General features: G+C 43.0%; 1 protein-coding gene across 1 annotated transcript; it reads left to right on the top strand.

Annotated features, from left to right (window-relative positions):
* Window positions 1-20,304: 20,304 nt before the first annotated feature.
* LOC311101635 (T-box transcription factor TBX4-like) lies at window positions 20,305-46,656 on the top strand (the record flags this gene model as incomplete). Its single annotated transcript, XM_084142771.1, has 8 exons — window positions 20,305-20,448; window positions 20,811-20,905; window positions 28,162-28,281; window positions 35,936-36,083; window positions 39,544-39,696; window positions 39,884-39,972; window positions 45,519-45,727; window positions 45,977-46,656. The coding sequence occupies 8 exons, from the start codon at window positions 20,305-20,307 to the stop codon at window positions 46,654-46,656; spliced, it is 1,638 nt and encodes a 545-aa protein (XP_083998897.1).
* Between the last annotated feature and the right edge of the window lie 25,433 nt (window positions 46,657-72,089).

Below are 72,089 nucleotides of genomic sequence, written 5' to 3'. Positions count from 1 at the left end.
GAACCGTCCTCGCCGTGCACTTCACCCCTGCTGCCATTTGCCATTATTTTTGTAGGTCACTTGATGTCATCCTATGGTTGTTGAGTGACATTCGAATGAGTTGGCGGTCATCCCGGTCAGTAGAGAGTCGTTTTCGCCCTCTGCCGGTCTGTAGCTTTGTTGTCCCCAATGTCTGCTGCTTGACCTTGTTCTTATGAACCGGCGTCTTTGAAATGTTAAGGATGGAAGCAACCTGACGCTCACTGTATCCCTCTGCCAGTAAAGCCAGAATTGAACCCTTCTTTTCCTCACTCAAAACTTTCCTTTTCAACTCTTTTGGCATGGTCAATAGTTATTTTTTGATTAATATTACGTTTGAGGTACTATTAGCACTGTTTTTGCCATCCAGCTGGTCCTATTGCAAGAGGATAGTGATGACCACAGCAGTGGTTTTTATACTTTTCCTCGTTAAATAAGATTTGGTTCATGTGATCACCTAATCAGTACCTAATTCAGTAGAATGAGGTGTGCCTGTGTTGGAATTCAAAAGACACTGGAATGGAATGGCTGTCATACATGTAGAGATGCTGATTTAAGAAACATTTGCAGTGGTCTCTTAATTTTTTTCAGAACTGTATATATATATATATATATATATATATATATATATATATATATATATATATTCCCATAATTATGGAATAATTCAACATAGATATAAACTTGTTTCAGAATACATGTATTTTTTCTCTAATTGTTTTTTAAGCATGGCACAAATGCTTGGATTTCAACATTCTTGGTAGTAGTTCATGCCTGCCTCAAGGTCAGTAAAGTTTGTAGAAAGTGAAGGCAGAATAATTGTTTGTTGACTCTACTGGTCAATGTTTGACAGGCACCGTTTCACAATAGAAAGGTGCCTGCCTGTCTCACTAAGTACAACTGTTTTATTTCTGCTTCTAGGGCTTCACAGCTGAAAATAAATATAATAAAGCCCCATGGAGATAGCATTTAGTTTGCACAAGGTTCATGAAATTAACTGAACCCCACGTCAAAATGGAATTGGCTATATTTCTGTCCTTTGTAGGTACCCTGTAATTCTTACACCATTACCACTCTGTTTATTGACATGAAATATAATCACATCTTAATATAACCATACATATCCTATACACTTAATTATTATCACCTGCATACACATAATGTGGGCTGGAGCTGCCTCTGGCTCTGACTTTCTGCTTGTTCTTGCCCGTCTTAGTGGACCTGCTCAAAACAGTTTTGAAGTACCACCATTGACCACTAGATGTCACAACTACTTACTTTTGAAAAACAACCAGCTTTTGGGGGAAATATCAGTATGAGATCAATTATTTTATCTCCTAGTGAAGCGTTCTTCCGTGATATGTCACAAAAGCTGAAAGAAAGCAACAAAAGAAAGCAAAAATAAACATCTTAGGTACATGTTCTAAATATGAAGCAACATTTATGTATTCTAACACATTAGTGATGGTTCAAATTTATTAAACTTCTCCAGTACTGAGAGTTAAAGCCTTGAAATAAAAGAGTACATCGACCTAATAATGTGTGTGTGTGTGCGCGTATAGCCATACATATTGAGAAGGATGCCTTAAGGAGGCCCTGAGCAAAGACTACCATGTTTTGTTATGTAACGTTGGCTACATTGTGAATGTACAGACAACTATCCTCGAAAAGGACAGTGGTGGAAAAAGTACTAATTGTCATACTTTAGTAAAAGTAAAGATGTACCTTAATAAAAAGTTACTCAAGTAAAATTAAAAGTCACTTGAGTAAAAGTCTAAAAGTATCTGGTTTTAAATGGACTTGGAAAAAGTACTACATGTTCAAACTTGAGTAAAAATACAAAGTAAAACTAAATGCTATACATAAAATTCCGTATATTAAGCAAACCAGACCTCACGATTTTTATTTATTTATGGACAGACAGGGGCACATTCCAACACTCAGACGCAGTATTTGAAGCAGTAAGGATGACAATGCATTATATTGATAGGGAGGTGAATTGGACCATAATTTTGTCCTGCCTCAGCATTCAAAATGTAATGAGTACTTTTTGGTGTCAGGGAAAATGTATGGGAGTAAAAAGTACATATTTTCTTAAGGAATGTAGTGGAGTAAAAGTAAAAGTTTGAAAAATATATAAATTGTAAATTAAAGTACAGATACCCCAAAAAACTACTTATGTACTACTTTAAAGTACTACTGGAAAAGGATGTGTAAAAACTAAAATATTACAATTGGAAAACCAGTAAATCAATGATAAACCAAACAATACTATATTTAAGATACGTGAGCTCTTGAACCCAAGATTGTGTCCCAAATGGCACCCCTATTCCCTACATTGTGACTATGGGCAATGGTCAAAAGAAGTGCACTATATAGGGAATAGGGTGCCACTTGGGACGCATCCCAACTCTCAGACACATGCTCCATGCATCCTGTAGGACCTGTAGAGTAGACAGCGTAGACGTCCAAAGTGTCTTTTGATCTCCAGGGTCCTTGAGGGCATGTTTAAGAAGACATAAAACACTGCAGAGGAGCAGTGAGGGATTTTCAGATCTGACCCGGGAGAAATCATTTGCTCCTAGCACGCAGCGCCCCTGGTCCTGACACAGAGATGAACATAGGAGATTAATTTACACTAACAGAGTTTGTCATGATGAACGGAGTGCAGGGCCTAGCCGGGGCCTGAGACTAAACCAGCCAGCTCTTCTAAAAACATACAATCCTCTCACACAACCCCGGGTTAAGCACAAAGAGAAACAGTCACAACGGCTGACAGGGAGATAGTGCACATACAGACATTGGCTTGATTCAATCAGATTCACGCTAGCCGACACCTTCATAGCTGGTGTTTTGATGTGTTAGAGGTGGAACCGCGTTAGAGCTGTCAAATCCACAAGTGGCTCCCGGCATTTACATTTTAGTCATTTAGCAGACGCTCTTATCCAGAGCGATTTACAGTTAGTGAATACATATTTTTTTTATACTGGCCCCCCGTGGTAATCGAACCCACAACCCTGGCGTTATCAACTGAGCTACATCCCTGCCGGCCATTCCCTCCCCTACCCTGGACGACGCTGGGCCAATTGTGCGCCGCCCATGAGTCTCCCGGTCGCGGCCGGCGGCGACAGAGCCTGGATTCGAACCAGGATCTCTAGTGGCACAGTTAGCACTGCGATGCAGTGCCTTAGACCACTGCGCCACTCAGGCATTGCTATCACGGACTTCGGCTGCACGGTCGCATTAGTACACTCTTAGAAAAAAAGGTGCTATCGATTCTTCGGCTGTCCCCATTTGAGAACCCTTCGAAGAACCCTTTTTGGTTCCAGGTAAAACCATTTTGGGTTCCATGTAGAACCCTTTCCCCAGAGTGTTCTACATGGAACCCAAACGAGTTCTACCTGGAACCGAAAAGGGTTCTCCTATGGGGACAGCCAAATAACTATTTTGGAACACTTTTTTAAGTGGTGGAAAAAGTATCCAATTGTCATACTTGAGTAAAAGTAAATATACCTTTAATGAAAATAACTTAAGTAAAAGTGAAAGTCACCCAGTAAAATACTACTTGAGTATAATACTAAAAGTATTTGGTTTTAAATATACCTAAGTATAAAAATACATGTAATTGCTAAAATATACTTAAGAATAATAATTTCTAATTCCTTATATTAAGCAAATATACGGATAGCCAGGGGCACACTCCAACACTCAGACATAATTTACAAACTAAGCATTTGTGTTTAGTGAGTCCTCCAGATCAGAGGCAGTAGGGATGACCAGGGATGTTCTCTTATAAGTGTGTGAATTTGACCATTTTCCTGTTCTGCTAAGCATTCATAATGTACAAAGTACTTTTGGGTATCAGGGAAAATGTATAGCGTAAAAAGTACATTATTTTCATTAGGAATGTACTGAAGTAAAGTAAAAGTTGTCAAAAATATAAATAGTAAAGTACAGATACCCAAAAAAATGACTTAAGTAGTACTTTAAAGTATTTTTACTAAAGTACTTTACACCACTGCCTTTTTTCCAAAAGTGTTGAAATTCCATGCATCATTGTTTACAAGTTCAAACACTGGAATGTGTGATATAATCTAGGTCTACACCTTGATTAGGCTGATAGAAATCCTCATTATTTTGTTTAATGATTTTCAATTTGAGTGTCATTATTTCTGTAGGCTATAGCCTACACTTTCTCGCTCTGAACTTCTAATGGGAGTGGGATGGGTGTGGTATTGTGACAATGATCAAGAGCAGCTGCTCACCGATGTGACAGCTCCAACGCAGTTACACCTCCGACACCGCCAAAACATCAGCTATGCGGGTGTCAGCTATCGCCGCTAACGCTTGATCTGATTGAATCTAGGCCATAGACAGACAGACTGATGTTTAAAACGTATTGGTTCACTGTGTAGGACATACACATATGCACACATTTCTATTCAAAAGCTTGCATGCAGTCATGCACTTACACACATTCACGCACATGTTCACACACACATCTCACAACACGTCATCCCTGCACACTGATGGGGTATCGATGTCACCAGTAGGCTTACAGTGTGGGCGTCCCATGTTGCTTCCTCATTGTCTAGTTTCTGTCTCCTCTAGTCCAGGTGTTTCTGTGTATCTACTACTCTCAATGCTTCTCTTCCCACGAGAACAAAGGCTAAGTATTAGGGAAGTCTTTTGAAATACATTTTAGATGACCATTGACAGGTAAATCGCACCCAATAAAAATGGAGGGAAAAAGCTAAGTGTTGCATGACAAATGGCCTCCCTTACGCCACATATAGAGAGCAACACAAAGACGAGAGGGGTTAGGAAAGTAGTCCCATCATCCAAAGCCTCACCAGAACCAACCCATATTTAATTACTATACTAAAAGAAATGCAGGGTGAGTCCCAAATCACACCCTATTCCCTATATAGCCCCCATAGGATGACAATGCCCCTATCCGCAGGGCACGAGTGGTCACTGAATGGTTTGATGAGCATGAAAACGATGTAAACCATATGTCATGGACGTCTCAGTCACCAGATCTCAACCCAATTGAACACTGGAGCGACGCCTGACACAGCGTTTTCCACAACCATCAACAAAACACCAAATTATGGAATTTATCTTGGAAGAATGGTGTCGCATCCCTCCAATAGAGTTCCAGACACTAGTAGAATCTATGCCAAGGTGCATTGAATCTGTTCTGGCTCGTGGTGGCCCAACGATGGCAAGGAAGATGACAAGATGACAAGGAAGATGTGTGTTTTAAAAGGAGACACAGGAAGGGGCCGTCAAGTTGAAGGGGGATTCTGGGATGCTGGAGGCTCCCTGGGAGGTCCAAGCGGCACCACACACACACACACACACACACACACACACACACACACACACACACACACACACACACACACACACACACACACACACACACACACACACACACAGCGTATGGAGCAGGACTAGCTCCACCGCTTCTGTAATGTTGGATGGCCAAACTAGGTCCCTTGTCTCCCCTTTCACATGGTTGGGGATCAGAGAGCGGTGGACAGGAGGAGGTGAGTGTGTGTGTGTGTGTGTGTGTGACTGTGTTTGTGTGTGTGTCACAGTATGTGTGTGTCACAGTGTGTGTGTTGTGTAAGTAAGTGTGTGTGTGCTGTGTTAGTGAGACTATGGGGCTTGCTTGACCGGATCCTGAACCACACAGCACATGATGACTACATACCGACCACGAGCGAGAGCCGAGAGAGCTACTAAACTGGACTAAACACACCAATTAACCCTGACACTAATGTCTCGTAGCACTGCCATGAACTGAACGCTAACAGTCCGAACCCCATCTCACTTCAAAGCTTGGAGGGCTTATCTCAGAAGAACAGAGTGCATGACTTTTCTAATAATTTACGCTTGCTAAGGATCTTACGATGGTTATGGTGATGTAATGGAGTGCTGATGGTAATACAACCAAATAAACATGTGAATGGTTTTACAGAGAACAGAGACATGTACAGTAGTGCCTGTTTGTATTGTGGATAAAGAAAATACAATTATGAGTGGTTCTGTGGTTAAATGGAGACCCCTGACCTCTTACTTGTTATCTCGCAGCTTAGATGTAGGCCTCTTTACACTTCACAGTGATTAGGGAACTAAAATCAGCTTCATGAGTTACATTATCAGTCTGCTCATTGGTTTCACGATCAACATTGAGCCACTACAACTAGAACAAACAAAGGATTGCAAGTAACAGGCTACCAATAGATTCAATATTCTGTCTCCCTACACAGATTGGCCATGATTAGAGCCATATATTTATTATTATAAACCGGGTCGTTCGAGCCCTGAATGATGATTGGCGGAAAGCTGTGATATATCAGACCGTTTACCATGGTTATGACCAAAAATTACTTTTTACTGTTCTAATTACATTGGTAACCAGTTTATAATAGCAATAAGGCACCTCTGGGGTTTGTGGTATATGGCCAATATACCATGGCTGTTGGCTGTATCCAGGCACTCCGCGTTGCGTCTTGCATAAGAACAGCCCTTAGCCGTTGTGTATTGGCCATTTACCACACCCCCTCGTGCCTTATTGCTTAAATATATATTGAATTAAATACATGGCTCTAGTAGAGACGTAACATGGTCATTTTTACCAGTCCAGTACCTCCACACTCAGATAGGAATGTGAACCTTGCCTCTCCACTGCCTCTGCCTGAGTCTGAAGCTAAACAACCTAGTGGGTCTCAACTGAGATTTGTAGCATGACACCCTCGGCTAGCTGACAGCCAGGGCTCAGTGTTTCATTCGCTTCGGACAGCTCTGAACCATGTGTATAAACTGTCCATTTGCCTTGACAGAAAGCCAGAAGATGTCAACTGCACTTGAGTTACTTTTCCCAATGTGGGGTGAGCCTCAGTATGGGTGAGCCCCAGTTTCTGCTCTTATCCAAATGTTTTCCCATAACTTAGGGGTTAACTGGTCATTAATGGCTCTGTTTTGGTTTGTGATTTGTATGTAAGCAGGGTTATTCAGCGCCTGTGCAAACTTCAAGGCAGTAGCTTCATCATTAAATATTGTCAATGGGAATGACAACCTTTGAAAAGTATATGAAAACACAGGAATGATATGATGCTATATTCTACAGCAGGGATCATCAACTAGAATACTGGAGGATGCAATCTAAAGTGTATAGAATTGTCAGAGATTGGGCGAAAAGAGAAAGCCATCTTCTTATATTGTCAACCTCATTATCTGTGATAACCTTTGACTGCATTCAAAATATTTTTCAACAAACCACAACTTCTACATTAATTGGCCTTTGGGGATTTATGCTCAATATAATCCAACCACAGCTATTTGGACTCAACTTTACCTCCCAAATTAAGGATACTTAATTTTTGACATCATTCAAAACAACCTTTTAGTGTGTGCCACTTAAAATGGAAATAAACAAAACGTTTTTAAAGTCTTGTTTGAAAAAAAATAGTTTCTTTTGAGGCTGTTGTTTCAGAGTAGACCAGGCCACTTGTGGTTGGACTGAAACCAGAGGAGGCTGGTGGGAGGAACTATAGGAGGACGGGCTCATTGTAAAGACTGGAATGGAATGAATGGAATTGTATCAAACATATGGAAACCACATGTTTGACTCTGTTCCATTTTTTCCATTTGCGCCATTACAATGAGCCTGTCCTCCTATAGCTCCTCCCATCAGCCTCCTCTGATTGAAACACCCCAAGAGCTCCAAGAAGGATCTGAAATCCCATCCTGCCAAGAAGGCATTTAACACAAGTTCTACTGTAGGATTGCCCTATGAATATTCAGAACTAAAATCATGAGCTAAGTTTTATAATTTTATCAGGGTCATTGCTCTATAGATAATTTCAGATCGTGCCTGCTTTATAAATAAAAAAAAATAAAAAAAATCTTAAATCAGAAGATTCTCATAATATTGATTATATGACTAATACCACTTCATACTAGTTAGTACATTCCCTAATGGAACTGCACACACAATCCATTATTGAAGGTCTACCAAACTGAACAGTCAAGGGACACTTGAGCTGTGACGATTGGGACATGGTGTGTGTGTGTGTCTCTGTAATATCATTAACATTTAACAATGAACATTTAAAGTTAACGTGATGTAACAGGGTCGTAACATTAGCCCCATGTACAGTTAATCTGCCCCCATGTTTGGGCAGTATGCTGGGCCACTTCCTGTTTCCCATGATGCACCATGGCCATAGAGTGGAGCCTGGGGGAAAGATAGCCGGTCGAACCACCATTTGGATCTATAGAGAGAGAATAGTCAGTTATACTTCCTGTGTGAGCAGCCAATCAGAACCATGGGTGGCTAATTTAGGCAAACCCATGGTTCTGATTGGCTGCTCACACAGGAAGTGTAAGTGACTATTCTCTCTCTATAGATCCAGCTGGTGGTCCGACTGGCTCTCTATCCCCCAGACTGGCTAGTGGAGGGGATAGGAACAGTCCAATTGGACTCTGAGCAATGGTGGGTGGTGGGCACACATACAGTGCATTCAGAAAGTATTCAGACCCCTTCACTTTTTCCACATTTTGTTACATTAGAGCCTTATTCTAAAATGGATTTAAAAAAAAATTCCCCTCATCAATCTACACACAATACCCCATAATGACAAAGCGAAAACAGAAATACATTATTTACATAAGTATTCAGACCCTTTGCTATGAGACTCAAAATTGAGCTCAGGTGCATCCTGTTTCCATTGATCATCCTTGAGATGTTTCGACAACTTGATTGGAGTCCACCTGTGGTAAATTCAATTGATTGGACATGATTTGGAAAGGCACAAACCTGTCTATATAAGGTTCCACAGTTGACAGTGCATGTCAGAGTAAAAACCAAGCCATGTCAAAGGAATAGTCCGTAGAGCTCCAAGACAGGATTGTATCGATGCACAGATCTGGGGAAGGGTACCAAAAAATGTCTGCAGCATTGAAGGTCCCCAAGAACACAGTGGCCTCCATCATTCTTAAATGGAAGAAGTTTGGAACCATCAAAACTCTTCCTAGAGCTGGCCGCCCGGCCAAACTGAGCAATCGGGGGAGAAGGGCCTTGGTCAGGGAGGTGACCAAGAACTCAATGGTCACTCCGACAGAGCTCCTCTATGGAGATGGGAGAACCTTCCAGAAGGACAACCATCTCTGCAGCACTCCACCATTCAGGCCTTTATGGTAGAGTGGCCAGACGGAAGCCACTCCTCAGTAAAAGGCACATGACAGCCCGCTTGGAGTTTGCCAAAAGATAACTAAAGGACTCTCAGACCATGAGGAACAAGATTCTCTGGTCTGATGAAACCAAGATTGAACTCTTTGGTCTGAATGCCAAGCGTCACGTCTGGAGGAAACCTGGCACCATCCTTACAGTGAAGCATGGTGGTGGCAGCATCATGTTGTGGGGATGTTTTTCAGTGGCAGGGACTGGGAGTCTAGTCAGGATCGAGGGAAAGATGAACGGAGCAAATTACAGAGAGATCCTTGATGAAAACCTGCTCCAGAGCGCTCAGGACCTCAGACTGGGGCGAAGGTTCACCTTCCAACAGGACAATACCCTAAGCACACTGCCAAGACAACGCAGGAGTGGCTTCGGGACAAGTCTCTGAATGTCCTTGAGTGGCCCAGCCAGAGCCAGACTTGAACCCAATCCAACATCTCTGGAGAGACCTGAAAATAGTTGTGCAGTGACGCTCCCCATCCAACCTGACAGAGCTTGAGAGGATCTGCAGAGAAGAATGGGAGAAACTCCCCAAATACAGGTGTGCCAAGCTTGTAGTGTCATACCCAAGACGACTCAAGGCTGTAATAGCTGCCAAAGGTGCTTCAACAAAATTCTGAGTAAAGGGTCTGAATACTTATGTAAATTTGATATTTTCCATTATTTATTTATGCGAAAAAAATCTAAAAACATGTTTTTGTTTTGCCATTAACGGGTATTGTGTGTAGATTGAGCAGGGGAAAAAACAATTGAATCCATTTTAGAAAAAGGTTGTAACATAACAAAATGTGGAAAAAGTCAAGGGGTCTGAATACCCTGATGTATACAGTACATCAGGGTAAGAGGGAGAAATAGCCTCTGTGCGCTGGCTAGCACTGTGCTAACTGCTAAGCTAATAGGCATCTGAGCACTGTAGGTGTAATAAGCCCAAAGCCACCACTCTCTCTATCTCCGCCATTTTGACTGCACACAAATCAGCAAGGAGAGGCACAGGCTTCTTCAAGCCACAGTCTGCAAGTTTGAACAGTCTGTAAGATGATTTCAACGAATAAATGATGTATTCCTTGATGTTGATAAATATGACATATGAACACCTGACGGAGTGTGGCTTTAAAGAGAAGGAAGACAGCGACGGGAGAGAGAGCGAGAGGGGGAACCACGTCGTCCTGCTCTTTTGTTTTTTATTAACCGAGACCCCTCTCTCTCTCACCCACTGCCAATTACACAGGCAAATGTTTTCCCAAGGAAATAAAAACCCTCACTCCCTCCAACATAAATCAGCCAATGGACTACTCTGTATGCTGTGACAGCAACGCTCACCCTAGTTATACAATATCACGTAGACACAACTCCAGCTAAATAAGCATTGTCCTTTATCAAACAGAATAGAAAATCCTTATTTTAACCCCACACCAGAATTTAAGTCCTTGTCACAAAGCATAAAAACAATTCTGAAACCATAAAAGGCTGAGTGGTGTCAAACTTCTATATAATACAATGGTATGTATGGCAATATACCAGAGAGGGGAAAGGTCAACTATATTATTGTAAACAACTCATTACAGAGCTCAGTCTACTTCCATAAAGTCAGATGGAATAGATGGAGGGAACATGTACACTCATACAACATTGTATAAATGTTAAGAAAATTGGCACATAAATGAAAATATCTCATTGTTATGTACTGTATTTGAAATGTCAAATTCGTTAGAGATGCATAATTGGTTCTGAATAGGCATATACCAACAATAACACATACAGTTAGTATATCCTTCCAATCACGATAATGACTAAAACATCTGCTATTCTAATTGCTAGAATTTAAGAAGAAAAAAAATACATATCATACATACATATACATACATATCAAAAACTTAAGCGTAAGGTTTAAAAGTCAAAAGGTCTGGTAACCTTTTTAAAATTAGCCTAGGTTTTTCTGCTAGAATGTTTTTCATAAATATAAATTTGTAGGTAAAATAGTGGTATACCTCCATGAAGCAAACTATTATATTCTAAGGACCGTTCAGAGAAATGTTATATTTACATCCTGATTTTTTTGGGACTGTACTGCACCTTGTACTTATCTACTCAGGGCCAAAGGTCAATTACATGTTCATTCATCATACATGTCTTTTTAAGTCTGGAAAAAACAGTTTCTGGTTTAATTTGATACCGAAATAACGAATTAAAATGGTTCAAAATAGACTATACAAATAAGACAATTGGCACACATTTTTTTTGCTCACTTGTGAAAACAAGCTGATGTTTGTATTGGAATTAATGTTTTGGCAACAGATATTTTCATTAAAAAACCCAAAATGATCATAACATTAGCAAGGTTTACTAATGGCTCCATCAAAGCCATAGGTAACCTATTGACACATTAATAAAAGGAAAGGACATGTCAATTGTTTTGCCTAGTATTTCTCAAAAACATCAATATAGCCTAACTACTAAACCAACTAACACTATTTGTTTCGGACCAGAGACCAAAACGCCAATGAATCGGTATATATAATATGGGAGTTTTTAACGATGCTTGAACGTTGTCCCCTCAGCAACACCCAGCTTTGCTCCAAGCCCACTGGACTCCTGTTCCTAATTTCTGCACCACGTGACGGTGGGAGTGAGTCAAGTTTAAATTCCCTTTCAGAAACCCAACTCAATTCAGCTCCTATAAAAAATTCAACCATTTTATAGCAGAAGCATCTTCTATACCACGGCGGCTAAGGTTTGTCCTTGTGGGACTAAAATTCCCTGAAGAAAAGCACAGCTAAAGGGGAGTACAGTGCAGAGGTCAAGTTCGTGTGAAGGGCTGAGCAATAACGTGGAGGTAAGAACGGCTACTTTTACATCACGTGTTATGTTTGTGAGGGCCAGTTACACAGAATTGAGTATTAGCCTTTGGGCATTTTAAATTCGGCATATTTGTTGTTGGTCAATGGTCATACCATAGCTTTTTCTCTTTCATGAGGTAGGCTAATATATATGATGTAAGAGATAGAATGGCACATCTGCATTTCCTCAAGCCTTCACTATAGCCTTTATTAGTGGCGCACATGAGCAAAATGACAGAAACATCCTCTAAATACTTATTTCTGTCCAACATTTACGAGGCATTTGTGTAAGCTTAGCATAGCATATGCGTTAACACAGCCTGAATTTAGGGTCAATATTTACATGTTTCCCTAAATATGTTCCTCCCGCGCAAATTACTGATGTTTGGAGGACTGCATTCGATCTTGGATGGACTGTATGTTCTATATGGAACAAAAGGCCTTCACGCGAACTCCAGAGGCTTTGGCCTTTTGGCGCCACATGGCTAAAGACAGATTACAGTCCCATTTAGCAAAGGGGTTGATAAAGCAATATGGAAAACCATAGAAAACGGACTATTCTGCATGATTGTTCCCTGACAAAAAACGTCAATATTAATTATATTGATTAATTATATAATAAAGATGACAGGCCTATCGAAAGAAAATGCAAGTGTTCATTCAATTAGATTAGCCTATGATTATTACGCTATTATTAGGCTATTAGTAGTTGTAGTAGGCTATGTTTACAATAAATAAATATTAAATCTATTATTCGTACAGTTTTTTAAATTAATAAGTTAAGTGGACGAACATAAAACGAAAATCACCCCATCGACAAAGTAAAGAAATGAAAGGCAACTAGTGTGTTACATTTCAGCCTATGATTTGCACTTTAAAAAACAGATGATTTCAACAAACTGACAAATACAATCAGCCTAGCTGCCATTTATTGTCCTCAAAAGGAGACCAAACTCAAGCTATGTGTTAATTATAATGCATATGAAAATCTATATTCTGAGCCAACAACAAATCATCAATAGGTCTCTAAAACCTGACATTAACCGATACAATACATCACCCATGTCCAAACATTCAACAGACTAAAAAAAGGACCACTGTCTGATCATTCGATGCCTCCTCACCAGTCATATTTTGGCAGAGAAATATTGAAAGGGCTGAAAATGACAAACTGTCGCGGGAAGGACATTTAGGCTGTTGTCGTTCATTTGGCCATGTCATCAGTAGATATAAGTCAAACTCTCACCGACCAACCTGACCCGCCAACTTCTATTGTTGATTTATTGGTCTTTCAGCCTCGTGCTTCGACCCATTTACTCCAAAACCACAACCATATTTCACCTGAAAATGTATGAGCGTTTAGCGTCATTCTTCGACGGCTATTGCTGTTTTGAAAGGAAAACATGGCGTGCGAAATAACTGTCCAGAAATACCATCTATAACTAAACCAGACGATGGGTAGGCTATAGGCTAGTCTACTCGTCATCACTGTTGCCCTCAGAGGTCATTTGCTGTTTTGAAAGGAAAACATGTCGTGCGAAATAACGGTAAAGAAGTAAAATCTAGAGCCTAACTGAACCAGAGGATGGGTCGGTTATAGGCTAGTCCACTCTCTTCACTGTGGCCCTCAGAGGTTATTTTTACCTGACACTGGAACAGAGGAGCCTCTGTTACCCCAACAATCCTGATTTGGACATGGTTCACCTCACAGGTAACCCAGTTCCACAGATGTCTGTTTGCACAGTGACACCTGATTGACAAAGACCCAGAGCCGATAGCATTACTGGGTGATCTGAAAAGTCATAGTCAATCAATCAATAATATAATAATACTTTTAGCAAAAATGTTTATTTTTAATTCACAATCTGTAGAAGCAATGAGAATAGAAAGGTTCAGAACGTGTGTAAAACATCACAGTACGGTTGAAATATATATGGCAAATAGAAATCCTATATGGATGGTGTTAAGAGATAGATGGGAGGTATTGAATAGAGTTGAAGGATGGGACTAATAACAAATAACAACAAATAATAACAAAGATAGCTAATAATGTAAGCATACTGTGTCCATAATAAGTATATAGGTTGTATGTTGGGAGCTTTTGGGAGGGAGCGCGGTTGGGGGGATGTGGCGTGTGGGGGCGGGCCGGATGGACATCGTGGAAGTGATCTGAGAGGTTGAGAGTAGAAGAAGTTCAGGAGCAATACAAAATTAAATAAATAAATAAATATATAATAGAATTATTGTAAAATTGACTCTGTCCATGGGGTGTAGGTGGTGGGTATGGACCGGAAGTGGAGGCCTGGGCGTTGTTGTTCACTAATTTACTCCAAGTAGGGAAAGGATGGTGGGGTTGAAAAGTAATAAAGGGGAGTATATATATAAAATAAATAAATAAAATAAAAAACATGGGGGATTGGAAGTGATGCAGACAATTACATTGATAGAAGATACAATCTATCTGCAATATTAAGCTGATCCATTCCCCCCCCCAAAAAAACAAAAAAACTAAAACAAAAAAAAGACCCAGAGCCGATGCTTCAATGATCAATTTGTACTCTTCTGGGTTGGTTGAAAAAATAATATCTAGTAGCAAAGGCCTATCGTGAAAAATAATTTTTTTTATCAGAATTGTTTATTAATGAAGCCTATACTATATTATGTATATTAATAGCCCATAGGCCCTATCAAACTCCGCAGCTATATCCAGTTATAGGCTATATAGCCTATAGCATGGGGTTAGTATTTTTTATGATGTAACCAATAGCCAGTGGGATGGGGGAGGAGATGATGTTGTATTCATGTCATACACAACACTTATTAGTCCAATAGTCGTTGGTGGAGAGATTCTGGCTCCAGAGGAGCAGTGCATCGCGCTGTAAGGCATTCTCGTCGGTAGGGGAGCGACGTCAGGTCTGCGTGGAAGAGAGGGGAGGGAGAGCGGGGTAACGATCCAAATAATTCACTCATCCCGGTGTTTTAACAATTCAAGGGGTTGAGCAAATTCTTTTTTGCGTTTCCAAGAAAACACCACGCACCAAGTTCGTTCTCTCTAAAGCTGAAAGCGCACTGCACACGCGCAGAGTAGGCAACAGTTCGGTTCACGAGCGTTGAATCACACCAAGGCAGGGTTAACACGGGCGCTCACGCGTGACAGGGAGTTTACTCCGAGAACCGTTATACCGGAGAAAGATAAACCTATTAAGATGAGATGCTGGACGACTTTCCCTAACTACGTCCCAATGGAACGTAACTTCCTGCTCTTTCCTTGGTGAAGACAGAAAATTACCATTTGGAAAATAAATGGATTCAAGCTTATAATATTTCATGAGGTAATATAATAATATTATTGCATATCTTCAGTGTAATCTGCCTATCTACGTGTTTTGTAAACAAGCTCAGGCATGGAGTCAATCTGAAAACGCCGTAGTTGGATAGGCTCAGCTTCTTTAATGCGATTAGTGTTAGGATATACTTTCTACTTTCTATTTTTCCCAGCGTTATCTGACTTTCTTGATAGTGATGGTGAACGTGATAATGCTGTGTCTGTAGCCTATTTCAAGAATAAAAGCTAAAGCAGTGTCCTTAAACGTTGATGTATGACGCGGTAATATTATGGAGATGTATAACAGTCTATGGTCACACGGTCTATAAAAAATGAAATAATAACTGATATGAACATGTAGCCTATAGTACAATTTGAAAGTCACAATTTCTATACATTTCACCTATGCTCAAAGAAGTTATAGGCTAAATGCTTATTATTTTCACAATATAATTTTGAGGTTACTGTAAATATGATGAAATCAGTTGTTACATAATTTACTCAATTTCTCAATAATTTCAAGAGTGTAGAAATTACATTAAATGTCATATTAATCACCAAAACACCAGTTTGATACATGTTTCAGGGCCCTGTGAAGGTATTCAAAGCTGATTGACATTAAAGCTATGAGAGCTATGGATGCAAGGACTGACCATCCATGATATTAAAATGATAGTTTTAACTATGTTTTGAGGCTATACAGTGTTTGTTTAATTTACATTGTTTACAAACATTGGAGTAAATAAAACAAGCTTTTATTTTGGGTTCTGATGGGGTAAGACAGTTGAACTAAGCTCATGAGGCATTTATAAGTCATATTCTTCAAGAATCAATGGGTGTATTCATTTATAAGTCCAAAATTGGTGTAGCAACTATCAATTCAAGCTTTAAGGTAATATAAAAAGTGAAACAAACAACAATTCTATCTGTTCTGTTTAAGATGAAAAATATTATTATCCTTAAATAATGTTTAAAATATTATTATTAGTATCATTATTATAATAGTTAACGATTAATAATGATAATAATAATGATAATACTATCATTATTATTCACAATAATATACTTAATTAGTTTATGCAGACTGACTGACAGATAATGATTTTAGAACATGCTTTTAGAATTATATGATCACAAATTACAATCAAATAATTTCATCTACATATGGGAGTCTAAATAATGTCATTCTTTTCATTCAAGAAATACCAAAATACATAGCACTCGAACAATGATGTGGGATGTCTCTAAAATATGGACTATAAACACTTTCACATATTTACAATAAATAAAATCATTTTTTATTTTTTATTTGACTCTAAACATTACATCCTGAGATGTTCTGTTAGGTAGGATACTGACATTTGTAGCCAATCAATCAACTAAACAACTGATTAAAACGTAGGCCTAATTCACTTTTGTGGAGGGAATCCAACATTAGAGACCTGTTTTCCAGGTGAGAGATTTTACAGCACCATACTCACTTACTACTTTGGTGCCATTACATTTTTGTTGTGATAGGTCAGTTTCACATCCAAAATTATTTTGCGCTAATGGCGCAAGCCCAAGGCTACGTGATGGTGCAAGCCCAAGGCTACGTGATGGCGCAAGCCCAAGGCTACGTGATGGCGCAAGCCCAAGGCTACGTGATGGCGCAAGCCCAAGGCTACGTGATGTGATTCTACTGACATAGCTGAGTAGTAGCTGCCAGAGACATACATACAACAACAACAAAGGCGCAATGTACTCACATTATGGAAGTGATGCATAGTCAGACAGGGCCCTCTCTCTCTCTCTCTCTCTCTCTCTCTCTCTCTCTCTCTCTCTCTCTCTCTCTCTCTCTCTCTCTCTCTCTCTCTCTCTCTCTCTCTCTCTCTCTCTCTCTCTCTCTCTCTCTCTCTCTCTCTCTCTCTCTCTCTCTCTCTCTCTCTCTCTCTCTCTCTCTCTCTCTCTCTCTCTCTCTCTCTCTCTCTCTCTCTCTCTGTCTCTGCCACACATCACCATATGCATAAGACTGGCTGCTGTACAAAATGGCAGGTCAGGTTTGAATTTATGGCAGCTGTCTCAATAACATGCATCATGCATCATGGCTATACATTTCAGACTGGGAGGCGAAAACACAGACACAGATACACACGCACGCACGCACGCACGCACGCACGCACGCACACACACACACACAAATATGACACAAAATGTACTGAGATACAGATACAGTACATTGCATGCTCTCCCCTCCATTTAATGTCATGGTATTGCTCCTCATTAAAAACCCAAGAGTTGCCTAAAAGTAACAGTTGCTAATTCAGTTTGGCCAGATCCCAGCATATCGGATTTACCACTGAGAATAGCCTCCCTACTGCACCCAGGGTGCACACACACAGACACACACGCGCGCACACACGCACACACGCACACACACACACACAGGACAATCTGCCATGAATAGTTTAGTGGATTATATGTCTGGGAGTGACATAGATATAAACAGAGGGCTAGCTCACCGTGTTTAGTTAAACAGGGTAAGTGAAAGGGCCCTGTTCAGGAGGGTAAAAAAGTACCACGGCTGATTTGCAGCGCGCCTTATCTTTATTCGCTTTAGCAAATGTCTGCGTTGGTTTACAGTTGGAGCTCCTTCTCTTTCATCCTGAGAGAGAGCACTCACATTGTTTACATGCCTGAGATTAAGGGAGGGCCGGGGTGAGTGTAAAGACTCTCCGAAATGTACACTGTATACCTTTATATGTGCGTCTCAAATGGCACCCTATTCCTCATATAGTGCAGTACTTTTGACCAGGGCCCATAGGACTCTGTTCAAAAGTAGTGCACTATATAGGGAATTAGGTGCCATTTGGGACGTAGACCTACAGTTTAAGTCTGTATGGTAAAATGGATGGGGGAATGGTTGCTATGGGAGAGGAGAGGGTCTTGTGAAACAGAACTGTATGGAGCAGACGAGGCTATACCAGGCTGTCTGTGTGTCTGTGTCTCTCATGAAAATATGTTTGTCTTTGAGCTGGGTTTAGAGCCGTGAGAGAGCGAAGCTTAGCTGGTGATCTGGACTAATGGAATGAACAGTGTTTAGGAGCCGTTACATAAAACTATCCCGCCGTAATGCTAGAAGAGTAAATATTTAATCCAACTCTTCTGAAGAACAAATTAATCTTGACCCCATGTGCTTAATATCGTGGTCTCCAAGCATGCAGGTTGAGGAATTAGCTTATGTCTAGAGTTTCATATGATTTACAAGTTAATATGCAAATATATATTATTGTCATTTCATTTATCAAACTAAACGTCAGAGAATGGAAATGGAGATGCTATAACAGAAATATAAGTATTCAATATGGCCGCTGGTCCACCCATCACAGAGCGCAGACTTGAATGGGATTGTCCATTCTAGTAATTGTAATTCTATGGCCAGAATGTTGCTTGAATATTTATTATTACCTAGTAGTTGTGTATTAATATTAAGCACAACAGTGTAGTCGTATGTGGGAATAACTTCACTTGAATGGGTCCAGTAATTGAAATTCTATGTGTGGAACAATCAAGTTTGCTATCTACTATTCCATCTTTTCATATGAGTGGAGAGCAGAGCTGAGGGTACAGTTTACAGTAGACGATTCAGATACAATTCCTCCTTTAAACTTACATGGGACCTCACTGCAAACGTAGATCGGCTCTATTTTGCATGAATGAGGGCCCATCATCATACAGTATTTGGGTCATTGTGACCAAATTCCCCCAATGGCACATGGTCCTTGCTGCAGTGATCCACCTTGAAATGACTTTGCCTACAGAATTCAACTGATATTTCTATTAACAATAGTTAGTAGCTTGGGGACAAAACAGTGACCTGGTTTCCAAGAACTGAAAAATAAATTCCAAGAAATGTCCCAGAATGAGAGAGCATGCCTGAATGAATTAATATGCAGTTAAGAGTTATTTTAATTTCTCTCATTGCTAACATTTGTTGATGAATACACACCTTCAAGTGTGTATTATTGCAGTGCAACAATGAGGCATTGACTTCCGTATCCTTGAAATTTCCTTATAAGGTTTGATATTTAAAAAATGTATCTACCAGAAATGTTAACTCATTTAAACAATTTACTTTTGCGTTATCGTTCAATAAAAATAGTAATTCATAAAATGTATAATTTTCTTGCGTAAATAACAGAGACAAATTAAAATAGACTTGTCTTTTACGCAGAGCAGGTTTTCTTCCTAAAACAGACAGGAATTCCATAGAAGAACGTCACGGTGTGGGATGACGAGTCCCCTTCAGTTCATAAGTTCCGTTTTTTCCTCCCATTGGACATTCTACAAATGTTCATTAGAAAATATGTGTTTAATTTCCTTACAGTATTAATTAATATACATTATTATTGTAGAAATACAAAATGAACAGCAATTACTGTACAAGTACATTATATAAATGTACTTAATGTCAATTAGTAGTTGAAAAAATAAATAAAAGCTAAATATTTAGTCATGATGAAATATTAGGCCATATTTCTTTAGGGATAGGGTTCATCTTTGTATCTTGAAGGTGTGTTACATTTTGTTTGTGCACAGTGTATTTCCTTGGAACATATTTTGTCCAGTCCATTTTATGGGAATGTGTTATTTAAGTATTTTAAGAGACAGTGTAGTATTGGTTTGGAGTCTGTCTGTGTATCGTAAGTCTGTTATTATCTGTAGAGATGCTCTGTTTTATTTTAGTATTATAGTAAGTCTGTGTCACAGATATCCTATTACATTACTATATAAGTTCTATATAAGTATATGTAATTCTATGGTCCATGTATTGTAAGTCTGTGTATTGTAAGTCTGTGTATTGAACTGAAGCCGTTGTTCGTCTCATAGAGATGCTCCAGGAGAAGGCCTCAGCTGTGACGGATGACAGTGTGACTGGGGTCCAGCCTGGAGGGCCCCCAGACCTCAGCCCTGACTCCTCACACCTGGGCCTGCCTACAACTCCCAGCATCCCCCAGGGCAATGAGCCAGACCAGGTAATCATGAGTATTGTAGGCTCTCAACACAGAGCCAGAACCAGAACTGCAAAGGTATTATATGTTCAGAAGTTTCCTATTCTTGGAAATGGCCAAATAGGTATGTTTCCTTGCTCTCAATTTCAATGATCTTAGCTATTATTAAGGAAATCGTTGACTTGTTAACAAAATTATTGGCCATATTAAATCGTGGGTGTTTTTATTTCTTGTCGGGGCACAGTGGGTGGACACCCTATCAATTGGGAAATATTTATTGAGAATGAACTGGTTTAACTTAAAAATCCAGATGACATAATCTGATTGTCTATAAGCCCACAACAGGTTGCCAACCCTCATGGCTGTTTCTACCTTTCTCTATTTAGAATATTGAGAACATTAAGGTTCTTCTTCATGAGAGGGAGCTGTGGAAGAAATTCCATGAGGCGGGAACAGAGATGATCATAACGAAAGCAGGCAGGTGAGTACCTACAGTTCATATATCGCAGCAAATACATGGGCTATACCATATTAGTAGACTAGCACTACACATTCTATACTATACTACACCATACTAAACTGTACTAGACTCATCTCAGATTCCCCCAAAATATGGGTTACTTCTGCTAATTGAGTAGCTGCTTTCATTAGTGATAAACTGTAGTCATTATGGCACCTCCATTTTGAGCAGCTATGACCATCTATCTGTTGGCGCTAAGGCAACCAATTACACCATGCTACAGTTATGGCGCCCTGGGTCTCAGGTAGAGTAAATTAACAGACATAATTTCTGCCCCAGTGAATATCTAATTGAAAACACAAACCCACAGCTCTGCTCTGTGTTAGATTTAATGCAGCCCTGTGGATTAGACAGTCTGGCCCTTAACCTGGACTTTAACCAGAAGATGAGTAGATGCTTTCTAACCAACCTCCGCCTACCCCTCATTCCTCACAGGGGCTTTTTTCCCAGTCCAAAATGTAAAAGGTCACCACAATTTTTCTTTAATGCCGCATCACTGTGAGAGATGGGCTTTCCCTTGTCCAGCTGATAAAGTGCGCTGAGAATCCCTTAAAACCTTTGAAGGGCCCGGCCTCATAGTGATGCTTAGCTACGCAGCTCCACCAGCTGCACTCAGCTGGAAAACCTGACTGACTGACTAGGCTTATACAGTCAGTCAGCCTGAGAAGCCAGAGAAGAGCAGGGCGGCATCCCAAATGGCACCCTTTTCCCTTTATAGTGCACTACTTTTGACCCGAGCCCATGGTGAGCATGAATAGGGTGCCATTTGAGACGCACACCAGGTTTATGTTACTCGGTAATGGAGTAGGAGCTTCTACAGTACGTCTTTCAACAATTCTAAGAATGAACTCTGTCTGAACTGATGTGAAGAAATGTTATTGAACATAAAAATGTATTGTAAATGAAACCAGTTGTAGGCCACAACACTGTGGGCGAGAGTTGGTTTTGTCGAGAATGTTGTAGGTAGGATAAAGAAAAACTGTAGGGGCCAAAATCATAATCATAATTTTTTGCAGGTATATCGCTATGTACAAATGATGAGTAAACATACAGTAGCAAGGCTGCTTCACTGCTACACCAGCTCTAGCTAGACATTTTGCTCTGCAGGCTCTAACAGAAATATTGTTGTTCAAGGTGCAACTGAGACTGCCAAAACAATTAAATGCCAATTTATTCCAACACTGACTTTTTCAGAGAAGAATCTGGAAGGAACATCAAGCAGTAGTGCTAGGTGCTGCTAGATGCTAAAGGATCTGACGAGCTAGCAGGTTTTAATCCCTCTCAGTACTTGAAGAATGAATGAATGAACAAATTAATAAATTAATGAATGAAGGTTCTCAGGAACATTTTCTCTTGGAAGGGATAACAGTGAGAGGTCAACACCGTATAGAGGGCGGGCAGTGTCCAGTCAGCACTCCTTGGAAGGGGCAGAGTGAGGGGCCGGGGCTAGGAAGAAGTTATGGCTGTTTCTTTAGACTAGACCGTGGCTTGGGAAACATACTGCCAGTTCAGCCCTTCACCCTCTTACAGTGCAGCTTGGCCTTCAGCCTCTTACAGTGCAGCTTGGCCCTTCAGCCTCTTACAGTGCGGCTTGGCCCTTCAGCCTCTTGCAGTGCAGCTTGGCCCTTCAGCCTCTTACAGTGCGGCTTGGCCCTTCAGCCTCTTGCAGTGCAGCTTGGCCCTTCAGCCTCTTACAGTGCAGCTTGGCCCTTCAGCCTCTTACAGTGCAGCTTGGCCCTTCAGCCTCTTACAGTGCAGCTTGGCCCTTCAGCCTCTTACAGTGCAGTCAGTGAACTCCTGACTGAGGAACGTAGATGTAGTTTGTTATTGTGAGTGCCGCAGTCCCAGTCTTAATCCTTGCTCTTCAACGTACCCAGGCAGTGCTCCAACTCTCCCCTCTTTCTTTCTGTACACACAGCGCTCCTTCTCTCCTCTCTTTCTGTCTGTACACAGCCAGTCAGTGGGAGCGGTGGCGGAGGGGTGATAAGAGTACCCCGGGGCCCGCTTTCAGCGGCGTCTAGCGGGGCCTGGAGCGCTCCATCATCCCCCCGCCGCTCCTTTTGATCTCCCTCAGTGCTGGAGGTTCCCAGAGACTGGATCGGAGTCCCAAATGGCACCCTATTCCATGTATAGTGAACTACTATTGACCAGAGCCCTATGGGCCTTGGTAAAAAGTAAATGGAATAGGGTGCCATTTGGGATGCTGCCTGGATAGATCCCTGGACTGGAGGGCCTAGGAGGCAAGGAGGCTCATAGTGCTGGGCTGCTAGGAATGAAACAGCTGGCACACACCACACAAACACACTGACACTGATATCATACATATTCTCCATCTCCACTTGTCATTCTCTCCAGTCCTCTGCACACACAAACACTCTCTCAGGCACGCACGTTCACAGAAAACACATGCCTTGGGAAAATGTGGAATCAGCTGGTCCTGACTGCTCCTGAGTTTTGACAGGCACTTGCTCTAACAAACTTATCCCTTTCCATTGTTCATTCACTGTCATATTCCGTTTTTGATGACACAAAGGCATGCTTTAGAGTAAAGTCCTGCACTTCAAGGGGATGGACAGTAAAGCTTGGATATTGTATCATCGCTGTTTGGCAGCTTTGCCATGGAAACCACAGCATCCGTCATCAGGCAGGGCTGAGGTGGCTGAGCCATCGAGGTCCCCGATTAGCCATTAGCCATGCTATGTGATTCAGTGTGGCCCCCCTCGCAGAGCTGTGCTGTGGACCCCTTCGCGGAGCTGAGTCTTTTGGAAATGGACTCAGATAGGGAGATGGTAATTCTGGGGCCCGATCGAACACGGTTTCCACCCTAACTGTACACCACTATTTCGACTCATGAGTCATTTCTTTGTGAGAAAATGAAATCATTCTTATGGATGTGCTGAAAAGCCATCAGCAATAATGGCAGGCTGGGTTATATAGAAATAGCCTTATATCCTTCTAGAGACCTCCTGATCTGTTGACACAGGCCTCCATATGGGCCTGGTTGGATGGTGTGAGTGGGGCTGGGATGAGCTGCAGGTCTGTTTTGGATGTTCCCCTCAGATTAAAATGTCTTTCTGTGAGCATGACACCAGGACTGATCTCCTCACTGATTGGATTTGGAGCCTGAGAGAGAGACGGAGGGAGATTACCTGCCTTCAATCCCCTCAACCGTACGGGATGGGTTGAGTATTTACAGTGATGTGATTCATGAACTAGGGCTCCTGTCAGGCCAGAAAGATCTGGGATGGGTCCTTTGAAGCCTTATGCGTTAGCAGCAGATAGAGGCTGGGTCCCAAATGGCACCCTATTCGCTATATAGTGCACTACTTTTGATGCATCCCAGAGCCTTATGCTTGGCCTGCTTAGGGGGCCCCCTGCTATCTGCCTGCTCTTACATTCATCTGTTCAGAGAGCATGTCACCGTCAGCCTTTCACAAGTGTGTCTCACACTCCCACTATTTTAACCTGTTGCCAGGAGAAGGGGAAGCAGCAGATCAACTGTACTGGAGTACAGACCCTTTGACCGACCCTACTCTCAGGGGGTGATGCGGTACGATGACAAGTCAGATGTAAAAACTGCTGTCCGATCCGAACCGCCATTAAAAAGCACTTAGGGGTTTATAAAGGGTGCTGCAGATCCCTTTGCAACTTTTTGCTTTGACGCAGATTGGATGAAAAAGAGAGCCATTTCTCAGGGAAGAGGTCATGGAAGGTAGCGCCATTCATGTGCTTTATGGCCTTGTCTGCTATATTAGCATATTCTGTCTATCATTCCTGAGTCACTCCCTCTCGCTCTCTGAGACGGATGAGAACAGAGAGCTACACTCACAGCTTTCCTACACTTGTCTTTTTATGGCGCTGCTGCCGCTGCGCTCTCAAAAACCATCATGTGAGTTCTAGGAACATCCCACTGGGCACACCACGTCATTTCAACGCGGAAATTTGATTGAGATGTTGATCAATGAGATGTCAACCTTTATTCACCCACTCAAAAAGACAGCCAGAAGTTTGTTGAATTCCCAATGTGTTATCACTATGCTTTCAACCATCTAAAAGCACAACCAAATTCCAATGGATTTTTTTTCTTCAGATTTTTGGTGAAGTTGTCAGCGAAATGTGTTATCACTGCGCTTTCAACCATTTAAAAGCACAGCAAAGTTCAAATGGGAATACAATATCAGATATTTTGTATTCATACAACAACTTAATGTGTTATCACCGTGCTTCATCTAAAAACACAACCAAATGACCTGGATTGTAGTTGAGATTACATAAAAAGTACATAGTGCGAGTGATCAATGCTGTTCGAGATTCTGCGCAGATTATTATAGCAATTGTGAAGATCTCCACAGATCTGCGACCTTTGCATGCTGTCTTGAACATGCACGTGTTCTATGATTATATAAGAAGACATTTATAGTTCCATTAGGCTAACCTCAAAATGTGGCCATGGATGTGTTACTCATTTTAAGGTTGAATAAATACTGTTACATTAGTTTGTAAGAAAGCCTTAATTTTAGGCTATTGACTGTATTACAAAAGTAATATTGAATTGTGTTTGGTTGACAACGCAACCAAATATCAACATTTAAAGGAGATCTAATGCTTGGATAGTATATAGTTTCATCTGAGCCACTGGCTTAATCCTATTCTTTAACTTTTATTTTTGGTTTAGTTGGAGACGTGAATCCAACATGTAATTTGTTAATTTACCGACAAGTTAATAGGCTATTTACTGTATTACATAAGTGATAGGGCCCGATTCCAATTTAGGAAATTAGCCTTTCTTATGCACGCCTTTCCTACGCACTTCTCAGTAGTTGGTATTCAGACGTACCTTTTGTAGGTGCGTAACGGGCTTTGCAGGCGTGGTTCTCTTGCCCGCACTGAATAAATGTAATTCAACCTTGAAAACCCTCCCACTTGCTGGTCAATATATCTTCTCATGGAGTTTTCATTCAATAGGGTTTTCATTACATTTATCTTAAGCCATCCCTTTAAATACGGTGTACCTTTTAGTTAGAATTTTGTCCACAGACTCACTAGAATATATCGAGAGAACGGGTTCAGAATATTAGGGATCATGAAAGAAAGCCATCTAAATATATGCATATTATTCTATGTTTCAGCACCAATTGGTAGATAAAAACAATACTCTGATCTTGTAGATTATTTAGGGTTAGGAAAGTATTTAGGAATCATAAAAACAGGTTAGGAGAGCCTTTATGCACGAAAGTAAGAAAACAGTGGTTTGATTAATTCAGAAAATTGCCACATTCAGTTCTTTAACCCATGGTAATGTTGGAAGATTAGTGTACATATAATTACAATAGGGAGAATAGTGTACAGTAGTAGGCTATACCCTTGTCTATTGCCTGCACTAACCATGGAACCGTGTGATGACACAGCCAAGTATTGCTCCATGCATCAGGTTCAAACTGTTACAGCTTGGTCTGCGCTTCGCTCCATAACGATTTAATTAGCCTACATGTCTTTTTAAAAATATTAACAACTGTTACTAATGATCCTCAGCAACAACCACATGGCCGTGATGGCGTTTACAGAAGAAGCAAATGAACGTAAACGAAACAATGTAATGAAATGGAATGATAATGTAGGCTATACCTCTGCCACACCTTAATGTATTCGAGCTCCACCCCAAAATAATAGCGGGTGAATGCCATGCTTTTCTCATGCTTAAGTTCAAGGTCAGTATACGCGTAGAGAGAAAAGTGCATAAAAATGTTCCATTTACGCACGCTTAACTCGTGTTGGAACCGGCTCCATATTGAATTGTGTTTGGTTGTCTGTATACCCCCCCTACCTTGTCACAACACAACTGATTGGCTCAAACGCATTAAGAAGGAAAGAAATTCCACAAATTAACTTTTAACAAGGCACACCTGTTAATTGAAATGCATTCCAGGTGACTACCTCATGAAGCTGGTTGAGAGAATGCCAAGAGTGTGCAAAGCTGTCATCAAGGCAAAGGGTGGCTATTTGAAGAATCTCAAATATAAAATATATTTTGATTTGTTTAACACTTTTTTGGTTACTACATGATCAAAAGCTGTTGATGACTTTGCAAATGCTATATAGGCCTAAATAGTATAATTGATTATATATGACTTATAAAGTATGTTTACATTTCATTTGCTCTGTTAAACCTATCCCTTTGGAATGACTTTGATAGCAAGAGTGAATAGATTTAGTTATTAAGAGATCTCACAGTAATCATTCTCATGATAGTACATTGTTAGTAGTGAGTGACAAATATCAAAGCTAAGCAGGTCTGGGCTTGGTTATAACCCTGTATGGGAGACCAAATGAATAGCTCTAACTAGATCAACTCTCCAGTAGGAGGTGCTGCCCAGCCTACAGTTTTTTTTTCTGATAGTGGATATAATGTCGAAAGCTGAGCTACACAGGGCTACACGATTTTTTCAAATCCAATGTATTTTCCACGTAGATTCCATGTCACAATACGTTGACAAATTACATTGAAACAACGTTGATTCAACCAGTTTGTGCCCAGTGGGATTGTACTTTACATACCTCCCTCAACTGTGATCTCCTGTGACCTCTCTAGCTCCTTACTCATCCCAATCAGTCTCTAAGCCTGGCGTGAGCCGCTTTCTGAGCGCTAATTGTCCGCTCATCTGCCGCGGGGAGAACACTTTCCGTGCTGATGCTACACTCAGGGCTGGCTAAAACCCTCCTGCAAAGCCGGAGAAGAGCCTCTTATGCATGCTTACACTGTGCGCTCAGCCCCACGGAGAGACACCTTGGGGCTCAAGCCGATTTTCATTAGCTCATCTCAAGAGGCAAATCTTTTCCAGGTTAAGCTAGCTAGGTGAGGGAAGGTACTTAGGTGCTCAAAAAGCTTGGGTGAAATCATTGCCCAAAGCGCCTTATCACCTTGATTCCCGTTCAAAGCTCCAAGGTGTGAGTGCAGCACGAAGACAAAAGGCATTAAATAAACCTCTGTATTTACGGGTCTTACGATACTAAAGGTGCTTAGAAGCTAATGGCAAGTCTTTCCAAATTGGATCAGGATGAGGTGACGTTGTCACCAATAACGAAACACCTGCTGACCCAATTCGTGTTTGAGTGAGTTGGGGAGCGAGCATTAGGTCTAGTGGGTATTATGGTGGGTGAAATCATCGTCATTAGGGAATGTCTAATTTAATTTAAGACCCTTCTCGTGTCCTTCACAGGAGGATGTTCCCCAGCTACAAGGTGAAAGTGACAGGCATGAACCCCAAAACCAAGTACATCCTCCTCACAGACATCGTCCCCGCTGATGACCATCGCTACAAGTTCTGCGACAACAAGTGGTGAGTTTAGTCAGAGACACCTTTTTTAAAATGTTATTCTTTATTTAACATGGAAGACCCTTGAGATAAGGAATCTCCTTTACGAGGGAAACCTGGTCACCAAGACAGCAGCTATACACTCAATACAAAAATGTACATATTAAAAACAGACAATACAGCAATACATACAACACATCAGTATACAAAATATACAAAGACAATTATAAAATCCTGCCAAAAACCTTGTCAGGGCAGTTCTTCCAGTTTGCATTATTGCTCAAGTTCTCTAAGCTCAGGGCTTAGATGAGTAACATCCTTAATGGTTGTTATGAGAAATCTACCCATTCGTCTCTGTCTCAGATGCTGCTTGGCTTTAGACCTCAGGAGGCAGGGATGTTTTGAAATGGAAAGGGGGGTCAAAAAATGGGGTGGTGAGGGAGGTTGGGGAGGGAGCGGTGAGCTTAAGCAAGGTGAAAATAGCTCTTCTCAACCCCACAGCTTCATCCCCACCTCTCTGCAGAGGACTTCCTCTCACCTTGGGAAAATAATCACCAACGCTGTAGAGTAGACAATAACGGTGGGTGCAAATGAGAGAGACATTTAACACTCTCAGACAGTTTTATATGCTTGAGGTGATGCTGCCTCCCACATTCAGTATACACACAGACAAGCAGTACACACACACACACACACATCCCTGGCGGAGGGCCCTGTTCCCAGCAGGCTCTGGAACAAACACTTTACATGCTGTGACATCATTATGCAAACCAAATAAATGGAAGGGTACAAATGAACATGTTTTCTGCGTTATATTCTTTATTTATACCGCCTCTCCTTTCACAATGTCATGTTGGATAATGGAACGTTGTTACATGTGTAACCAGTGGCGACCTGTCATTCAGACATTAATTTTTTTGGGGGGCTTGCCTGTTTTGCATGTTATTTTTGCATTAATACGTCTCACATATCAGTTTGCAAACAATGTAAAAAAAATATATAATTAAGTTACAGTTTTTCTCGATTGTTTACACACATTTTCTGAAAGCATGCCTCATATTCTCAGAACTCTACACACAAATCAAAAAACACACACACAATGGGCAAAACCCCTCAATTCTCCAGCAAAATGAAACTTTACATTCAAAACAATGTTATTTCTTATCAAAATGGTATTTTGTTTTCAAATGACACACACAAACCATCATATGAATATACATTTATAAGAACCAGTTGAACACTGATGTGCTCAATGTAAAACACTATGATGAATGGAAAACACTTCTTCTCCATTCATCATAATGACTTATGCCTTTTTTTGGTTCAGTGTTGCCATTATTACAGACAGTACATACATAAGTGTGTTGTAAAATATTTGAGAATATTGTTTTTATACTCAGAACACACAAATACACAGTAACAAATATATTTCATTTTCCCCACAAAAACAATGTACACAGTGTACATCCCATTCCCAACCAACACAAAGTTGCACATACAGTGGTCTACATACAAAACAGAAGAATTTAATGTATACAGTTACAGTAAAAAAAATAAAAATATAAAAAACTATGCTGCATCCTCTCTTCTGTTGCGGTCTGGCCACAGCACCTCATCCACATCACAAGCAATGTTTTCCCTGGCCAAGCAGCGGGGGATATATCGCCTAGCATGGCGATTCCAGCCATAAAGCATCAGCTGCTATATCTCCACATGCGTCTTCCATAGCTTGGAGAAGAGGTATACGCGTTTGTGGATTTCGGTCATACACTTTCCATCTCCAGGCAGAAAAAAATTCCTCAATAGGATTGAGGAATGGAGAATATGGAGGGAGATAAACAACTAAAAAGCGTGGGTGGGCAGTGAACCAGTTACGAACAAGAGCAGCCGTGTGGAAACTTACGTTGTCCCAAATGACAACGTACCTGAGCTGCTCTGGGCCATCTACCTGATCTGGAGGAATGAGTGTGTTGTGTAGGGTGTCCAGGAATGTGATCAGATGGGCGGTGTTGTAGGGGCCAAGGGTAGCATGGTGATGGATGATGCCGTGGTGGGTAATCGCTGCACACATTGTGATGTTCCCTCCGCGCTGGCCAGGGACTTGAACAATGGCACGCTGGCCGATGATATTCCTTCCCCTCTTTCGTATTTTTGTGAGGTTGAATCCAACCTCATCAATGAAGATGAACTGGTGCTCCACTGCAGCCACCTCTAGCTCAAGGACTCTCTGAAACACACATGACAATATCAGAAATAGACATGGAGTGGTCACTATTGTGATGCACAATCATTATGATTACAATACTGAAATATGTATAATTTATACAATGTTGAGAGTATGCATCAATTGTGGGATTGTATAGGACTCACTTGCACATAGTTATATCGCAATTATTTGACTCTTTCTGAATTGCGTTCAAATGGCACCCTGTAGACCTGCTTCATCCTGAGATTATTTCTGCGCAAGACACGGTCCAGTGTTGATAAGCTTACCCTATCAATATTTTGAAATATCTCATTGTTTTCTATTATTTTTCTTTGTATTTGCCGTAATGTTATGGCGTTATTTTCTAGGACCATGTTCATGATTTCAGTTTCCTGTTCAGGAGACAGAACACGTTCCCGACCACCTTGTGTTGGTAATCTTTCAGTTCTGCCAAACAAATAGTAAAATGCTGTAAATACAAAGTAGAAATACATTTCCCAAATACTTAAAACATACTTTATTTTTACAGCCCTACAGAACAGTCCACAGGCAATACTGTACTACTATACTCATTGAGTACTGTATTGATATGCTGTACTGCAATTTTCTAGTGAGAGTAGATTTCTTACCTATTCTCATTTCGGAATGTCCGGATGATGGATGCTACAGTGTACCTGCTCAATTTTGGCTGTACTCTTTGCCCAGCCTCCCTCATTGTTAGACCATGGTTGACCACATGATCAACCAAAGTGGCTCGGATCTCATCAGAGATTACGGTCCTTGGCCTTCCTCGTCCTCGTCCTCGTCCTTGTCCTCCCCGTCCTCCTCCTCTTACTCTCACTCCTCTGGCTCTGCCTCTGTTTCCAATGTTGGCATCCATTGCTCCAAAACAGAAGAGCTCACCTGTTGCCCTTTTATGCTAAAGCTCTGATTGCTAATTGTAAAACTGTGTGACGGGTGTTTGCCCATGTGATGAGTCAGTGTGCATATTTGAATGGCAGTGTGTTCATTGTGAAAACAAGAGATTTTCTGCATGAAAATTGTGCCAAATGCAAAGATTTGTGTGTAGTGTTTTGAAAAAAGTGTGTTGTAGAACTGCAATTTGAGTGTAAAGCAGGAATTGTGCTTGTAGTTTAGCAGAATTGGTTCAGGGGGTTGGTGCATGAGTTACATGTTGTGGTCATTGTGTCTCAAGTACCAGTATTTGTGTGTAAAGAATTGAGAAAAACTGTAATAAAGCCGCATACAAACATGGTCTCTTTTTTGTTTTCTTGAGTAAGGCAGCTCCAAAATGCAGGTGTTTCAGCCTAGCTCAGTGCTTTCTGTGGTGGTGAGGCAAGCCAGCAGAAAATAGGAGCGTTGCGCTGTGATTGGCTCAGTGCTCTGTCACTCATGGGGACACTACATCACCACCAAGTCTAAGTCCTTAGTAAGGGTAGACATCGAAAATTCTAGCCCGTTGGGTCCTGCCATAGAGTTAGAAGTGCCCTTCCAAGAAGGCTCAAGGTCATTGGCCATAGATAAAATGACGTCAAATTACGTTATATGAACAGTAGCTTTGACTGGACTGATCATGTCAACATCTTACTTTATAAATCTTAGCTAGCAGTCATCATCATGAATCAAGTCGACAATCTACTGGCAAATCCTTTTTAATCCTTGTCATATGAAGAGAAATAATGAAGAGAAATTATAGATAAAACGTATCAGTGCTCATCGGCCATTGGACATAAACAAGTTGGAAATCGCAAATTCAACAATGAGTGGTTTGGAAGGAATCGGTGACAGTGGCTAACTGCAAGTATTGCAAAGCAATCACTAGCCTGCTATTCAGTGGAGTGTCTGTGTGGTCCCAAATCTGGGATTAAGGGTCTCTTTTCCAAGCTTAAAATGATAAACATTCAACATTGGCCATGCTGTCAATGAAGCATGATTTGTGCCGCGCTCAAAACAACTGTGAACTCGGAACTGCGAAAACTTGACTTCCAGTGAGTTCAAGACAACTGGGAAGTCGGGAATAAACATGCTCCGACTGGGAAAAGACATTTTGAACGGTCATCCAACTCAGAATTGTAAATCCAGCCACTTTCTTTGATGACAGAATTTGCCCACGAAGGACCGCCGCGCCACCTTCCTGTTCAAGTAAGCACAACAACGTGAGTCCAAAAATGTATTGTATGCTGCTGCATAAATTATGTAATATGCCAGGGAGATATGTATACTGTAGCTAAGAAATTTATACTAAGTGTATGTTGTGTAGTAAGCTGTTAGTAGCCCATGTGCCTCACACTAATAATTTGGTATATTTTCACCCCTTAATTTCGCCTACTGTTCTGACTTGGTGGTGCACATGTAGCCTATAACCTGTTTTAGAGAAATGTAATCATCGGAAATTGTTAGAGCTTTCATTGTCTGCTTATATGCCCCCTTTATTTATCCTACGGTTCTGACTTGGTGTACAGGGAGAACACTGTAAGAACGGCCCATGTTCTGAATTCTGTCGCTGTACATTTCAAAAGTGCTGAACAAATAGTTATATTGACTACGTCTGTCGTACCTCTTTCATTGTCTTAATCGAAATTACGGATTGCCTCTTATCCGCTTGTCGTCCCCTTATGCCATAGTTTGTACATCTCAATTGTCAGTAGAAACCACATTTGTTTAAGCAAGTCAACCATATCAGCTATGTTTTTTTAAAAGGCAGTAAATGATGCTGAATGAACTGTTTCGCTGCCAGACAAGGCTCCGCTGATAGCCAGGTGTAGCAATGGTAAGGTGTTGGGACAGCTTTATGTAGGCCCTAACAGTTTGTGGGTTGTCACCGTTATAGTGCAATTAATGTATTGTTTAGTGTTGTGTTGTGTAGTGGCTATGCTGGCATGCATCACAATGTATTTATTTTTGCCCCACCAAGATTTACATGCTAAAATTGCCACTGTGTGTAACCATACAGCACCAAAAAGGATGGTAACCATAGCGGATCCCTTTTTGGTGCTATATACAACCATTTTTTTTAAGGTTCTATAAAGAACCATGCTCATACGGTTCTAAATGGAACCTTTATGGTGCTATAAAGAACCCTTTCCTATAAAGAACTATAAAAAAAGGTTCTATATAGGACCAAAAAGGGTTCCGCTATGGTTATAACCCTTTTTGGTGCTTTATACAGTACAACACTTTTTAAAGGTTCTTTATAGAACCTTTATGGAGATTGGTTCTATAAAAAACAATTTTCAATCTCAAAAGTTCTACAAATAACCTTTTGAAGAACCATACAGGGTTATGTTTTTCTGGTTAGCCATATTATATTGTTAAAATTCCATAGGTTATATTATTGTGTTCGTTGACAAGTTGAATCAGGTGTGCTAGCTCTGGAAAGGCTGGGGGTCCTTAAGGAGAGAATTGAGAACCACTGACTTACACAACAGTTGGCCAGTCTCAATTGACACAAGGCCATACCATACGTGAGTCTTACACAAAACACCGTCATTGGCCATAGTCATTTTCAACATGGCATAACAAAAAAGATTAGATAAACTGGAATGACTCTCACTCACAGTTGTACAAAAAGAATGGTGCGCAAACCACGCCCCAAAATATTCTAATGAGCTGCCGCACCTACATTTTAATTATCACTAAAAGAGGAAAGAACCCTTTTTTGACTCTGCAAACTGCAAAGAACCATTGAAGGGCTCAAATGGTTATTTGGGTCAGTATGGATCCACATAGAACCATCACCCTTTACAAAGAACTCTTCAGGAACCCTCATTTTTGTGTGTGTATTGGTTAACAACATTTGCTTGTGTTCAAGACCAACATGTGTGATGTTCATCTCCTACTCATCTGTTAATTCGTTCATCTGTATCCGTTCATTGATGGAATGGAGAGATGGAGCGTGAGTCCAGGCACTTGCTGCCTCCAGTCATGGAATGCCTAAATTTTGTCTGTTGTGGTTGAATAATGAGGAAAACCAACTGGTTTCTGTCAATTTAATCATTGCTCTTGTGAAAAGGAGTGGCCTAATCCCCTCTTCCCACAAAAAGGGGATTGTTTAAGACAAAAAGGACATTCTTCCAACCATTTTCAAACATCCTGGCTGCAGAGAAAAATCACCACTTCTCAGAACGAGAGAGATGATGCAAATACAGTATGATGATCATCAGAATCTCTAGTACTGTAATATTTTAAGTGACAAGTCCACAGGCAACTTTGTTGTTATTGAGGTCATGTTATAATAGTGCCATGCCATGCATGCTCCTTTGTTATTTCAGAGCACACCAAGAGCAGAACCTCATGTCTCAGTCGCTGTGCTAACTAAACTGTAGCTACGGATCGTCATTAGCACACAGTTCATTACCGCAGGGCACTGGCAAGCCGCCTGTCAAAACCTACAGGCTAAAAACAGCTGGGCTGTACCCGCTGTCCTTCCAGTGACCCTATGCCTTGGGTGATGCCTAGATAGGATACAGCTTATGTTAGAATTGACCAGAAATAATTGACTTTTCGTAAAAGGTTTGTAGAATTAACATAGCAGGTTAGGTTAAGGTTAGGAAAAGGGTTAAGGTTAGTTAAAATGCAACTTTTGACATCAATTTGACATAAACTGTATTCCTCTAGCCATGACCGGTGATGCCACCACAGCCTGCTTCTGCCGCTGCCCACCGGAGCGGCATCAACCGTTGGCACTGCCGGCCGTGCAAATTACAAAACAACCGTATCCAGGGTAGGGTGTACTGAAACCAGAACCCGACGTCACGCCAAGAAAAGAAAAGGATGCATCCCAAATGGTGCCCTAATCCCAGGGCCCATAGTCAAAAGTAGTGCACAATGTAGGGAATAGGGTACCATTTGAGACGCAGACAAAGCCTCCATAAAATGCACCGCTTTGCTTTCTCCAGCAGAAACCCAGCCATTTCTTTTTTTTACAGCCATTTGTTCCAGATCTTTGTGGGATGGCCTGGAAGGGCCTGGAATCCCAGCGTTTGCCAGCGTGGGGTTCTGGAGTCTCTCAGCGACACCTTGGAGGAGCGTAATTAGCAGTGATGTTACGGTTGAAGCAGCCACCACCACCACCTCCAGTCTGGGGGAATGGTTCCCATAGCCCATATTGTGAGGGCTGAAACCGCTGCCATTATTGACTGTAGCTACATGTGTTTGGTATAAAAATGGATTCTTCAGTCTGAGCGGCCAATCGGTGAGCCTGAATGGAGTCGTGTGGCTGCTGGAAGATTTGGCCATGCCGTGACAAGAGGTTGACAATAGGGTTTGCTAGATCACAGGGCTGCTGGGTTGCATATGTTTGCTGGATTGCTACAATGGCTGAGCCATCTTGGCAGAGTAATGGTCGTTGGTTGCTGCAAGCCAAGGGGTCCTTATGATGATGATGACGTTGCGCCTTAATTTTTCTCTTCATCTCTCTCTCTCTCTCCTTCCCACTCTCGTTCTTCTCTCTCTTCTTCTCTTTCTACTCAGGATGGTGGCAGGCAAGGCGGAGCCGGCCATGCCAGGGAGGCTCTATGTCCATCCAGACTCCCCGGCTACAGGAGCCCACTGGATGAGGCAGATGGTGTCCTTCCAGAAGCTAAAGCTCACCAACAACCACCTGGACCCCTTTGGCCATGTGAGTGACCCTCAGTCTACCTACCTACAGGATCCCAGCACACAGGCTAACATTCACTCAAATATACTAAAAATACATGTAACAGTAACAAGAACAGACCACAACAAAACGATGGGCATATGCTGGACAATTGCCCAACAACAACAACAGGTATTTTGGCCAGGTGACCCCACACCTGGCCCTTAAAGTCACTAAGATCACCAACACTTGGGGGAGTAACAGGAGTACTTTGTCACAGAGCCAAGTGGTCTGCCTGTCACAACAGTTGCATCAGCAGGGCCAAGTGATCAACAGCTTGACTGCTCAAAATAATGCAGCGAGAGAGAGAGAGAGAGAGAGAGAGAGAGAGAGGAGAGAGAGAGAGAGAGAGAGAGAGAGAGAGAGAGAGAGAGAGAGAGAGAGAGAGAGAGAGAGAGAGAGAGAGAGAGAGAGAGAGAGAGAGAGAGAGAGAGAGAGAGAGATAGAGAGAGGGAGATATAGAGAGAGGGAGAGAGAGAGAGAGAGAGAGAGAGAGAGAGAGAGAGAGAAAAAAAAATATTAGCTGGGCGGCAGGTAGCCTGGCATCTAGGAGCGTTGGGCCAGTATCCGAAAGGTTGCTGGATTGAATACCCGAGCTGACAAGGTAAAAATCTGTCGTGCTGCCCCTGAGCAAGCAGTTAACCCACTGCTCCCCGGGTGCCGATGATGTCGATTAAGGCAGCCCCCCGCACCTCTCTGATTCAGAGGGGTTGGGTTAAATGCGGAACACACATTTCAGTTGAATGCATTCAGTTGTACAACTGACTAGGTATCCCCCTTTACTGATGCCTCACAATGTAGGTCAATTCATATCCCAGGAAGGCACTGGGTCATTTCACACAATAGAGCTTCTCACTTCTCCTGGCCATGTAAAACAAGATGGGACTGGACACGGCTCATTTTGTCAAAACTACACAGTAGATGAGACTTAAATAGACTGGTGTTAAAACAACAGCAGAATATATGTGTTTTTTAACAAGAGACAGAGTCATAAAGCTGTCTTCATGAAAAGAGAGGGATAGAGGAGAGAGGGGCAAGGAGTCGAGGAAAGATGGCCAGAGAGGAAAAGGAAGAGAGCAGGAGAGAGGGTGAAAGAGGGAGTGACGGAGAGAGAAGAGAGGGAGAGAGAGAAAGCATATGAGAGAAAGTGAGTGTCTTGCCACAGAGGGAAGTGAGAAGTGTGACTGCGGTAGCAGTGCTGCCCAGAGGAACTCTGAGAAGACTTGTCCAAAGCCATCCCGTCAGAAGGCGAGCTCATTAGGTTCATAACCCTCTGGGATCAGCGGCGGGGCCCGCTGTCAGGTTGAGTCCGCCGCCTGGATAGTGATAAGGGCGAATAATGAGGACAAAGAGAGAGAGAGAGGCCAGGTCTCACTAAGCCCTGCTGATAGAACAGCCCACGCCAGCAGGGGAGCCAGAGAGCCTCTCCCTCTGGCCTGCATAGCACTGGATCCACGACTCGGGAGTGACTAAAACAAATCCTGGCTAGGGGGACCCACTAAACCAGGGGTGTCAAATATATGGCATACGGCCCATGGTGGGGGGGGGGGGGGGGGGTAAAATCCAGCTCGCTAATAATCACTGAAATGAAAGCTAGACAGTCAGGGAGCATAGAAAATTGAAGACCGAATGCGGCCCCAGGGCAAAATGAGTTCGACACCCCTGCTCTAAACTGACCCACAGTTGAAATAAAACAGCTTGTGAAGTAAGCTAATGACAGTCAATGACAGACTCTGTTGTTTGTGCATTTGAGAGTGTGTCTTTTCAAGTGTGTTTGTTTATGTATATGAGAGTATGCGGTCTGCATTATTGTGTGTGCAAGTATGTGGGTCAGCATGGCTGCTAGTCCACAGTCCAGAGCAGGATGGCCGTCAGCTTGATTCAACCTCAGATCTATGACAACCGTTCCCTTTCCTGACCATCCCCCACAAACTCTGCCCCTCCCTTCGCTGCTGACCTGCTCAGCATCAGCAGTAAAAACACTATCACTGATCTGGGATCTGGGCTCCCACTGACCCCTGCTACTGTTGACCAAGAGATGGTCCAAGGAATCATTCCTGAAATGCTGTCACTTCCCAGCTGTCACTGAGTGTCTTGGTTTATAAACCAGTTAGTAGACTGTCTGGGGCTGGCATTTTTACCCAAAAGATGAAAGAGAGAATGCACAATTTGGTTCTGGATTGATCCAAGGAAGGCTTGTCCTGATCAATGCAACCAGACAGCACAGAGAGAGTCAGACTCCTTCTTGCACTGCCTCCAGACAGACACTGGCCAGACTAGCAGACTAGACAAAGGTCGTCACCAGAGAGTCTCCAGTCAACCAACCAGTAGCTTATCTCTATCCGTTCCCTGTCACTACAGAGTCTGTAGCCAGCCAATGAACCAATTGATTATCTCTATCTGAAACTTGCCTCAGCAAAAGGGGGCAGGGGCATGTGAGCATTGGGCTGTTCAGGGTGCAACCATGACCCCGGCCGGCTGTGGCCTGATAGCACAGGAGGCTGCTGAGGGGAGGATGGCTCATAATAATGGCTGGAATGGAGTGAATGGAATGGTATAAAACACATGGAAACCATGCATTTGATGTTTTCGATACCATTAAATGTATTCCATTCCAGCCATTACTATGAGCCTGTCCTCCCCAATTAGTCTTAACCCCTTTCTGTGGTAGCCTCCTGGAGGGGCTGGCCTCTTAAGACAAGGCTCTGGTACCACTGGGCTATGAGTCTAGAAGGTAGGAGAGGTGGGAGAGCTTGACGCTCATCGGCCCTGACAGAGCTGCGCTGGAGATGACCCTGCTCCAACCCTGCTGACGCTCCAGTGAGCATGTGGCAAGGCTACTGGGCTACTCTGAGCAGACTGGTGCCGATGTGCTGACCTAGCCCCACCCCCCTCCCCCCCAACCTAAACATTGAGCACGCTCCACATGTGCTGATTGATGCACTATACAGTTGCAACTCAAGTGTGACAAAGGGGTGCCCACTTTTCAGTATCAACACGTTGAACTACAGTACATTTACAAATGTCCACATTGTATGGACAAAGTTGGGCATTGTATGCACACTAATGCTGACTCCAGTAGCATTAAAATAGGCTTACCTCCAAAAAAGGCTAGCCATGGAAAACCTGAGCATCTTAAGCACCCCATTCACACTATGAGTCAATTCAAGTCAATACATCACTTGGCATTTAGCATCTAGGCCAGGGACAACCATTAATTTAAAGGGGGAAAAACTAGCCTCAAAAAAAAAAAAACATCTTAAAAAGGCTTAAGACTGTGGTGGTGGCTGGTCATTCACTGGTGCCCCTAAGAGGACTGTGTGCTGTGATCGACTCGGGAGTGACTAAAACAAATCCTGGCTAGGGGGATTTTCGTTCGTTGTTCGTCTGACCTTGTACTTGTTTTTATTTTCTTCTACCTTTCCTTCTTTCCCCCTGATAGATAATCCTGAACTCCATGCACAAGTACCAGCCTCGGCTCCACATCGTCAAGGCCGACGAGAACAATGCCTTTGGGTCTAAGAACACTGCCTACTGCACTCACGTGTTTCACGAGACAGCCTTCATCTCCGTCACCTCATACCAGAACCATAAGGTACAGTATGTCTTCTGCACACATAGTCTGATGTTTCTAATGTCAGTAATAAGAGAGCATGTCTTCAAAATCCAAAATGGACAGTTATAGATCGTCAAGTTTTCATAGTCAAGTTTTGACTGAACCTAGCTGCACATTTCATGATGAGTCTCGAGTGCAGTGACAAGATATGTTGCTGTCTTCCTAGATAACTCAGCTGAAGATCGAGAACAACCCGTTTGCCAAGGGTTTCCGTGGCAGCGACGAAGGGGACCTGCGTGTCTCCAGACTCCAGGGGTATGTTCTGTATGTTTATGGGAATGTGCCACTCAATAAAAGTATATGGAATACTTACTTTATCATGGAAACAATTCTACTTTTGGCACAGTACATCATTCATTGGAACCATTTTATCTTTTTGGAACTTGTTCCATTTCTTCCTTTAGCAGATTTTTTTCCCCATCTGTGAATGAATTAACTGTGCTTGCTTCCTTTAATACATTGCTCTCTCTCTGCAAAGTAGAATCTGTAACGCAAGTGTTGGGGAGTAGTGAACTACATTTAGTTAAACTAGTAATTTAATTACATTTTGCAGTAGCTTGGTGGTAGTTTAACTAAATTCAAATCTTGGTAGTGTTTTCAGTAGTTGCCATGTAAGGGTGTAGCTAACTACTGTAACTACACACTACTATTTTTTTTGCTAAAATAAAATATGGGTGTAGGCAAGAATGTACCTTTATGCACCCGATACTAGCAATGATAGGGATTGTAATATTAAATAACATTTATAGTAAGCATAGTATTTTATAAAAGGATAAAACGACATAACAAGCAGAATAATAAATCTTTAAATACAAATAATTAGAACATGGCTTTTTTGGCGGGAGGTTGTTGTTTTGGCGGATGGTTGTTGTGGTTGGTCCTGTGTTCTCTCTGGCGTCCTTTCCCCCTTGCGGCAGATGTGGATGCGGGTGTGTTTGCACGCTCGGCCCATTTCTTCCGCAGTCAACCATGTGGTGTGCATTTTTGTGTTTGAAAAGGTGCGGCGTTAAGTGAGTGAGAGGGGAAATGGTTGCATATCCCAGAGCCGAGCAGGGGTAGTGAGAGAGAGCTTTCAATTTTGTGTAGATGAGGGATATACATTTTTAAATATAGTATACATCTAATCTAATTTTTTATTGTCCTATCATGATGGAAAGATCCCTAACCCTATAACCTGGACACCCACCTGAGCGACCCATACACCAAAGAGAAGTTCCCATCTCTTTTATGGACCTGCTGTGAGTATGCAGCCTAAACAGATAAATAAATGCGGTCAGAGACCTACTTGAGCAGTACCGCCCCCTCAAGATTCTGAGCCTGCCTGGCAGGGTTGGTCCTACAAAGCCAGAGCCCCCTGATGGGAGAGCATAATATACAAGGAAATTCTCAAAGCTGCTAATGAGAACCTTGACGACCTTTTACCTAGCCGGTGGGGATTCCGGTGGGGTACGCCCACCCAGGTAGTGGCAGTGCTGGCAACACTGGCTGCAGTAACCCATGGGGAGGGGGTCACACTCGGACAATCAGAGAGGGGGTTTATCATTGTGGCCCAGGTGGCACAAAATAATCAAAGGTCTGACCGCACAGAGATGCTTGGGAAAATGGTTACAACAGGGGATCAGAGTGTTTGTGTCTCAGGTGAAGAGGGTGGATCTGATCTCCATCAACTAGGACTTGACATAGATTAAGTAGATTAATCAAATCTCACATTCTTATCAATTTCTGCTCAATCTGCATGCTTTCTCAAATCAGCTTTAACTGTATGTGCACTCGTAAATCAGGTTATTTCTCGAGTTGGGCTCTGGGATATAACAGCCGTTGAGTATCTGATTTTATGGTGGATTGTGGAGGAGGGGGGTTGAGTGTGTTGGAGTATGTGAGTATGTGCGTGTGTATAAATAGGATATGCATAACTTTTCAAAAATAGTTATATATACAGTGGGGAGAACAAGTATTTGATACACTGCCGATTTTGCAGGTTTTCCTACTTACAAAGCATTTAGAGGTCTGTAATTTTTATCATAGGTACACTTCAACTGTGAGAGACGGAATCTAAAACAAAAATCCAGAAAATCACATTGTATGATTTTTAAGTAATTAATTTGCATTTTATTGCATGACATAAGTATTTGATCACCTACCAACCAGTAAGAATTCTGGCTCTCACAGACCTGTTAGTTTTTCTTTAAGAAGCCCTCCTGTTCTCCACTCATTACCTGTATTAACTGCACCTGTTTGAACTCGTTACCTGTATAAAAGACACCTGTCCACACACTCAATCAAACAGACGCCAACCTCTCCACAATGGCAAAGACCAGAGAGCTGTGTAAGGACATCAGGGATCAAATTGTAGACCTGCACAAGGCTGGGATGGGCTACAGGACAATAGGCAAGCAGCTTGGTGAGAAGGCAACAACTGTTGGCGCAATTATTAGAAAATGGAAGAAGTTCAAGATGACGGTCAATCAACCTCGGTCTGGGGCTCCATGCAAGATCTCACCTCGTGGGGCATCAATGATCATGAGGAAGGTGAGGGATCAGCCCAGAACTACACGGCAGGACATGGTCAATGACCTGAAGAGAGCTGGGACCACAGTCTCAAAGAAAACCATTAGTAACACACTACGCCGTCATGGATTAAAATCCTGCTGCGCACGCAAGGTCCCCCTGCTCAAGCCAGCGCATGTCCAGGCCCGTCTGAAGTTTGCCAATGACCATCTGGATGATCCAGAGGAGGAATGGGAGAAGGTCATGTGGTCTGATGAGACAAAAATAGAGCTTTTTGGTCTAAACTCCACTCGCCGTGTTTGGAGGAAGAAGAAGGATGAGTACAACCCCAAGAACACCATCCCAACCGTGAAGCATGGAGGTGGAAACATCATTCTTTGGGGATGCTTTTCTGCAAAGGGGACAGGACGACTGCACCGTATTGAGGGGAGGATGGATGGGGCCATGTATCGCGAGATCTTGGCCAACAACCTCCTTCCCTCAGTAAGAGCATTGAAGATGGGTCGTGGCTGGGTCTTCCAGCATGACAACGACCCGAAACACACAGCCAGGGCAACTAAGGAGTGGCTCCGTAAGAAGCATCTCAAGGTCCTGGAGTGGCCTAGCCAGTCTCCAGACCTGAACCCAATAGAAAATCTTTGGAGGGAGCTGAAAGTCCGTATTGCCCAGCGACAGCCCCGAAACCTGAATGATCTGGAGAAGGTCTGTATGGAGGAGTGGGCCAAAATCCCTGCTGCAGTGTGTGCAAACCTGGTCAAGACCTACAGGAAACGTATGATCTCTGTAATTGCAAACAAAGGTTTCTGTACCAAATATTAAGTTCTGCTTTTCTGATGTATCAAATAGTTATGTCATGCAATAAAATGCAAATTAATTACTTAAAAATCATACAATGTGATTTTCTGGATTTTTGTTTTAGATTCCGTCTCTCACAGTTGAAGTGTACCTACAGTGAGGGAAAAAAGTATTTGATCCCCTGCTGATTTTGTACGTTTGCCCACTGACAAAGAAATGATCAGTCTATAATTTTAATGGTAGGTTTATTTGAACAGTGAGAGACAAAATAACAACAAAAAAATCCAGAAAAACGCATGTCAAAAATGTTATAAATTGATTTGCATTTTAATGAGGGAAATAAGTATTTGACCCCCTCTCAATCAGAAAGATTTCTGGCTCCCAGGTGTCTTTTATACAGGTAACGAGCTGAGATTAGGAGCACACTCTTAAAGGCAGTGCTCCTAATCTCAGCTTGTTAACTGTATAAAAGACACATGTCCACAGAAGCAATCAATCAATCAGATTCCAAACTCTCCACCATGGCCAAGACCAAAGAGCTCTCCAAGGATTTCAGGGAGAAGATTGTAGACCTACACAAGGCTGGAATGGGCTACAAGACCATCGCCAAGCAGCTTGGTGAGAAGGTGACAACAGTTGGTGCGATTATTGGCAAATGGAAGAAACACAAAATAACTGTCAATCTCCCTCGGCCTGGGGCTCCATGCAAGAGTTGCAATGATCATGAGAATGGTGAGGAATCAGCCCAGAACTACACGGGAGGATCTTGTCAATGATCTCAAGGCAGCTGGGACCATAGTCACCAAGAAAACAATTGGTAACACACTACGCCGTGAAGGACTGAAATCCTGCAGCGCCCGCAAGGTCCCCCTGCTCAAGAAAGCACATATACAGGGCCGTCTGAAGTTTGCCAATGAACATCTGAATGATTCAGAGGAGAACTGGGTGAAAGTGTTGTGGTCAGATGAGACCAAAATCGAGCTCTTTGGCATCAACTCAACTCGCCTTGTTTGGAGGAGGAGGAATGCTGCCTATGACCCCAAGAACACCACCCCCACCGTCAAACATGGAGGTGGAAACATTATGCTTTGGGGGTGTTTTTCTGCTAAGGGGACAGGACAACTTCACCGCATCAAAGGGACGATGGAAGGGGCCATGTACCGTCAACTCTTGGGTGAGAACCTCCTTCCCTCAGCCAGGGTATTGAAAATGGGTCATGGATGGGTATTCCAGCATGACAATGACCCAAAACACACAGCCAAGGCAACAAAGGAGTGGCTCAAGAAGAAGCACATTAAGGTCCTGGAGTGGCCTAGCCAGTCTCCAGACCTTAATCCCATAGAAAATGTGTGGAGGGAGCTGAAGGTTCGAGTTGCCAAACGTCAGCCTCGAAACCTTAATGACTTGGAGAAGATCTGCAAAGAGGAGTGGAACAAAATCCCTCCTGAGATGTGTGCAAACCTGGTGGCCAACTACAAGAAACGTCTGACCTCTGTGATTGCCAACAAGGGTTTTGCCACCAAGTACTAAGTCAGGTTTTGCAGAGGGGTCAAATACTTATTTCCCTCATTAAAATGCAAATCAATGTATAACATTTTTGACATGTGTTTTTCAGGATTTTTTTGTTGTTATTCTGTCTCTCACTGTTCAAATAAACCTACCATTAAAATTATAGACTGATCATGTCTTTGTCAGTGGGCAAACGTACAAAATCAGCAGGGGATCAAATACTTTTTTCCCTCACTGTATGATAAAAAATTACAGACCTCTACATGCTTTGTAAGTAGGAAAACCTGCAAAATCGGCAGTGTATCAAATACTTGTTCTCCCCACTGTATATATATAATAGAATTATTGTAAAATTAACTGTGTCCATAAGGTGTAGATAGTAAGTATAGGCCGGAAGTAGAGGCCTGGGCATTGTTGTTCACTAATTTACTCCAAGTAGGGAAAGGATGGCGGGGTTGAAAAGTAATAAAGGGGAGTATATATATAAAAAAAACATGGGGGATTGGAAGTGATGCAGACAATTACATTGATAGAAGATACAATCTATCTGCAATATTAAGCTGATCCATCCCCCAGAAAAAAAAAGAAAAAAAGAACAAATAATGTACCTTTAAAAAAGTAAAAAATGTATCAGGCCTGCCTAATTCTCACTTGAAACTCTTTTTCTGTACATAATTTACACTTTTTGTCTTTAAATTACACATTCTGTCAACATCTGACTCCAGAGTGAATTGTTCTTGCAATTTGTAGTCTATGACATTTCAGATTTAGATATAATTTTTCACTAAGTAGTTTGGATGTAGTGAACAACTTTTTCTAAGTAACTTTAGTTAAGTAAGCTATGTTTTTCTTAAGGGTAGCTTTGGTGTAGCTTAACTTCTTCCAGTGTGAAGTAATTGGTAGCTTGTTAAACAATATTTTCAGAGTAGCTTCCCCAACACTGTAACGCTAAACCTTCTGTTCTTGTTTCTCCATCTTCCTGTCCGTAGAAAAGACTACCCAGTGATTTCTAAGAACATGGTTCGCCAGAGGCTCCTCTCCTCACACGGTCACCTGACGGGGCACCCCCAGGTCCTGTCCCACTACCAGTATGAGGGTGGGGTGCCTCTGGGGAACTCAGACCACCAGGAACACATCTCCAATCCCTTCCCTCCCAGCCGAGAGCCCAGCCTGCTCTACCACTGCTTCAAACACAGAGGTGGGTTAGCTACAGACCTACCTGAACATCTCCATACCTGTCAATCACAGAAAATGGGAAGTCCTCATTAGTCTTTCAGAAAACGTTGTTGTCTTGCAACACATCTTTTGGTGCTACACATCAATATCACACAATATAAATGGGTTGGTACACAGTTCCGAACAGTATGAAGAAGCATCATAGGACAGCAGGGTGATACATTGAGTTTTTTCGTTCAGTTATGATGATTCAATCTTCATTTCTTTACAGATAACACCAGGCACCTGGAACTGGGTTGTAAACGGACGTATCTGGACACGGCGCCTCCATCAGTCTCGGAGGAACACTACTTCCGCTCTCCTCCCTCCTACGAGCCTCCACTGCTGTCCCACCCCTACTGCGGTGAGGCCATAAGCTCCAGGGAGGCCTGTATGTACGGAGGGATGGAAGGAGAGAACGGCCACGGGGCTGTGGGTGCTGACGACCTGGTTCCCCCCTCTCTGAACTGCAACATGTGGGCGTCGGTGCAGCCTTACCCCCGGTATAGTGTGCAGACAGTGGAGGCCGTCCCCTACCAGCCCTTCACTGCTCACTTCACCAGTACTGCCACCGCCACCTCTGTGGTGCCCCACCACACCCCCTCCGGACCCTCACGCCCCCAGCCCGACATAGGAGTCTACAGTCCAGCCACAGCACAGCGAGGCCTGGCCGCCATCCCCTCGTCATCCTCCGCCTCGTCTTCCTCTCCACCAGTTCCTGGTTCCGGGGATAGCAGGCCGGTGGTCCATCCTCCTCTGTACCACAGGAAGCCTGGGCCTGGGTCTCCTCTCCTGCCTCACAGGGAGTTCTCGGCCTTCCCAACACAGAGCGCCCCCCCATCCATCCGGGACCCGTTCTACCAGTACCAGATGGGGCAGAGCAGTGTAGGGGCCCACTGGAATGATAGCTAGGGCTAGGGGGTGCTGTGTGGCTCCTGAGGCAGCGGCGATGTCCACCCACACGGTCGGTCCAGAATCAACCAGATTCCCCCTAGCCAGCCAGCCAACGTTGAACTGCCTGTGAGGCATCTGAAGTGAGATTATGTTGAAATACAGCCATGAAAACCTTGCCAAGTTGCACATTGGAAGCTATAGTAGTTTAGCATGAGGGGAAGCAGATCAGAGTGGCCAAACTCCAATAGAAACCTACATCTGCCCAAAGGCTCTGCACCTTCAGACCCATGTTATCCTGACTGGAGGAGCATCGTGACTGTGATGATGATGATGAGTATTCCAGAGGAAGAACCCCTCTATAGAATTCTGCAAAAGCGTGCCATATAATGGCTTAAGAAAATCATCCAAAACGATCAATGTCAAACAGTGTCAAAAGGAGATGTGTTCAGCAAAGTGAAGAATATCCATTATGCCTTTGATGTGTTTGAAGTAGTGTGTTTAGGATTAAGATGGACACGTATGTACCAGTAATGAATTGATTAACTTTTCTAAGAAAAACATTTAAATGCAAAACTTGATCATATTATTATCAGCAAATGAGGGAGTGGAACATGGATGTGTGTGTGCAGTTTTGCAAAGTTTTGTTGAGACCTTGAGTAAAGCCTTAATTTAATTTGCCATCTTCGCTTGTGTTGAGAAACTTTGCTCGTTAGAAATCTGTTGAACTTTAAACATGGGCTGCAGGTGAACTACACAACAAGCCCACCCATGCAGTCCATTTGAGCAGAGCTCAAGTGTTTGTAGGTCTAGATCTCACCTTCAGCCATAAGCCTCTGCCAGCCATGTTGTAAGCTAGCATGACACCACTTAGCATGAAGCCAAACATCCGCTAGGCTAACAGACCTTAGTTAGCATTAGCCCAAGTCTTTGAACCACAATAGGGCAGTAAACGCTTAGCACTTTGGCTACAAACCCGCGGTCCGTTCCGAAGCAGTGTTCCCGCCTGTTGAAGTGGGACTTCAGAGAAGGTCCCTGGCCAACCAGATGGGAGCTTAAGGAATCGTTGTTAAGCCAACACTAGTGCAGAACACAGAGCTCCGCACAAATCATAGCCCCAAATGACTGAGTTGGGAAAATCCTTACAAGACTGCAAATGTAAAACAGCCCGAGCGGGGCGGGCGAGGAGCCACATTGTGAAGTCAAGCTGAGCTGAACTGAAGCAGGGACGACTGTGTAACATTCGGCAAGGCCTGTCTGACCTTGACAAGTAGGAATGGGTAATAATAGAACAATATGGTGGGTCTATTACCTAGCAGACCCACGTTATCCCTTCATTTTGTTTGTTATTCAATATAACTTCTTTGAATATTTTATTTTGCACATCTGATGAAATAAATATTTGTATGCCTCCCATTGTTGCTTAGCGTTATGTTTACTCCAAAAAGGTGAAAAGCTCAACAGAGTAGCTTTGCGGATGTTTTATACTGGTAATAATAATGGGAATGGATTCAGTCTGAAATTAATTTCTGTCTATCCTCCACTAGCACTTACCTGTCATTGGTGATCTAAGACACATAAGCTCACATTCTATTTCTATTTCCCTTGAGCAAGGCTCCAGGGTCGCTAATTATAACGGCAGACCCTGGCCATGAACCCACTCTCAGAGGGTGTCTCAGGGAGAGGTTGGATATGCAAAAAACACATTTCCAATTCACATATGCATATTAATACACACTTGTACATGTGTGAAATAGGACAAATATAAGCACCCACCAAATTATTATTATTAAAAACCAATCAAGCTATCAAAGACATTATTAAACATAAACAACAACTACACCCACCTAAATGGCATCATACCATGAACATTGACTGGGTTAGTTATCTATCAAATGAAATAATTTGTGTGTATGTCATATGTCAGTGTGTGTGTATGTGTGTGTGTCAGGGCAGCGTGGCTGTACAGTACAGTATGTAGATGAATGGTAGAGGTAAAGGAGGTCAGATCTCTCAGGGCATACATACATACCAGTCCTGTAGCCCTCTGCTTTCTCTAACACACAGCAATCATTAGGGTCCTGAGTTATGGTGATGGTTCTGGCCTGGCTCTTGTCAGCACCTCCTTTCTCACAGCTAATATTCTCTCTCTCTCTCTCTCTCTCCTTTCTCTTTCTCGTTCTTCTCTCTCTCTCTCTCTCGCCCTCATCCTCTCTCTCCCTCATTCTCTTCCCACTCCAACAAATCAATGGCCAGAGTTCTAGGGTCTTCAGACAGGATGAAATGTCTACCATGTCAAACGGTGGGTGAGAACTTGGTGCACTGATAATGGCGATTCGACATGACTGATAATGGCAACTAGATCTTTCTTTGCCTGATAAGAGAGGTGCTGATATTTTCAACAGAGATCCTGTTAGTATCTTGAACATTAATTACATTTGTACTTAAAATGACAGTGGCAATGCATGTATTTTCCCATATACTGTATGGGCAACTTAGGTTATGTATACACCTTTACTGGTGTGACAAATACCCCACAATACATACACCACAGATACAAGAAATATAGATAATTTCCTCTCTGAAATGAATGTAGAAATTATTGGATGTGGTGCCTTACAGTGTGTCTACACAAGAGAACCTAACTATTGTGGGTACAAATCATCATTTGACCATAATAAATCTTTACACTTATATACAAAATAAAATATCTGGTCTAACTCATTAAGATACATATTTATGACATAGAGCATCATACAATTCACAAGTATGACAATAATGAGATACAGGATATCATTAGTAATAAACCATGTGTATTGTAATATACACAAATGTGTTATTCTCACATGTGCACACCGGGAGGAAGTATGGTTAGAATGGCTGTGTATATGTGGTGGATATGGTGGTTGTGAGGCTGAAGAGTTAGACTGGCCTCCATGTTTCTATGGAGGATGTCCAACTGAATCCAGGTGGTTCTACTGGGCAGGGCTGTAGATCTGGAGGAGAGAGCAGAATCGGACTGCAGCTGGGGCCAACCAGATCTAAGAGCAGAAAGGAAACACAACAACAGAGAAAAAGAGGGAATATTGGACCATTTTATAATCTGAAAAGGAAGTAATTCAGACTCAGTCAAGAGTCATTTGACTACAAAATAATCTCTATTGATTTGATTATCCTACAATGGCTGAGAGGCCAACGATGGCTAACAGAAACAGTGCTGTGTGAGAGGTGAGGACAGAGAAATAAAAGCTTCATGTGGTTTGAACAACCTGCCTGTAAAACAGGAGACACCCAAAAGACACTCTTAAGAACCTACTGGGAAAAAAACTAAAGTTAATTCTCATCCTTCAATTTATGATTACCTTTTTTCGGCTGTAGCTAGCTTGAATAGAGCATAAAAAGACAGACATAGCAGCAGACGTAAATTTATGATAACTTTCCACATAAAAAGCAGTCTCTGTTATAAAGAAGCCAAGTTTAAGCCCCTTGCAGAGTAGTATCCCCTCTCTAGAGCTGCGGAGGTATGGCAGTGTATCTATGCCTGCGTCCCACATGGAACCCTATTCCCTTTATAGTGCACTACCTTTCAAAAGTCAAAAGCCATTTGGGATGCACCCTATCTGTGAGAACCTGACTGGGGGCCTAGGGTTCCATCTGGAACTCATTGGTGCTGAGATCTGGCTGTGCCGGTGCCTCTCTCCGTTCCACGCTGCCCTTTCTTTCCCTTACCGCTGTCGTCCCTTAATCCCATCTAAGAGCCGCCTGGGTGTGCATCCCAAATGGCACAAATTCCCTATATAGTGCCCTAATTTTGACCAGAGCCCTATGGGCCCTGGTCAAAAGTAGGGCACTTCATAGGGAATAGGGTGCTATTTGGAACGCAGACCTGGGCTGGGCGGTACCCACTCTGACGACTCTGACCCACTCCGATGGGCTTAACTGGGCTGCCTTGTAAAAAACCTGGGCCCTCTCTGACTCCTTCTCTCCTTCAGCCCAGCCCAGGCACTCTGAAAACACGCTTTAAATAGTGGAGGGGGGATTTATTATCAAGTCCATTACGGCCTTTCTGGAGCCCTGTAAATAGTCAATTAGTGGATGATTCTGATTTGATCCACATGCGGAGAGATCCGCTGTGGGAGAGGAGGGGAGGGAGGGAGGAGAGAAGGGTGGGAGGAGTGTGTGTGTGTGTGCAGCATGGTTTGGCGTGTTTCCCTCAAACCCTGCCGCTGGAGCTGGTGTTCGGGTGAGACAGAGATACCCCTGCCCTGACCATCAGGTAGGTTATAAGGGTAATAGGTGGGTGGTGGGTAGAAGATGTAGGAGGCCAGTAGAGGGGCTGTGTTGGGGCTTCATCCAACATCCTCCTCTAGCTCATCTAGCTACCCATCTTGAGGTTAACCTAATACGCCATGCCAGGCTGCTGCATGGTATGCAAAGGTTTCTGGGAGATGTTTCCCCACCAGCGGCCACAGGAAGTGCAGCAGAGGGAGCAGAGAGAACCCTGGGAATTCTTCCTTCTGAAGGGTGTGTGTAAGTGTCTTGGGAGTGTATGTATGTGTGTGTGTGTCTGCTTATGGGGGGGCTGCGGCAGGTTCAACTCTGGTAGTGGGACACTTAACTGTGGCGGTGTCCCTTGATCAAAGGTAGGGTCTACATCTGGTGAGAGCTCCCTGGATTAGGCCGTTAGGGAGGAAATGGGGGGGTGGATTAAGTGTTTTATCCAGATGAAGTTAGAGTTCTACGAGCCTCGTTGAGATCGCGGCGTCGTCGCTGTGCAACGTGAGTAGAATGATGGTGATGGCAGTGGAACACAGAACAAACAAGCTCTAGAACTTTTAAGAACTCTTAAGATCGAAACCCTCTGCTCTAGCATTACGGCTCAGTCTAATTGGCCCTGAAACCAATCGGAGCATAGCACTTATAACGTGGTAGAAGCGGGTTGCCATCCAAATCCTTAGTTACCTCAGCGAAATATGCACATGTTATTGGAGGGAGCAAACAGAACAGAACAGAATCTCATTATGGGCTGTTGTGGTGGAGGGAGGCTCTGAACTGCTTTGATGATGCAGATGCATGGTCTGAAAATTACCTCATCTTTCTCTGCATAGCTCTGATTAAAGCCAGTGAGTGTTTATCGAAGTGAATTTATTGTGTGTGTGTTGGAATATGTGTGTGATGGTGCACGAGTATACACTGTGTGGGTGAGACATTCATTTTCAGAGGTTTGCGTGTCCACCACTATTCTCCTCCTCCCTCCTCCAATTGCTGCCAAGGCTGATTCTCCTTAGCCAATTAGCACCTCTCTTATTGTCTCCCGACCCTCTCCTCCGTCCTCCCCTCTTCCTCTGCTCCAGCCACGAAAACAACAGTGTCCCTGAGCATTGGGCACAGTGAACACACCAAACATGTCCAATGACAGTGTCCGAGTATATAGTTCTCTCTCACTCACACACGTGCGCACACACACACACATACCACACACTCACACATACCACACACATACCACACACACACAAAACTAGGGGTGGGAATTGCCAGGGACCTCACAATACAAAATTATTACTATACTATAGTATTTGACCCCTCTGCAAAACATGACTTAGTACTTGGTGGCAAAACCCTTGTTGGCAATCACAGAGGTCAGACGTTTCTTGTAGTTGGCCACCAGGTTTGCACACATCTCAGGAGGGATTTTGTTCCACTCCTCTTTGCAGATCTTCTCCAAGTCATTAAGGTTTCGAGGCTGACGTTTGGCAACTCGAACCTTCAGCTCCCTCTACAGATTTTCTATGGGATTAAGGTCTGGAGACTGGCTAGGCTACACCAGGACCTTAATGTGCTTTTTCTTGGGCCACTCCTTTGTTGCCTTAGCCGTGTGTTTTGGGTCATTGTCATGCTGGAATACCCATCCACGACCCATTTTCAATGCCCTGGCTGAGGGAAGGAGGTTCTCACCCAAGATTTGACGGTACATGGCCCCGTCCATCGTCCCTTTGATGCGATGAAGTTGTCCTGTCCCCTTAGCAGAAAAACACCCCCAAAGCATAATGTTTCCACACCCCAAAGCATAATGTTCTTGGGGTCATAGGCAGCATTCCTCCTCCTCCAAACAAGGCGAGTTGAGTTGATGCCAAAGAGCTCCATTTTGGTCGCATCTGACCACAACACTTTCACCCAGTTCTCCTCTGAATCATTCAGATGTTCATTGGCAAACTTCAGACGGCCCTGTATATGTGCTTTCTTGAGCAGGGGGACCTTGCGGGCGCTGCAGGATTTCAGTCCTTCACGGTGTAGTGTGTTACCAATTGTTTTCTTGGTGACTATGGTCCCAGCTGCCATGAGATCATTGACAAGATCCTCCCGTGTAGTTCTGGGATGATTCCTCACCGTTCTCATGATCATTGCAACTCCACGAGGTGAGATCTTGCATGGAGCCCCAGGCCGAGGGAGATTGACAGTTCTTTTGTGTTTCTTCCATTTGCGAATAATCGCACCAACTGTTGTCACCTTCTCACCAAGCTGCTTGGCGACGGTCTTGTAGCCCATTCCAGCCTTGTGTAGGTCTACAATCTTGTCCCTGACATCCTTGGAGAGCTCTTTGGTCTTGGCCATGGTGGAGAGTTTGGAATCTGATTGATTGATTGCTTCTGTGGACAGGTGTCTTTTAAACAGGTAACAAACTGAGATTAGGAGCACTCCCTTTAAGAGTGTGCTCTAATCTCAGCTCGTTACCTGTATAAAAGACACCTGGGAGCCAGAAATCTTTCTGATTGAGAGGGGGTCAAATACTTATTTCCCTCATTAAAATGAAAATCAATTTATAACATTTTTGAAATGCGTTTTTCTGGATTTTTTTGTTGTTATTCTGTCTCTCACTGTTCAAATAAACCTACCATTCAAATTATAGACTGATAATTTCTTTGTCAGTGGGCAAACGTACAAAATCAGCAGGGGATCAAATACTTTTTTCCCTCACTGTATGTCTGCTGCAGAGAGACAAGACAGAGCATGAGAACGAGGTTTTGGAGAGTCAGGGAAATAAAAGTGCTGAAAACCTGTTGGCTCACTATTTAAAAAGAAGATGGAGAACAAGCTTTTGGGTCAGGTACAGCCGACTAGCGCTAGCTAACGCTACCTACAGTTGCAAAAAATATAAAACATTGTAAAATGTTTTACAAAGCAATACTTGGAGTCAAATATCAATATAATATCGTCCCAAAATAATATTGTGATATGTAACTGTATTGATTTTTCCCCAATCACCACACAAAACAATAATAATTCCCATAAAAAAACATACACAAGTAGGCTCAACTTGAGGGCCTTAGGACTGTCACATACAGTGGGGAGAACAAGTATTTGATACACTGCCGATTTTGCAGGTTTTCCTAGTTACAAAGCATGTAGAGGTCTGTAATTTTTATCATAGGTACACTTCAACTGTGAGAGACGGAATCTAGAAAATCCAGAAAATCACATTGTATGATTTTTAAGTAATTAATTTGCATTTTATTGCATGACATAAGTATTTGATCACCTACCAACCAGTAAGAATTCCGGCTCTCACAGACCTGTTCGTTTTTTCTTTAAGAAGCCCTCCTGTTCTCCACTCATTACCTGTATTAACTGCACCTGTTTGAACTCGTTACCTGTATAAAAGACACCTGTCCACACACTCAATCAAACAGACTCCAACCTCTCCACAATCGCCAAGACCAGAGAGCTGTGTAAGGACATCAGGGATAAAATTGTAGACCTGCACAAGGCTGGGATGGGCTACAGGACAATAGGCAAGCAGCTTGGTGAGAAGGCAACAACTGTTGGCGCAATTATTAGAAAATGGAAGAAGTTCAAGATGACGGTCAATCACCTTCGGTCTGGGGCTCCATGCAAGATCTCACCTCGTGGGGCATCAATGATCATGAGGAAGGTGAGAGATCAGCCCAGAACTACACGGCAGGACCTGGTCAATGACCTGAAGAGAGCTGAGACCACAGTCTTAAAGAAAACCATTAGTAAAACATTAGATGGGGGGAGGAGAGGAGGTAGGGGGCCCACCTGGGTAACTGGGGGGGGCTGCCTTGATTGGGTAACTGATTCATATTTTTTTATTTTTATAAACTGCATAATAAATAAATGAGACTTGTCAATTGTGTGAGTCAGGGACCCAAGCCCATAGCGTGCCCAAATGTATTATAATACATTTATTATTATAATTTTTTATCCAACCACAGGAGCCCGCTCTCAATGTTCAAAATACACCAGAGAGCATAATTTAGCCACAGAAGATCAATAGTTTATAAAAAAATCTGCCAAAATTAAGGAAATATAAAGTGTCTTAAAAGGGCATTGCGCCACCACGAGCTGCCAGAACAGCTTCAATGTGCCTTGGCATACATTCTACAAGTAGACCTAAACCATGCCAGGAAAATGCACCCCACACCATAACATATACTTTGTATCCCTTTGTTTACTCAAGTGTTTCATTTATTTTGGCAGTTACCGATATGCCTACAGTCGGGAAGGCCACAGTTTGGGCAGCATGCCAAATATAGGCTACAGCTTGTTGCATTGTGTCCATAGACATAGGGTTTTGAAACCTCTTACCCTGGCAATTTGATTGTTAAACTCATGGGTACTCTAGCAATGGATGCCAGTCCTAGCTTTAATGGGAACTGCCATCTATGGATTATATTTCTATGGTTGGTTGCAGCCCACAGTTTGCCTTTTGCAGATTTCAAAATACAATCGCAGGAAAAACGTACAGTTTGGAAAGCAAATGCCTACTGCTGAAAAGAGAAGACTAATCTGTCTGTAGAACCAATGGAAACATGATTTCCTAATCCGGTCCTGCTCATGGAGAAGTAGCAGTTTGAGCTACTCCAGGAAGTGATGTTGCAGGCTAGCTCAGTGCTGCCCCCTCTGAGTAACTCAAATTGAAGGCCGACCGGGGTACTGCAGGCTGCCATTAGCAACTAAATTATCCTTATAACTTCTTCTGTGTGCGATTTTTTAATAATCGGTTCTAGGACATACATCTGGTGTATTAGAAGCAATTATTGGTAACATGATTGTATTCTAAACATTTGTTTTAATTTACACGAAGATTGACCATGAAGATTTAAATTTTTCCATTCACTATAATTACATTTACATTTTAGTCATTTAGCAGACGCTCTTATCCAGAGCGACTTACAGTTAGTGAACACATTTTTTTAAAAAAAAATTTATACTGGCCCCCCGTGGGAATCGAACCCACAACCCTGGCGTTGCAAACGCCATGCTCTATCAACTGAGCTACATCCCTGCCGGCCATTCCCTCCCCTACCCTGGACGACACTGGGCCAATTGTGCGCCGCCATATGGGTCTCCCGGTCGCGGCCGGCTGCGACAGAGCCTGGATTCGAACCAGGATCTCTAGTGGCACAGTTTGCACTGCGATGCAGTGCCTTAGACCACTGCGCCACTCAGGAGATGCCCAATGGGGGATCCTGTTCTCTGCTAACAATGCATGCAGTACTGCGGTCGGCCTTGAACTTCCGTGGCTTCAATGAGAGGGGGCAGTCGTTCTCCCCTGGGATAAGCAAACTATGTGCCATATATTCAATGTATACCATTAACTTTTGCTTTACAGTTTTTTCCAACTGCTTACACACACTACGTGTGTAAGCAGTTGGAAAAAAACTGTAATTTCACAGTGACACACAAAACCTATTTGTGTTCTAAGCCACGCAAGACAAGCATATAAACACTGGGGTTACTCTCGTCACTGATGACGGAGGTCTGGTAAGGGCAGGGCTAGCCCCCTTACCCCACCCTGCCTCTCCACTATCCACACCCTACAACTAGCCACCCGCATCACCCCCCATACCCCTACTGTCGACCAGCCCCCACCAGCTAAGCCCATTACCACCTCTAGCCGGAGCCTATTTGATGTCTGGCCGGCCAAGGCAAGCACCATGACTCCAACCATCCTCCCGCCTCCTTCCCCACTCCTTCGCCTCCACCTTTCCCCTCTTCAGGTTCACTGCAGCTTGGTGACAAGATTGCCATTATGTGCTCCGCTGTGTGTGTAAGCCACTGGGAGCCAATGAGGAAATTCCTCCCGACAGACTCCCTAGTAGTCTGTGGCTGAGTCACAAATGGCACAAAGAGCCGATAGGGCTCTGGTCAAAAGTAGTGCACTATATAGGGAATAGGGTGCCCTTAGGGATACAGCCTGTGGAACAATACAGCCACCAACACCACCCCTTTAAAGGGATTATACTTCTCTGGTTGCCCTGTGGGTCTCTGTTGATGCTGACCCGTGAGCAGGGAGACAGATCCATCTCAAATACTGCCAGGTTTCTGTTTATCTAATTCAGAGACAAATGAACTGGCACCAGCTGACAGAGAGGCACACTGGAGGGAAAATAAGGCTGGTTTGGTTCAAAATTGCGAACTCCTCTCCTGCTGCTGTGTTGTGATGAGGCATGACATCAGAGCACACACACAGATGGGCTGTTGGATATGGGGAGGAAGAACACAATGACAACCTTGCGCAGTGAGACAATGAGCCGAGCAGCCTGGACAGCTCCACTTGGAGTGCCTATCCCCTCTACTGGCCAGGGGGTGTAACTGAACGATCACAGTAGTTTCCATTCCCTGACATTCTCCAAGGTGGGAAACATGCTTTGCTCTTTAAAAAGACTAAAACTGTTGATAAAGACTGGGCAATAATAGACGATGCCAGAGAGCAGCTGACTACCCAGAAAACTGTGAACATTCCCAGAACATTAGCTAAGATTCCCATTCCGTACTAGTTAGGGTTTTTATCTAACATCAGGATGATAACAACCCCAAAACATTCAGAACAAAACATATATATATATATATATATATATTTTTTTTTTTAAATGAAATATCCTTGGAATGTTCTAACATTCACTAAAATGTTGTGCACAACATCTGTAACAACCACCACAGAACATTCCCCAAAAGTTCTCATTAGGTTTACAGGTAATGTAATAACACAATGTACCTGTAATGTTTTCCCAGCAAACCAAAATTGGTACTGTGAAAGTTAACAGAACATTCGTTAGGTTGCGGCAAATGTTTTCATAACACAAAAACTGTCCATTCGTCGTTGTTGATTATAAAATGTTTGTATAAAACATTCGCCTGATGTTGCAAGAACGCTCCTATAAGACATTTAATCTGTTCTCTAAAGGTTCCCAAAATGTTTCCTTAGGTTGTGGGAACAGTCTGGTGAGAACATTATGGGGACATCACAAAAGATATGTTCCCAAAACACAAAACTGTCCAGTTGTGCTGATTATTCTACAATGTTTGTTTTAGGGTGCAAAAAACATCCAACTGATTTTACAAGAATGTTCCAAGAACACACTTAATCTGTTCTTTAAAGGTTCCCATAATGTTTCATTAGGTTGTGGGAACTGTCTGGTTGTGGGGGCATCACAAATTATATGTTGCCAAAACACAAAAACTGTCCAGTTGTGCGGATGCAAAAAAAGTATGTTCTTTAAAGCTTCCCAGTATGTTTCATTAGGTTGTGGTAACATTGTGGGGACATGACAAAATATATGTTCCCAAAACACAAAACATGTCCAGTTGTGCTGATTATTCTACAATGTTTGTTTTAGGGTGCAAAAAACATTCAACTGATTTTACAAGAATGTTCCAAGAACACACTTAATCTGTTCTTTAAAGGTTCCCATAATGTTTCATTAGGTTGTGGGAACTGTCTGATTGTGGGGGCATCACAAATTATATGTTGCCAAAACACAAAAACTGTCCAGTTGTGCGGATGCAAAAAAAGTATGTTCTTTAAAGCTTCCCAGTATGTTTCATTAGGTTGTGGTAACATTGTGGGGACATGACAAAATATATGTTCCCAAAACACAAAACATGTCCAGTTGTGCTGACATTCAGATGTATGTATCAGGGTGGACAAAACAGTCCTTTGATGTTGCAAGAATTTTGACATAACAGCCTTTTTGAGTTATTTAAAGGTTCCAAGAACATGTAATTAGGTTGTGGGAACAGTGTGGGTACATTACAAGAGATAGTTTCCAAAACACAAAATCACTACGACGACAGTTTTTGTGTTATGAGAACATTTGCCGCAACCTAAAGTAAGCGGACTGCTGGTTCAAGTTAACGTAGCATCAGATACAGTAAATATCTGATTGTGCACTTGTTTAAAGGTCCAATGCAGCCGTTTTTTATCTCAATATCAAATCATTTCTGGGTAACAATTAAGTACCTTACTGTAATTGTTTTCAATTGAAATGGTCAAAAAGAAACAACATTTGCTTCTTAGCAAAGAGCAATTTCTCAAGCAATACTTTTGCTAGGACTGTCTGAAAACTAGCTGTTATTGGCAGAGAGGTTTGGAACTCTCTTTCTTATTGGTCTATTAACTAATTTACCGCCTGGTGTTCACACCAGTCAGGCCAAAACTCCATCCGAACAAAACAGGCTGACATTTCTGACGGTCTTTTCAAACAGCTCTTACACTAAAATGGCATTATCATCATCAACAGTATTATTCCAAACTCATATTCCAATTCGTCGGGGCATGGACTCTACAAGGTGTTGAAAGCGTTCCACAGGGATGCTGGCCCATATTGACTCCAATGCTTCCCACTGTTGTGTCAAGTTGGCTGGATGTCCTTTGGGTGGTGGACCATTCTTGATACACACGGGAAACTGTTGAGCCTGAAAAACCCAGCTGTGCTGCAGTTCTTGACACAAACCGGTGCGCCTGGCACCTACTACCATTCCCCGTTCAAAGGCACTTCAATCTTTTGTCTTGCCCATTCACCCTCTGAATGGCACACATACACAATCCATGTCTCAATGGTCTCAAGGCTTAAAAATCCTTCTTTAACCTGTCTCCTCCCCTTCATCTATACTGACTGAAGAGGATTTAACAAGTGACATCAATAAGGGAGCATAGCATTCACCTGGATTCACCTGGTCAGTCTATGTCATGGATCGAGCAGGTGTTCTTTATGTTTTGTATACTCAGTGTATATAAATCACATGAAAATCATTGAATGTGTTAAGTGCAAACAAAAACATTGCCAAGAAAGAGTCTCAACTGATTCCCCTCACTCAGCTCAGCACCCGTGGGCTACAGTTTGTCTGCAAGACTCTAAATGGCACCATAATTCCCTATATAGTGCACTATTTTTGACCAGGGCCCTTGTAAAACGTAGTGCACTATATAGGGAACAAGGTGCCATTTGGGAGGCAGCCAGACAGTTGCCCCCTGCAGCCACTTTAGCTGCACTAAGCCCAGACCAGGCCAAGTGGTCCAGGCCTCACAGAGCATCTCCGGAGGCAGGGGGAGATCTGGGGATTAGCTCCAGAAATGCGTCCGCAAATCTCCAGCTAAAAGGTTTGTCCTCTTTAAAGTCTCTGCCTGAACCCTCTGGGCTGGCTCCTTAGAGCTTCAGCTTCATCCCGAAGCGCCGCTCCAGATCAAGTGTTTAGTTTGACAAATACGGCTTATCAGGGATCGCCAGGCCTGCCGGTGATTGGCAGGTTAGCTAAAGGAGAAACAAGCCTCCTCAAGGTGATTACGTGCCTAAAGGAAAACCCTGAGAGAAGCACACGGCAACCTTGTTTGTCATTTTGCATGCTTAAGTCAGACAAAGCCCATAATGCCAATTAAGACAAATAAAAATAAAGCGTAAGCAGATGGGATAAGTGACTCATCTGCCACGTCCACTTGTGAGCATTACCAGGTAGCTCAAGTCACATGTGCAACCTAGGTTTGCTACTCATGGAATTACGGCTGCTGTTATTCAAGTTCAGCAGAATCAACAAATATTTCCAGGTAGGAACAACTAACCTGATGCCAAATAACAAGAGGTCTCTTCTAGGATTGATGACAAAAACATTCACAAGAAAGGCATTTCACTGCACGTGACATTAAAACTTGAAACTCCCCTGTGGTGTCACAATTGGGTTGCAGGTGTTTTCAGGACAGGTGTGACAGGATCAGGTGGCTTTTCCAGGTATCCTCTTAGCCCCTGTACCCTGCCAAGCCCTGCCACACACTAAGTGCCCTAAACCCAGGTAAACCCAGGTAAGTCCAGGTAGGAAAGCCAACTTAGGGATCTAAAGGCCTCAGCTTGGCTCCAAAGACTTTTAGCAGATGGTTTGCAGCTCACCCACTCTGGGTTTAGGCCAGGATGACCTGAATTGACGTGACTTTGTGGTGGCCCCTCGATCAAAGCAGCCGTCTGCTTAACAATGCCCAGCTAGGAAGCCTCAGGTCAGGCCAGGATACACCGGAGGGGAGGGTGGCAGTGTCGTAGTCCATGTATGGGTCGAAACCCAGTCCGTCGTTGTGATGAGAATTCTCATCAGAATCTAATAAAATTGAATGTTAGGGAATGCTGATTTATTCAGTGCATTGAGGAAGCATGTCTTTCAGCAGTTATTAACTGAAAAAAGTGGTATTGCTGTAAAATCTGATTAGCTACCTAGTTACAAGCTTATCCTCTGGGGAGAAAAACATGTGGAGTGATCCATAGATAAGCTGAAGATCAAGATGAGTGTGTTAATCCAGGGGTGGACGCATGGAAGTCACCACCTTTAAGTGGCACGCACTGAAGGATGAGCCACAGATGAAGCAGAGATAGAGTCAGTCAGTCATACCATTGAGAGGAGTGGTGCAGAGCAGCGGTCAAAGGGAACACATACAAACTCACATAGACCCAAGCTCTGATTGGTGCAGACCAGAGGCTGTAGAGAATGCATATAAACTCATCCAGGCCAAAGATCTGAGTGGTTGACTAGAAGCCTAAGGGTACACATACAAACTCACACAGGCCCAAGCTCTGAGTAGTACAGAGGTGAACAGGCCTCTTATCTGTGTGACGCTCTGATGGAATGATCGCTATGCCAATGAGGTCAAGTAGGGCATGTGTGTATGTGTGTGCTGGCAGACAGATATTGCTGGCAAGACAACGTTCCCAGTGGTTGTCGCTTCAGACTGACATGTCGACATGTGTCTGCTTAAGGGGCTTTAAAAGCTCAATGTTGTCTTTCAGGCTGTGGGAGATAGCTGTCACTGACTGGCTGTATATATGTGTGTGTGCCTTTGTGTATCTGAGTCTTTGGTGATACCGGTCTGTGTGTGGTCAGTGCATGTGTGTCTTGTAGATGTGTGTGTCTGTTTGAGTAGACTTGTGTGTTTGTGTCTTTCCTTTTGTGTGTATGTGTGTGTGCGTATGTATTGTGAGTGCGCGTGTGTGTGTGTGGGGTCTCTCAGCTCTAAGCCACTATGTGACGGGCCCTTCCAACAGCCTCACTGACCCTCACTTGAGTGTCCCAGTCACCTCAGTCACCTGCCCTTTATTATGTTAAGTGTTTGTTTAGAGTCTGTCGTTTAGCCTAGGACAAATCAGACGATTACCATCGTCAGGCAGGCAGGTCCAGGAAGGGAAGGGTGTGCCAGGGTTACACAGCTCATCATCTCAATCATATGATATGACCCTCTCTAAGCCCGCCTCCCTGCCCTCTCCCCCCTCACAGCACCTTCGTCCCTCTCCCCCCCCCCCCCCCCCCCCCCCCACCCACCCACTTCCTCCTTACAGATGATTCACTCCTCACCACAACTCTCCCTCCACACCTCCTCCACTCCCCCATCTCTGATGTGAGAGGATGACACCTCCCCTTCCGCTGCCTTCTTCCTGCCGACCCCACTCCTCCCCAAACGAGCACAATTACCACTAATGGGCAGGATGGCATCTCTGTCCTCTCTCTGGAAAACATCCGCCCGCTCCGCAATAACATTGCTTCCGCCCAGATTACATGGGAGACAACAACCTAAGCAACAACGTTAACATGCCTATCACACTAACAGACCCTTATCTGAATTCAGGCCACAAAAGTTCTGAGGAGGAAAGGTAGTGTGTAACTGTGAAAAAGAGATGGATCTATTCAAAGGCTTTGGGTCTAAGAGCATGGAGTGTGAGTCATATGTGGAGTCTGTGTCTGTTTTTTCAGTGGATGTGTATGCTGTTGTGTGTGAGTGTGTGTTCAGCAAGGCTCTAATCTCTGATGGTTGAGATAGTGCCATCAGCACGGAGCCGGGGACTGTGTATCACAGACACTCATCTCACACAAACACACACAGTCCAGACAATGGCTGCAAATCTACTGATGGCACAAACAACCTACTTACATAATTATGGAATCAGGGAATTAACAAGACAGATTGTGTCTGTTCTACTGAGTGGGAGGAGGGGTGTTGGGCTGGGTGTGTGTGGCGGAGGAGGGGTCAGACAGGGCATGCGGTGCGGGTTCCCAGAGGTGCCAGCCTCCAGGCTACTGTGTGATCACACTGATAGCTGTCTGCCTGGGCGAGGTGATGACTCAGGGTATAACCAGTCACGGCAGACACAACACACAAAAGCACATTCACAGCAAACTGCTTTCGTAAAAATAAAACAACACAGCATAATAAGAAAATGCCAATGGCTTTTTTCTCTCTCTAAATGGTGACCGCAGCAGTGTGTGTTCCATCTGAACCACTTTTTGCTTTTCATGATACATGTACTGTATTCAAAATCAGATATCAATGTCAAATCGTTGTTTGTAATAGCAGTTCAGACCTCTCACCTCTCGCAACCCTAGGCTGGTCACGCTGTGGTGCCCTGGGATGCGGACATCGAGCCGTGGCCAGATCTCAACAGATCAGAAGCAGACAGCGAATGGTGACAGTGTTTGTGAATGATAAAGTGATAATCACCACCAAGAGACACGCACCGCGACTACACAACAATATGACAACAACACAATAAGGAAGTGTCCTTCTTCATTTGTGTACCTATAGACTTAAACAGAGCAAACCTCTTGATTCTGCTCTGCTTTAGCAGGTGTACAGTATAAACTAGACGGGCAATCACCTCTCTAACCTGTTAATGACAGTCCCAAGGGCGGGTACAAAAGTACAGTAGCACATAACATGAATTGTACATAATGTCTGTGTACTGATACAGTACTGTATTATTTGATCTCTTTCCACTGTATTTAATCTGATACAACACCCAGAAACACGCCTTCAGTGGTACCTAGCCATCCATCATGGGCAAGCCGGATTTGCCAGGACAGATCCTGTGTCACGCCCTGGCTCTGGGGACTCTTATATGTTGCGCCAGGGTGTGTAGGGTCTATGTTTTGTGTTCTATGTTCAGTTTCTAGTTCATGTGTTTTCTAGGTTGGCCGGGGTGGTTCTCAATCAGAGGCAACGTGAATCAGCTGTTGCTTGTTGTCTCTGATTGGGAACCATACTTAGGCAGCCTGTTGTGCACTTGTGTTTTGTGGGATCTTGTTCTGTGTAGGTTTGTGTTTTGTTAACCGAGGACTTCACGTATCGTTTGTTGTTTTTGTTGTGTTATTGTGTTGCTAAGTACTCTATTAAAGAAGATGTACGCATATCACGATGCACCTTGGTCCACTCATTATAACGATCGTGACATCCTGGTACCACTTTTATGGCCTCTAGCCAAAGGATGAGATTACAGCCAGTCAAAGTGGAATTATGTTTTTAGAAACATTTTTACAAATGAATTAAAAATGAAAGGCTGAAATGTCTTGAATCAATAGGTATTTAACCCCTTTGTTATGGCAACCCTAAATAAATTCAGGAGTAAAAATGTGCTTAACAAGTCACATAATAAGTTGCAATAATAGTGTTTAACATGATTTTTGTATTACCTCATCTCTGTACCCCACACATAAAATTATCTGTAAGGTCCCTCAGTCGAGCAGTGAATTTCAAACACAGATTCAACCACAAAGACCAGGGAGGTTTTCCAATGCCTCGCAAAGAAGGGCACCGATTGGTAGATAGGTTCAAATAAAAAAAGCAGACTTTGAATATCCCATGGTGACTTTAAAACAGTTACAGAGTTTAATTGCTGTGATAGGAGAAAACTGAGGATGGATCAACAACATTGTAGTTACTCCACAATACTAACCTAAATGACAGAGTGAAAAGAAGGAAGCCTGTACAGAATAAAAATATTCCAAAACATGCGTCCTGTTTCAATAAGGCACTAAATTAAAATGGCAAGAAATGTGGCAAAGAAATTAACTTTATGTCCTGAATACAAAGCATTATGTTTGGGGCAAATCCAACAACATCACTAAGTACCACTTTTCATATTTTCAATCATGCTGGTGGCTGCATCATGTTATGGGTATGCTTGTCATCAGCCAGGACTAGGGAGTTTTTTGGGATAAAAATTAACGGAATAGAGCTTAGCACGGGCAAAATCCTACAGGAAAACCTGGTTTAGTCTGCTTTCCAACAGACACTGGGAGACAAATTCACTTTCAGCAGGACAATAACCTAAAACTCAAGGACAAATCTACACTGGAGTTGCTTACCAAGATGAAATTGAATGTTCCCGAGTGGCCTAGTTACAGTTTTGACTTAAATCGGCTTAAAAATCTATGGCAAGACTTGAAAATGGCTGTCTAGCAACCAACTTGACAGAGATTGAAGAATTTTAAAAGGAATAATGTGCAAATATTGTACAATCTAGGTGTGCAAAGCTCTTAGAGACTTACCCAGAAAGACTCACAGCTGTAATCGCTGCCAAAGGTGATTCATTAAAAAAATTATATGACATTACAGAGTATTTTGTGTAGATCGTTGTCAAAGAATTACATTTAAATAAATTTTAATTCCACCTTGTAACACAACAAAATGTGGAAAAAGTAAAGGGGTGTGAATACTTTCAGGCCTCCTGTAGCTCAGTTGGTAGAGCATGGCTTGCAACGCCAGGGTTGTGGGTTCGATTCCCACGGGGGGCCAGTATGAAAAATGTATGCACTCACTAACTGTAAGTCGCTCTGGATAAGAGCATCTGCTAAATGACTAAAATGTAAAATGTAAATGAAGGCAATGTAACTAAAAGATTGCATGTTGACTCTGATTGTGCCCTTTTACTAAGTCCACTTAAGTCCATTTCAAACACGATTATGTTAACAAAATGCCATATAACTAATTGGACAATGAATCCTAATGGTATTGGCCTTTCTATCAATGTCAGCTTACTATCCAATAGATCAGATAGAGTGGATCAGAGACTAAGAAGGTAACTGGTGTAACTAACTGGTGTACAGGTGGGGCACTTTGAGGTGAAACCAAAAACATTGTGTCGTCTCATATCAGATAGTTCTGTTGTTGAGAACAAAGGATAGTGTCTGCATCCCAAATGGCACCATATTCCCTGCATAGTGCACTACTTTTGACCAGAGCCGGGACGATACCAGAATCGCCATATTCGTTAGTATCGTGGCAAGGAACTACTTTAGGAAAACAGCCCTAATGTTGGAAACAAACATCATTATGTTGTCATCCAGAGTCACATGTATTCATTTTCTAAGCTATAGCACACAATAGTTTACGTACAGCAGGTTTTTTAAGTACCAAACAATTTGCTCTGCTTTTTACCATGGAAAAAATATTGCGATACTGGTATCGTCCCGGCCCTACTTTTGACCAGAGCACAATGGGCCCTGGTGAAAAGTAGTGCACTATATAAGGAAGAGGGTGCCATTTAGAACACAGCCAATGGTTTTGTTTCCGAGGCCATCCACTGACACCTGGAATCGTACCATGTACAGAAAGAACATGAACTACCAAATGCTTGTACTCGACAAACACTTAAGTTGATTATGAAAACTTAAAGAATCGTAAAGTCTTTTCAACAGAGGATCTCCTCAGTCTAACATTGTTTAGTAGCTTTGTATTGACTAGAGACAATTACACCTGAGGGGAAACTAAACTATTTACAAGATTCTGTTACACCATAGTAATTCTGTTTGAAGAGTAAATCTTCACGCCAATATCAATATAACAAGTCAGCAAAGTGTTTCATGGAATCAGGCCCATGTTACTGAAGTGAGAAACAAATATAGATAGATAAATATTAGTAGGGTGGACAGAATTCATTAGGACAGTGTTGAACGACTGTCAATTTATCATAATCACTGAATATAAAAGCCTGCCGATTATTAATGGGTTTCCATAAAGCCTAAAGAAACCAGCCTCACCTTTGCAATGCTTATTTTTCCATTAGTTATATAAGGCCAAGTGGGTGTTAAAACAGGAACCTGGAATGGAGTTAGTTAAGAGCTGAGACAGCTGTCGAGCAGGCTGACAGAACAAACACTACACACACACACACACAAACACATGCACACACGCACGCAAGCACACTCACACACACTTAAAGAATGTTCGTCAAAGCTCTCCATAACACTTCACCCACAGTGACTGGTGTTTGTAGAGGCTTTAAGGTCTCCGTGCTACACTCCCTTGTTTGCTCTGCAGGTTCTTCCCATCATCTGCCTCTGTTTGTCTCCACAGTGTTTGTGTGAGAGTGTATGAACACTGGGTGAGAGAGTGCAGAAATCCTTTGTTCAAGTGACAGCGTGTGTATCTTGGGGGAATCCCTGTGCTTTCCCTGCACGGTTCAGGGGTTGACACCCATCGATAGTTGGGTGTTTATGAAATTCTTATTCTGACTTGTCAAAGTTCAGAGTCGCAGGTAAGTAGGATAGCATATGGAGGGGAGATGGTGGCTGGACAGTGAATCTGACCTGTGAGGCAGTGGGGAGCAAAACTGCAAAGGTAAGTACTGTACTACTGTGGGAGAGAGTGAGACCAAACAAAACACACACTCACACACCAGGCGGGAAGAGCCTTTGCCTACAGAATATGACCCAGCCCTAGCGTGACTCAGGAACATTTGCGATTCCTTTTGTCACCTAAACAAACAGGGCCGAGGGCCAGATGATGGAAATCGAAGCCCAACAAACACCACTTACGGGGAGAAGAGAGAAGAGCGCTACCGATGTCACCACACATCACTTTTCTAAATAAACTCTCTAAATGCTGCTCGTCACCCCTGTGGTACCCTGAGCAAACCAGACTAGTCTGGCCTCAATCCCTCAATACATGTTTTTCCTGACAGGCTAAAGTAGGCGCCATAATGGTAAATGTTGCCAGGCTGCCTCTCATAGATCATTCCATGCTTTCGACAGTGTTAGGGTATCTATCATTTATTTTGCAATATCTATCATAGAAGACATTGAGAGGCAGATGTTGTGTTCTCGTGTTGATGCTACTTTATCCCCAGGGAAAATATGGTTGTTTCTGGGCCTCTTTTAAGGCACGGACACACCGGTAGTGTTTGCCGGCTGAGAGTACTTAGCACCTTTAAACAGAGTGCAAACCGATTCTACCTGTAGAACCGTGCTGAAATGTCGGCAGTCAGACGTTCAACAGCGCCGAACGAACAGCAGACATACAGCAAATGAATGGCAGATCAACATTCGTTGTGGTGTGTGTGGTTCCTTAGACTCCGAACACCCCCATCCTCTCTGGACTTGAGTACTTACAGCACCCCCAGATCCCTTGCCAGTTTAACAGGCTGTTTCAACACTCTTTTCAACCACTTCAGGGGGGACAACATCCCCATTCAGATTGGAGTAGTGAACGAGGTGGTAAAACATAACATTTAATAAAGAGAAGAATAGCTGAGCCCTTGTATAGAGCTTAGAGTAGGTCCTCAATTAAGACAGCTTTGCATAGGGTACTAGAGACCACATCAGCTTCTGAAACAGATGTCTCCTTATTGTTGTGAAGAGAAGAGGGCATATTAAAGTTAAAACCCAGGCAAACAATTAAATTGACAGCCATTGTTGACTGTAAGATGCAGTCGATTCATTGTGACTGAATTGGAGACAGGCATCTGGTGGGAATAAGGAGATGAGGCCAAAAAGAATGAGAGTCAGGAGCGCCCCATACTGTCTGGTGCATAGCGGAGGAGGGCAATTAGACTACTGCTCAGTAATCAGTGTCACGCAAAGAGTCCACACACACACAGTCACTAATTGGAGACATAATTGTTAAGGGCACAACAGGGGTCCATGGGGTCTGGCTCCCTAAAACTGGGTCACGGCTGAAAGCCAAGAGAAAATACAAGGATGAGGATGCAATCTGCATGCATACTAATGAAGGAAGCAGTCTCTACCACTCTGGGTGGGGGTGGGTCATCTAATGAGGAGTGTAGGTGATATGTAAATCTCTTGGCCAAAAAGGACTGATAATAAAGAAAGAAAGGGCAGTCCAGTGAGTGTGTGTGTGTACAAGGTACTGTATGTAGGGAGGATGCTGAATTGAGTACACAGGAGGGGGTTAACACCGTGTTATATCTCCATCTCCCTGTTTGTGTGTGTGTGTGTGTGTTTGTGTGTGTCTGTGTGTGTTTGCAAACGCATGTTCCATTCACACATAGCTGGGCAGAGAGAGAGACTCCTCCTAAACCTGCCTTTGTGTTCCTGTCAATAATTCTGTTTGCAATCTCATTACCCCCAGGCTTTAGCTTCTGTGAGCTCTCCTCTCCACTCTCCCCTTCTCTCTCCTCTTCTCCTCTTCCCCCTCTTCTACCCCTCCCCTCCTCTACTCTACACTCCTCCGCCACGGCCCTGCACCTGATGTATAGCTCCTTTGGCGCTCATGGATCAACTCCACAGCAGTTACTAACATGTTTTTTCTTTTCTTGTGACCACCCTTCGTCTCTTCCTTCGCCTCTCCAGTTTTACAGCGCTAAAGCAAATATTGACACAGAGAGGCAGGGAGGGAGGGTGTGTAAGAGGCCCTGAGTCTGAGCTGCCAATCTGGGTCATCCCCCTGACCTGCCTCCCTGTCCTTCTCCTCTTCCAGGATTTGGGAACACCAGGAATTCTGTCGACAGCATGGTCAACTCTTGGGATCCGGGAGCCTTAAAAAGGCACAATCTGGGATATTTGCTGTTGTACAATGGTCACTTAAGCCTAGAGGCGTAAACAAAAGCTTTCGATTGTGGATTTAACTCCCACCTAAATATAGTTGGAGATTCCCAGAGCGCCATCCATGTCAAATTCAATTTGTTTTCAGCAGGGTCAACTTGCCTTGCGCCAAACCCATTCTGACACTTCCCGCATCAAAAAGGCATAACAGTTTAATCTAATATGTGTGCCAAGGTCAAATTGAGTGGAGAGAGAAGCTATTAACACAAAGAGAACGGAGGTCCTTATTCTCACGCATTTGCGTCAAAAGCCAGGCAGGCGGAGAAACAGACGTGAAAGTGCGTGACGAGAAGAAAAAGGGAGGGTGTTAAACAATAATAATGACGCTTTCAAATGGGGTCTTCGCCCTCTCTTTTATTCCCTCCATCTCTACTGGCTCAGACTGTGACCTGAGGAGTGATGATCTCATCCTCTCCTCCATGAGATCATGTTGGGGTGGCCAGGCCGGCCATGAGAGACCAGAGGGAAGAGAGTGATGGAGAGAGAGACCTAATGGAGGACAGACCATGACAGCATGGACCCTGACACAGGTCATGAGAGAGGGAGGAAGCTGGGAGTGGAGGCTGAGAAATAGCCACTGGGGCCACTGAAATGTGGCAGGGACAATGAAATACTGTGTGTCTAATATATATTATTGCACCTAAGAAGAAATGTTTGTGGTAATCAAAAACCTTGGTACAAGATCATTCCTATGTAAACAAAACTGTATACTATACAATCCATACAATACTGGCTACTAAATAATGGGGCCTTGAAAACTGTTCCTACTAAATCCTGCTGGACCTCTAATTGTGTCTTGTATTTTGAAAGTTGTCCATTTTTTTTCAGGATTTTACATTAGTCTTGAGGTCATTAACACATTGGGTAGAGAAAGAAGTGGGAGGGTTACAACACATTGTAATCCAGCTGTTGCAATGACAAGCAGCCCAAGCGCCATTAACATGGAGCAGACTGCCCTCTGCTGGCCAGAAGGAAACATTCTTTAAACTAAGAAGGAACACAGCTGAGACTGGGTGTCAACATGTAGAGTAAATGTATATAGCTGCTCTTTGGAATGAGACTGGGTCTTCTCTGAATTAAAAACTTCAATGCACTCTTAATTTATTGAGGAGTATTGAAATGTCTTAATTTAGCGTTTTCAGGATACACTTTCAAAACAATTTGTTTTGGGCGTGGGGCACATTAGCGTGTGATAATGGTGTTTTTACCATCAATTCTAAACTATTCTTATCAGATAAACATCAGACATATCCATCACATTAAACAGGGACCTACTTCCACACCACACCCATTCAACACAATGCCACAGGGAAGGATGGAGCAGAGTATTGATGGAGGAAAAAAATTGATAGTTACATATCGGGATATTATTTTTGACAATATATCGTATTGTATTGTTTTGACAATATCGCAATGTTATTTTTGCACTAGTTGGCTGTACCTGCACAAAAACTCCAGTATTTTTTATTCACAGCTTGTTCTCCATCTTCTTTTTATATAGGGAGCAAATTAGATTTCATCACTTTTATTTCCATGACTGATCAAAATTCTCTCTCTTGTCCCTTTACAGACGTATTGTTAGGCCCCTGCCAATTCCCAGCCCTAGAGCAGAGTGGTGTCAGTTTTCACACACACAATAAGAGTCCCACCCGCGGCCCTTTCAAACATGCTCCCTACAAAAGGCAGACACACACACTTCCTGAGGCTTTCTCCTTCATTGTGCTGGCCACAACAAAATCAAACACAGCCGTTTGTCTCATTCTCAGACTGGGATTGGAACAATCACCCAGCCGCCCGAGCCCAATCCCACCACAAAGACTTCTGGGAAGGCAAATTCGGAGCGAGACACGGAACGTCGGGGGACACAATGGATCAGAGGATCGCCTTCACGTGACACCTGTTAACGAGCTCCCAGAAACCTTTGTGTCTGTTCCCTCGGTGCGGGACAAGACAAGGAGTGGATGGATGGAGGGGAGGACAAAGGCAAAGCACTTTGCTGCTTTTGTTGAGGAGCGGGTGGCCCTGTTTGCTTCACCCTTGACCCTGTTTGCTTCACCCTTGACCCTGTTTGCTTCACCCTTGACCCTGTTTTCTTCACCCTTGGCCCTGTTTGCTTCACCCTTGACCCTGTTTGCTTCAGAGGTGTTCTCCCGGTTGCCCCAGCGGCTATGCATTGTGAGAATGCGGCTGTGTATTGTGAAGAAATATTGGTATATTGGTTGTGTATTATGAGGACGCCCACAGCCATTGTCTGCTGACATGGAAGGCTTAGTGAGGGGTACACACCACACCGATAGATGCGTGTAGGAGTCTGATTGGACTGATGCCAGCGGGCGCGGCTCTCTTTAAGAATGACACCTGCAATGTCATCCCCCACACCCCCCACCAAAACACACATACACACCTAAGACCAGGTAAAAATACATACACACCTAATTAACACCCCAAGCTCTTTCAAAAGGCAATCTCTGACGTGGCAAATGGGAGCCTTACCCTCTTTCCACCAGGTAAATAAGGTACCTTTCATCCCCTCTACTGTCATTGATCGAGAAGAATAAAGACAA

Source organism: Coregonus lavaretus (assembly GCF_964263955.1).
Source record: "Coregonus lavaretus genome assembly, chromosome: 26".
Taxonomy (NCBI): Eukaryota; Metazoa; Chordata; class Actinopteri; order Salmoniformes; family Salmonidae; genus Coregonus; species Coregonus lavaretus.
Note: the sequence above shows the minus strand (reverse complement) of the source record. Positions and strands in the feature narration are given on the sequence as shown.